The sequence below is a fragment of the Pinus tabuliformis genome, chromosome 6 (genome assembly GCF_031772625.1).
Source record: "Pinus tabuliformis cultivar Carrire ecotype Pingquan chromosome 6, CPIR1, whole genome shotgun sequence".
Lineage (NCBI taxonomy): Eukaryota > Viridiplantae > Streptophyta > Pinopsida > Pinales > Pinaceae > Pinus > Pinus tabuliformis.
The window spans coordinates 897016051-897088139 of record NC_142292.1 but is presented as its reverse complement, the minus strand read 5'-3'; the positions used below and the strand labels follow the sequence as shown (position 1 = coordinate 897088139).

General features: G+C 35.3%; 1 protein-coding gene across 1 annotated transcript; it reads right to left on the bottom strand.

The window, feature by feature from the left end:
• Positions 1 to 39741: 39741 nt before the first annotated feature.
• On the bottom strand, positions 39742 to 40977 carry LOC149261817 (putative clathrin assembly protein At5g57200). Its single transcript, XM_089371251.1, has one exon. The coding sequence runs from the start codon at positions 40975 to 40977 to the stop codon at positions 39742 to 39744; it is 1236 nt and encodes a 411-aa protein (XP_089227377.1).
• Positions 40978 to 72089: the final 31112 nt, after the last annotated feature.

Sequence of the window (72089 nt, the reverse complement as noted above, 5' to 3'; positions counted from 1 at the left end):
TGTTGAACTTCCTCCATTAGTTGTTCCTCCATCCACCCCCTTACCAAAGGGAACTTACCTCTTAAGTAATTGGGCATTCTTGATGAAGCAAAAGAGGAAGTATTGGATGTCACAAGACTTAGTTTTGACCAAGTCAATCATAATATTATGGAGAAAAGTAGAAAGTATTATGCTTTGAATCGCACAAGACCCCTATCCATTACCATAAAGAAAGACATTGTCCTAGATACTACAATAAATCCCGAGATGATTGATTCAGTTGGAACTTCCTTTATAGTCACGATTGAGATAAATGTAGGAAGAATGAGGAAGTAGATCATGGAACTCAAGGAAATCTCTACGCCTCTTAGCAAACAGCTACCAATGTAGAAAAAGACAGGAAAAGGCTCGAAGAAGAAAATAAATGCTTTCTCCTTGCTCACTCAAGCACAAAAGAACTACAACCATCAATCAAGGAAGAAGTTGAGACCCTGAGAGAAGCCATGGAAGTGGGCTATGGGGAGATGTCAAAGCTGCATCACACCATGTCCCTTATCCTAGTCATATAGGCCGACATGAAGGAAAAATCCGTCATTATAAAACAAGCTATCAAACCTCTAAAAAACGTTCATGAGTGGACAAATAACTATCCATATGCACTGGTAGTTCTCCCAAAGAAGGATTAGATAACCACCAAAAACGACAAAGTCCATATATGCATTAGGATCCAATCACAAGATAAGCTAGCTAGGGATGTTGATAGGGTTCTTGCCTCTTACAAACATTTGCTGAGTGGTTTGGATTTTGTGATTGAAGTTCATGGGATTCCTTCCATTGGAGCAGTTGGAGAATTAAAGAAGTAGGAGGAAATCCTACAGGAGGTTCAATCAATTCTCAACCTTTTAAGGAAGAGAAGCACTCTCATTCCAAGTTAGTAACTCTATCCAATCAAATCAAGGTCAAGAGAAGCACTCTCATTCCAAATTCCCTTGAATTCCTCCACATACACGATGAAGAGTAGCCGAAGGTGGCCACAATAGCTTTTGAGTACAAGCTCTAGCACCCCTACCCCATGAAACTGTTGCACATAGATGTACCATAATTGTCTATTACTAAATTGTTAGAATATAATAAATTTGTTTTGTTGTGAATAACAAGGTAGGATATAGTAGAAAATTGTAGGAATTCAAAAGGTCATGAGATAGTCCAAGAGTCACGGGTAGACTAAAATTCACACTCTTTTCTATAAATATACCCTCTGACACATTATAAAGGACTTTTAGCTTTGGACTTATTCTAGTACATTGTTTGAGAACTTATGATATTTTAGTAATTGCAAGGAGTAATAGTATATTTCCACTATTGGATTCGATGAAGACCTTGTATGTTGGTGCCATGAATATTATTAGGTTATTGAATTGAAACTTCCTATGCCCTTTGGTGTATTGTCTCCCCATGTGTCTCTTGGTGTTGTGCATTTTCCTTTGCAACACATGGATGGTATATGATATGCTAACCTTATTCTTATGTTGATAAATTGTTTTATTGGAATTGGCATAGTATCATTGTGGACTGAGCACTCATTTGTGGTTTCAATGGTTAACAATCACGAACTCATTTTTGGTTGCTAAACTTATTTCTTATTTATGTGTGATCTTATTTAAAGTCTTGCTAACTACGATTTTCTTAGGATTTATTCTTTGAAGTTATGTATTTTCTATTTCTGGTATCTTTTTTATCAGGCATTCATTAGTTACTTACTTGCATTTGCTGAAGTTTATACATTCGCCTTAACCGATACTCTCTTTGTCATTCGAAGAAAAATTCAACCAACGGGATGGCAGTTGGGCCTAAATACCAGATGGGATCCATAAACCAAATGGTGTAGAATTTGATATGGATTATGCATTAGGATGATCCCATACTATTTGTGATAAATTCAAGCCTATCGACATAACCTTGAATCCCACAATTTATGCAATGCTTCATAATAGAGGGATCTTTAATTTAGTGGCCCTGTAGTTTATGGCTATATATATTATAAGTTAACAAATATATATATATATATACTCATCGTAGCTATTGTATTAATTGAAATATTTCATGGTCAAAAGGTCATCAGTTTGAAACTCTCTCGACAAAAATCAACTCATGCTAAGGGTTTGGGTGGCCCAGGCACCGTACTCCCCTCATGATTTTGACAACTTAGATGCCCTTAACTCACTGCCATAAGTTAAGCGTCCCAATAATATCAAGATTCAAATTACCCAACCAACAAAAAAAATAATTATATATTATATTATATAATTAATTAGTTAATATTAACTACTGATATATAACTAATATATAATATTTTTCTAGTATTATATTAATTAAATATTATAATAATACATAATAATATTAATGAAAATTATTTAATTAATAATAAGGAAAAAAACGTAGAGAAAAGTTAAAACAAGTTTGGTATTTATTATTTTTTTGAGTCATAATCATTGCATGCATAAACCATAAAACACTATTATATAAGTTTTATAAAAATATAATATAATAACTCATAAAACACCATTATATAAGTTTTATAAAAATATTTTTAATAACTGAAATATTTTCAGAAAATTTAGAACCTAATTTGGTGAATCAAGTGATTTGTAAATAGTCTTAAAATCAATGTAAAAATAAACAATTTGTTTGTAAATAGCCTTCAAATCAATGTAAAACTAAACAATTTTAAAAATGATTATGAATCAATCTTTTATCTTTTAATTTTTTTGGTGTAAGAAATTTAATAGTAAAAATGTTTGAATATTATTTTTGAAAATAAAAATAAATTCACCACCAAAAAGTCAAAGATAACCAAAATCTCAAAAACTTAAAACACAGCCAAAATCTTAAAATTACAACTATACTTGAATTTCCAAAAACATTTACCATAATTTTCTGGACCAATTTACTCCTGGGGTCTCACTGCAAGGTCTTCTAACGCCCCTGACACTCTTACAAGGTCTCATGAGTGACTGTAGTCGTACTCTCAAGAGGTCTCAGTGTTACGATGTCTCACTACTGTCGATGCCCATGACATGTGTAAGCGCAGTCATCTGCATGAGACACCTCTATGCCCCTCCGCGTCCATAAGCTGGACCGACACCTCTCTGCTCTCTATGGATTCCTTTCTGCTTTACTCTGCATTACTCTGCAGTGACTTGTGATATGCTAGATATAAAGTTGTTTTTAGTATAAATTTTTGGATTTTTTTGGTGTTAGAGTTCGGTGGAAATATTTAAATTAGTGTTTTGACTATATATGGATTCAGCACTCTCAAAAACTTCCAGGGCACTTCAATTATGCAAAGATTACTTTTAATGCCCCTAACACTCTTACAGAGTCTCATGAATGACTATAGTCTCAAGAGGTCTCAGTGTAACCATGTCTCACTACTGTCGATGCCCATGACATGTGTAAGCGCAGTGATCTGCATGAGACACCTCTGTGCCCTTCTCCGCATCCATAAGCTGGACCGAAACATCTCTGCTCTTCATTGATTCGTTTCTCCTTTACTCTGCAGTGACATGTGACATGCTAGATATAAAGTTGTTTTTAGTATAATTTTTTGGAGCGTTGGAATTCGGTGGAAATATTTTCTGTGAAATTTTGTTTTGTATTATTTAAATTGGTGTTTTGACTATAATATATGGATTCAGCATTCTCAAAAATTTCGAGGCCACTTCAATTATGGAAAGATTACTCATTAAGTTTCTGATTTCAATAAATTCCTGCCCGATGTTAGAGAAATTAGACCGGAAAAACCGCCAAATATTTTTTAAAAAATCACACTAAAACAACTCCAAAAATTAAATTAATGTAGAAATAGACCCACTTCAATATAAAGGAATCAGTGCAACACCTGCAGTACTTAAGAATCAGCCAAGGACATACAGTTACCTCACTTCCAGGGATGGAATCTGACGAGTCATGGGCTGATTTGTCTAACCAATTTTGTTGACTGGTCAATATTTTTTTGGTTAAAATAAGGTAAAAACGCTTCAGATGTTTCAGATTTAAAATTCTTACCCTGCCAACTACCAGAGTGTGGTCTCCAATTTGACCAGACATTCAATTCCATCCTGTCAGAGAAGTTCTTGACTCCTACGAGTTCTTCTCTCTGTTCGATTTTTGAATCCTTAAGAAAGAGAACAATCTGAGAGAGGATGGCAACCTGAACACTTTGGGTATCGTCATTAAGAACAAAGCATCTAACCATGTTTATACCTCAACTTCTATTTTCCTCTTTGCGCTAAAGATGAAGGGCCTCTCCCCCTTGATTTAGAACTCAATCATTGAGCTATTTCTCCTGCTACGAGATTTTCCAGCTATTTCTCCTGCTAGGAGATTTTCCATATAGCACAGGGGAATATTCACTCGTCAAGATAATGCGAGAAAACTATACACTTAGCGGTCGCGTTCTTTATTCTATTAACTTCCCCATCTCTGAATAAGCCTGCAAATATGAGACTGGTGATGAGATTGTGTAAGTACCATTGTTTTTACTTCGATCGTAAACTTTGGAATATTCCGATGGATAGGAAGTTAAATTATTATTTTCTACAGCAGCTTTAAGAATATTTTGATTTTAAATTTTGGAATATTCGGATGGACATGAAGTTAAATTATTATATTCTATTGCAGCTTTAAGAACTTCCTGATCGACAGGAAGTAAAATTCCTATTCCCATTGCAGCTTTAAGAATATTTTGATGGACATAAGAAAATGTTTTATTTGATCTTAGCTTTAAAAATATTCTGATAAATAGAAAGTCAATTTTTTTTGGTTGATTTTAGATTTTAGATATAGAAAGACAAAAATGTTGATTTTGTTATTTTTTTAGATTTTTAAGAATATTTTAAAATCTGCTATCCAATTAATTTTTAGAATTAAAATAAAAACAAACTAACAATTTGAATTTCTATGTGATTTTGCTGAAATCTCTAACAATAAACTAATGGCTGCAGCTGCATAAAAAAATATCAAATTTATTTTACATACCATTCTAATAAATCCTTATAAAAATTTATGTGAAATTGAATAAAAAATATATAAAAAACCAAAATATAGAAAAAAAGAAAAAGTGAAAACTAAGCCCGGGGATGGAAGTAAAAGAGTTCATACAAAGAATGCAATGAAGGGTGTATATATAGAGCCAGACTCACTATAAATCAATTCTGTTTAGAAATATCTCTCACGCTGAACAACATGCAATTGATATTTTTTTATTTATAAGAATATTTTAGTTTCAATTACTAATTTTATATATATATATAAATATGATATTTTAATATTTTATTTAAAGTAAATATACTAATATTATATTTGAAATATTTTTAATTATTTATTTTAGTGTCATGTAGTATAGGTTAAATATTTTATAAACGAATCACATTTTTATTTTGGTTATTATTATGTTTTTAAATAATAAACTTCATTTTCATATTAAACACTAGAGTAAACAAAAAGACCTATTGTATCACAAGTGTGTGAGATGAACCATTTTCAAAATAAAAATGTTTAAATATATTCACAAATATATAAAGTAGAGGTAGAATCATCGCTCTCTATATATAAATAATATAGTTTAAATATAAGAAATTTAATTTAATAACACAAAAATAAAATATTTATTAGATTGTACGTATATTTGTTTTTATACATTTATTATTACTAATGGGAAGTTGTAAGAAAATGATGGCCTCTCCTAAAATGTTATTAACAATCTAAACTTAATTTTTTTTGGAGGGATAACTAAGTGTATTTCCATAATTAATTTGAAGTGTATTTCCATAATTAATTTGAAGATGGCGTAAAAAGATAAAATGTCAGAAAATTAGTTGGCTCTTAGGATATATAATTTGTATTTATAGAAATAGGTTTTTCTAAAATTGGTATGTTATTTTTCGTGCAAAATATAATACACATGTTTGGGTTATTGCAACTTTTGAGTACCTAAATGATAGAATCTTGCTACAAAAATTTATAGAGTTGTAGAAAATATATTGTTTGAGTGCACTACTATGTTTCCAAAATGTATAATCTCACTTTTATATTTTCTTAATATTATGAATGGCATTATATCATTTAAATTACAGGGTCTTTTGTTAGTGCAACCTAAAGCGGTCTTACCATTATCAAGAATTATAGATTGTAGGTCTCACTGCCCTTTATAGCACCATATAATTTTTTTCCGTATGGTTAAGACCCCAACAAGTTATACCTAGAGGGATGTATTTTATGATTTTTTTATAAGTCAAGAGAAAAAGGTATTAAAAATAGCTATATATATATATATATATATATATATATATATATATATATATATATATAATCCACTTTAAATGAGCATGTAGTTTCATGGACAATGGATTTGCATAACTTACAGAAAAATAATGATAAAGATGGAGATGTGTATGTGTTCCTAAAAAATTCATGTTTTTATGCATTTGTAGCCCAATCACTAGGTTCAGATCCTACACCTATATATGAATCAACCAAGTGATCCTACACCAATATCTGAAGCAACCAAGTCACTGAGCATATAGGATTCTCTCGAGGGAAAATTTAAATTCAAAAAAATGCATGCCTACTCCTAGCATGTGCACATTTATAGTGCTAGGAATGTGAACATATTTCTATAACTAATGACTTTGATGCATGGGAAACGATTGAGGTGGGTTTAGTGGGGGTGGGGAGGTTGAGATAATGGGGTTGGGGAGGGTGAGGGAGGGAAGGATAGCATGGCCAAAAGATATAAAGAGAGAGAAATAGAGAGAGAGTGGGGGGTGGGGAAGAATGATTTAGTGAGTGAGGGGAGACAGAGAGAGAGTGAGAGTTGAAAATGAGAGAGATAAGAAAAGAGGGTGGAGAAGGGAGAGGGAGGGAGGTATTTGTGGTTGAAATAGGGATGGAGAGAGAGACAAATTTGGATGGAAGTGTTGCAAAGGGGGGAGAGAGAGAGAGAGAGATAAAGTGGAGGGGGAAGAGAGAGGAAGTGTGAGATATAGAGAAATGGTGTAGAGGCAAAGAGAATGAGAAAGGGGGAGGGAGTGAGAGAGAGAGATTGATGGAAAGAGAGGGAGTGTGGGAGAGACAGAGAAAGATAAAGGGAGGTAGATAGAGATAGTGCTAGAGGGAATAAATAGATAAAGGCAAAGTTGGAGGGGGTTCATTGTTAAGAGAAAATTGAGTGAGGGAGGGAAGGATAAAGAAATAGAGGAAGAGGTAGGGAAGAAGGAGAGAGAGGAAAAGTGAGGGAAGGAGAGAAAGGGGGAGAGAGAGAGGGTGGAAGAGAGAGCGAGAGCGATATAGATAGACATGGGCAAGGGGAGAGAGAGAGAGAGAGAGGGAGAGGAAGAGGGAGGGAGATATAGATAGATATGGAGGATAGATAGAGTGGGAGGTGGGGGGTTGTTATGAAGCATGGACTAAGTGAGGGATGGAGCGGTATAGAAATAGAGGAAAGGGGAGGGAGGCAGGAGAGGGAGGGAGGGGTAGAGGAGAGAGAGAGAGAGGATAGATAGCGAGATGAAGAGGGAGTAAGATAGATATAGATAGATATGGGATTAGAGATAGAAAAGGGGGGAGGAGAGAGAGAAGGATAGATGCGGGAGATAGAAATAGAAGTGGAGGGGGGATGGAGAGGGAGAGAGGGAATAAGTGAGCATATGGAGAGAGAAGAAGAGAGAGAGAGATAGTAAGGGCACAAGGGAGTGAGGATAGAAGGAGAGAGAGAATGGGAGATAGCACAGGTTGAGGGAGAGACATAAAGAGTGAGAGAGGGAGAGGAGAGATTGAGGAGGAAAGAGGGGGGAAAGAGAGAGTCATACAAATAGTGGAAGAGAGAGAAAGAGACAGACAGGTGAATATTGAGAGAAAGGTAGGTATGTGTGTGTCTCCCTCTCTCTATCTCTCTCTCCATATATATATATATATATATATATATATATATATATATATATATATATATGGAGAGAGAGAGAGAGGGAGGGAGATAAAGACAAGGAGGGAAGAAGAGATAGAGATAGTGGGACACATTGAGGGAGTGTGGGAGATAGAGATAAAGAGGGAAGAATAGACAGAGAGACACAAAAAAATACAAAAATGAAAATATATCGATAGAGAGTATTGGTGTGAGAAAGAGAGAGGGAAGGAGACACAAAGATAGGAGAGAGAGGAGGAGGGGGAAGATAGAGGGGAGAGAGTGTAGAATTTTCTTATAGATTCAAACTGCAGTTTTGTTAAAACAATTAGCTTGAATCTACTCTACTCACCACCGAAAACAAAAATTGATCGATCAAATCATGAAGCAGAGAAGGAAGAATTTCAATCACACATAACATAATAATTTTATGGGGTAAGCCACAACTAAAAGCCCCTGCTATCTGTATATTGCATTATTCAGAAGATTTGGGAAGAAGCTATAATGCTTGTTTATCCAAAAAAGTATCTAAACAAGTTGAATGTATCTCACTGCTTCACAAACCAACTCAAGCCAATACTTAGCCAAATATGTTGCCTTGCAAGTTCCTACTTCCTTGTGTTGTTTTCTTGGGAATCATCCCATATTTAATTTGGAAATTCCTCACTCATAACTATGCAATCCATCCATAGGCCTTCCTCTGATTACATGCATCATAGATTTAATCTAGATGATTTTATAATTGATAGTACAGTGTCCCTAAACTCTAATATCAACTAGGCCTTTCTCAGAAATGACATGTATGAGTCATTTATGAGTGAATGATAAATTATTTGATTGAACAATGCAAATTAAATCCAACTTAATTCACTTGACCTCTCACACTTCTTCCATCAGCTAGAACTAGTTTAAACGAATTTAACTCAATTAAACTGAATTAAATAATTACAACTCAATAGGAACTAAACTTGGGCCCCTAAAATTTAGGGATCACTCTACATGAATCTGGATAGACGAACAAATTAAATTTTCTGAGCGAACTAAGTCAACTTAACTTATATAATTGTTACAAGTTACTATGAGAGTATAATTACAATTTAATTCCTAATTTAATTCAAGAACAAATTAAATTAGGATTTTTCTTGTTGCATTTTTTAAACACTCCCTCTCAATAAGAAAGGGATTATCTTCTACCTCGATCTCGCCTCTGTCAAAATCGAATTTGCATATTGATAATTCCTTTGTCAAAATATCTACATCCTTCTCCTCTGTACAAATGTACTGTAGCAACATGATTCTCCTCTGCACACAATCTTGTAGATGGTGATACCATATGTCAATATGCTTGGACCAGTAAGAAAAAAGTAGATTCTCAGAGAGATTGATACAACTCTAATTGTCACAGTAAATCACTCACTGTAGAATCCATCCGTTGACCAAACAACTCAACAAGGATCTTCCTCATCCAGATAGCCTCACAAGTTGCTTGACTAAAATCCATGTACTCTGCTTCTATTGAACTGAGTGCAACTGATATTTGCTTCTTGCTATACCAAGAAACTATTGTTGACCCAATACTAAAGATTCCCCCTGATGTGCTCTTCCTGTCGGATGGACTTCCTGCCCAATATGCATTTGTGAAGCCTTGAAGATTCACTCCACTGGTAGAAAATGGCTAATTAGTTACTAAAAAAATGACTAAAATTTGCATATAAATGACCATTTTTTAGTCAGTGACCAATAGTAGCTAATTTACAGTATCTTATAACGCGACCAACGTTTAGTCGTTTTTAGCTTAGTCATCAATTAATTGTCTCAATTTTATTGTCTAGTAGTATATTTAGTCATATATTTGGTCATTAATTTAATCATTGATTTAGTCATTGATTTCCACAATTAATGATCAAATATACAACAAAATATATTACTATATGAATGTAGGATAAAACCAATTAATGATCAAAGAAATATGACCAAAACATTAGTCATGTTATAAGATATTGTAAATTAGGTACTAATATTCATATATATGCAAATTTTAGTCACCATTTGAAACCAATTAATGACCAAAGAATATAACGATATTTTGGTCCTATTATAAGATATTGCAGATTAACCACTAATAATCATATTAATGCAAAATTTAGTCATCATTTATAATCACAATTTTATCATTTGTAGTAGTCATTTATTTATTTTTGGTAGTTTCGTATTCATTATATAAGCGACTAATTTAGTCATGTATTCATTTTATTTGTGTTCATCATTAATCAATATGAACTACTAATCTAGTAGTTTTATATTGATTTTATGTGCTCATTATTAATCAACACAAATTAATTAGTATGATTTTGCGACTAAATAAAAAAAATGTCATACAATATACATATTCATCTAATATGAAAACACAAAGTTACATATGTTAATTACAATCTAAATAATATCATGTGCAAATATAAATAATTTCAACCATAAATTATATTATATAAAATGTCAAGTATTACAATATGAGTGTGAAACTTAATATTGGTTGGACTACAATTTAAACATGCAATATTGTTTCATCACTTCAAAACATTATCACTATGTTTCCAAGACATTGCAAGTGAATTCACCAACTTTGAAGTCTTGAGCATCAATCTCTATCTAGACTATGTGAGATAATGACTCTAAGGATATCAATAGACTGGTTCTCTTCTTTCGCTTTTTGCAGTTGTCGCTCCAGTGTTATTGTTCTCCTATTTCTTTAATTCTTGCCTCTTACCATCAATATTAAGTTCCTCTCCTGAAAACGGAACAAGATACATTGTAGAGTATAAGACATGAATTACGATAAATATTTGAATATAAACTAAAGTAGACTATAAAATATTTATACAACATATACCTCGACATCAACAATGTCAATGCAATTTTTCTCCGTAAAAACTAGAAACTCGAACAATTTTTCAATTAGATAGTGGACACTATGTGGTTAAATGACCTATATAAACAATGAAATTAAAGTGTCACCATAGCAAAGAACAACTTAGTAACCTAGTATTCAAGTATGCACTTGGTCAAGTATAGAAATAACATGTGCTCAAATAACAACATGAAAGTAAACTTTTCTAATAGTCATGAAATTTTATTAACACAAAATGGCTAAAAGGATTTCAATTAATATCATGTAATACTAATCTCATAATCAAGATCTGGATGTTTAAATGGACATGATACCAAGTATTTTAAATTTCATGTTTAGACAACAAAACAAAATCAAAGGAAACGTTCAAAATACAATCAAACAATAAAGACGAGATATCATGGAATGCACACTGAAATTATAAAATATTTTCTTACCTATCCACCTATGTCTTGTCTAACATTCCTAAAACATATTTTTTTCGCAAAATAGCCAATAGGTGAAAGAATCAAAACATTAAAAATCATAGGAATCCTGTCTAGAAACATTTCCAAAGTTGATGACGCAAGTTCTTGAAGGATCTCAAACAACAACTGAATCATATCCAATACATACTCTACATTGTCTCCCCATCCTTTTTTTAATCTCATTTCCTATAACCTGCCCACATCAGAGTCAAGTAAAAATCAAACAAGGGCATTGACATTTGTTTTTATCTTTATATCTATAAACTTTGAATCTAATTTGTTTAAGCAACATATTAACTCATATTTAAAGTCTTCTTGTCATGAGAAGGTATCAATTAAGTAGGACAACAAAAAAATTGACCTTAATGAGGTAGGAAAAACAACATATATGCAAAATAAAAAACCATATATTACTTCTGTTCGAACTTTGTATATGGTGTATTCTCAGACAAACTTTTAAGATGTTCCTCTGCCTTTACAAAAGCAAATTATAGCTTGTTTAAATTCTATATCCTTTCATTCAACATCAATTTCTACAAAATAAATGTCACGTGTTATTCTTTCCCATTTCTCAACGTGCTACAAATGATAAATTGAAATTCACATAAAACCAAGAGAAAACCCTTTTCTAACCAAAACAAACAAACAATGCCTCTAATAAAACTTTACACCTCAGAAATTACTCTACCATGTACTTAGGCTAAAGGTGATATTCTTTGAATCATCTTTAGGTAATACTTAATGGGATATTCATATTTTTACTGCGATGTAAATTTGATGTTAAAAACAATATATAAATCCAAGTTATTATCATTTCCACTATTGATCCATTCTTAACTAGTTGTACCCCATAGTATCATTTTCGCATGTTATCTCCACATACCCACCAAAAATATCAAATATGGCAAACAAATGGAATTTTGGAATTGTTTCTAAAACTATGTTGTATACACACCCTTCCAATGTACCTGACCAAATGTACTCACTTGAATTTCTTCTTTCATATTTATTTACATCCTGAAAAATATCCATTTCAAAAACCAAGTGAACCCCAATATCTTCGGATCCTAACACTCATTGATATATGCTACAAACCATAGGAATTAGTAATCTCTTACAATCAAAATTCTTAAAGTATAATTGTTTGATGAAGAATAAAGAATGGTAGGAGAATGATAATTCTCTCACAAGTAATTACCAAGATGAGAAATTCAAATTGCAATCGAATTTCAACACTTATTTGGAACCAATGATATGATTTGTATATTCAAAATTCTTATATATAAATATTATTTATACGTAAATATTAGTTGTCCTATTATGGATATTACCATACTCCATATATTCTGAATATTTGTGAGTATACGAACCTTGTCTGTTATAGACTCACTGAAACCTACCAAATATTCAAGAGAATTAGCAACTCTTTGATGATAGCATCCAACTTTTTCATCATGGGGATACCAAAGAAATGTTGCTCTATTGGATTAATTATACAAGGATAGAGCATGATCTATCAAGGCTCTCAATTGCAACCTGACTTTATACATTTGTTCCAGGTTGGATGCATACAAATTCCAAGCTGAGTTTAAGCTTCATATTTCTCTCTTGCAATTTCCATTGAGTAAATTATTTGTCTTTTATTGGCCCGCAAGATTCTACAACCTTATCTATGGATTGTTACTTAAATGACTACTCTGAAATTTATTAGCTTTATTCAAGAAATATTACACCTATTCTTTAAATTCAAAATCTCTTCATCGATTAGTGTTAGTGAGGGTGTATTTGCATACAACTTACCACTACTCTTAACATTAGCTACAATCTGCAATATCTTTAACTCAATTATGTTAGATATTGTTTGGGTCAGATATAGTTTAAGTTTCTTCACAAGTTGTGTTTATAATCTTGCTCGACTTGGTTGTTTTAGGTCATAGACTGATTGTAATTGGTAGTAGAGGAATTAGCTTCAAGAGAAGAAACTCATATAAAGAAGAGACATTGAGTTTGAGAAGAAGTGACATGTGAAAGAAATCTTCACTTGTTTTATTCTCGAGGCAAATTTTTATTCAATCTCAATTTGCTAAGGAGAAACAACAAGATAAATTCATACTTGGAAACTAGTTCACATGAATTTCTTTAGTAGAATAAACTAATTCAACTATGCCTAGAAGGTAAATGGGATGATAAAATGAAGAATTTATTTATCTCTTTATATGCAAAGATATAAGATTGAACAGATATGAAGAAGACTTTCTTGACTTTCAGTCACATGCTAAAGATGAAAACAAATGAGAAAAGTGAGTTTAAGATGGACAAAATGGCTAAATCTGAACTATAAATTTCTACATAGTTAGTTTGAAGACATCCATACAAAATGTATATTCTTCATGTGAGAACACTGGCTTATAGGATGATTTTTTTAGTAGTTAGGCAATAAATATTCTGTCAAAGGTATAGGCAATGTTAAAGTTTAGGGAGCTCACAATTGTTTGTTTCCATCAACTCTATTGAAAGGAATATCATCCACCTGCACAAATAAGAGAAGGGATGCTACACCACACTACTTACCATCAATCTAATTAAATATCTTACAGTGGGACATGACTACTTTAATAACAATTTGTACATTCAACAATATCATGCTCCTCTCATTGTTCATGTAATTTTGTAGTTGTAAGGATGCAAAGAAAGGGTGGGATGGATCAAATCATGGAAAGAAAGGATGGGGATGGTATGGAAATCAAGTAGCCAAGAAGGGGAAAAAATGAAGGTAGAAGACAACATGGCTTGAGATGAATGGTGGAAAAATTATGAAATGGGAAACTGACAGCTAGGGGATAAGGAAAAAGGGAAAGAAAGGGGACATAATCTAATAATGTTAAGCAACATAAGTTGTTTATCCACAAATAAATAAACTTGAGAAAATATAAATGAGAGAGTCTCAATTATCACATGACAAAGATTAAGAAAATGAGTTTAGGATGGAGAAAATTCACCTAAGATTTGGCATTATGGATTGTATGTCCATGGATACCTTCTTGAAAAATTCTTCGTTGTTGAATTCATGAGAGCTTTTCACTGAAACATTTGATGCAAACCTATCAAGGCTTGGTAAAACTAATTCCAACCTCCATATCAAGGTTGTCATGGATGAACCTCGGAATCTTCTTCCTTATGTGTTTGATTCCCCAATGAAAGAGGGAGTTGGCTACTAAAATGGATAAGAATATTCTCGGGTTTCCATTAGGCAAGGGGAGATCATAATTTGTCAACAACCAATTGGGTTGCTAGGCTTTTTTGATTAACTTAGAAGTAGTGATGATAGAAAAATCACAATGAGTGGTTAGTTTTGACTCTCCTATGATGAGCAAAAATCAATCTTCTAAGGCACCTAGTTCTACTACAGAAAGGTGTATAGCAGTGGTAGGGGACTTTCATTTCATTGATCGTTGTCTACTTATCTCTTATAACCATGATTGGGTGTATGGCCATTTTATTTACACCTTCTATGACAACAACTGCCTCCCTTTTAAATGGATTAGAGTCATCAATAAGTTGTGTTGCACTCGCCCACGATTTGGTTTACTAATGAAAATATGCATTGAACAAATCGATGAACGTATTGAAATTCATCCGTGAAACCCTAACTGTCGGTGAATAACCATAAAACGTAGAACAAATATGTGGGAAAACGTAGAACAAATCTGCAGCTAAGGCATCATAGTTCAATGGATTTGAAGAACGGGCAGTAAAACGACTTTTGTTAAATTATAAATTTGACCAATACATTTCAATATGCCTCGTGGGTGATAAAATGATTATGATCATGCCTCTACATGAAAAATATTCTAATTTTCCCATAAACAACTAATATGCTAATTGAATTCTTGGACCCACTAACCTTGAAAACTAAAGTTCCATTCTTCACACCACTTAAATCCACTCTTTTCCACACAGCTTACCATACCATAACCAAACTTAAGTCATTTGGGCTGACGAATACATAGCTTGTATGTATGTAAATTTGATACACGTTGGAAGGGGAGGAGACTAGTTTCAAGAACTAGTATCATACACTCACATATTTCATTTTGGATAAGCCAGACTTGGGGTCATTTCCACTGCTTTTGAATGATGTCTGTGTGAGGCAAGATCGAGGTGTTGTCAAAAATCACAATATGAACATTGAGAAGCATTAGCATCACCCAAATCAACATCATTAAAAAGATGACCATCAACTTTTCTTTCATCAAATATGAAGCTTTATGAGAGAAAGTAATGCAACTCACCTTTAGGCAAGGAACCAACAACAGAACTATGATCTTCCTCTAACTCAGAGTTTGCAAGCCATGCTGGAACAAAAGCTCAGAGAGACGACTGTAAGATAATAATGCATTAGATCCCTTATTGCACTTACCCTTTCAGGGGTGATGGTACTGGACATTTTGTTTAGTATACTTACACATCTGGTTAGAAAGACAGGAAAGTCTCCAAAATGCTATTTCAAATTACTGATACACTAGCATTAGTTTTGTGAGCTCACAGGATAGTACAATTAATGAGAGATTATACTACAATGCTTAATCCTTATATATCTACATGGGGGGGATTAAAATTCAGGAGGGTAACGCTGCAAGGAAGGTCCCTTTAAATAGTAGCGATACTAGTATCACATACAATCTTATTATAATGAGCATGATTTTAAAACTAAATATGCATCCACTTACCTCTAACTTTCTCATTCTGTACTCCTGCAAAGCCATATCTTGTCTGATATGGAAATAGACTGCTCCTCATAAAATTGTCTTCCTTCTCTTCTATGTTAATGGCTTCAGAAACCACAGTTTACAACTAGAATTTAGGAACCTTTTCATTCCCTCAAGAGAAACCCCTTGGAATTGACGAGGAGAATTAGCAATCACCCTCCTAGTAACATAGCTATCAGAGCCCCCCATTATATGCCCATAATTTTCTCTATATTTTACCTCTCTAGAAAATGATGGAATTTTCAATGGACACAAATCACATGTGTTAAATCCTCTTTTTTCTTCACAGTCATAAGGTGTTGTATCTAAAGGGCATTTGGCATATGAGAAGTTCATTCTATTGTGCTTACCCATGCTATTCGTTTCTGCATCTATAACATCTGATGATTGAAAAATACTACCCTATTTGTCTACACTTTTATACCCCATGTTCTTTAGAGGAGAAACTTTAGCTTCAGTAGTTATAGGTCCAATGCTTAGTCCTGGTCCTCTACCTTTGGTGAGGAAAGGTATACTCTTAATAAATCTACCATTTTTGTTTGATTTGGAAGCCTTCAATAGGCCTAGTATACCTCTTTCATACCTTGGGTCTCACAAACTCTTCAATTCACTCACACTAGCACAGATTTTCATCATATCCTTGTTGCATCGTCTATTCTCATTCATACTGTTTACAGATAGAGGGTGGTTAACCTATACATAAGAAGAAAATTGATTGCAAATCTTTCTCTTATTTTGATGTTGTGCATAAGAAAAATATCTTGACTTTTGATAAACTGAAGTGAAGCAAAAACCAAATTTCCTCGGAGAGTGTTTGGTATTTTCCTTTTCATGATATGTAAAGCTGGGAACAAATCTAACTAAATGGTTTTTAGCCATACTAAATTGATTCCTTGGTAGGTTCTTAGAAGATGGAGGAGAAACCATCACAAGAGAAAATTTCTTGAATATAACTTTCTTACTCTGCTTGTTACCTTTTTGTTCCTTGAATATATCATCGGCTTCCTGTTCTCCTCCCTCAAATTTGCCTCTCATTTCAGCATGTATAGGTCATAGTGTTTCCCTCTCAATTCTTGCGAGAAAAACCCATCACCCAAACACACATATTTGTTCCTGTTTTCAATCATTTCTTCCAAAATATGTTGATTCAAATCCATGGAACTTTTTAACATTCTAGAATTATCATCTATTTCCTTCTATGTGGTTGGTTCTTTCAATGCCATACCTCTAGAATTTTCAAAGTTTATGTTCATTACTAGAGCATTAGGGCCATCATGGCTTTTTAATTTTCCAATGGAAGGTGCTTCAAGTCTTCTGGCCTTCTTCCTTATCTCTTCATTCAACTAAAGTTTGGTGTTTCAGTTTTCAACAAACTTCCTTGGAAATAGAATTGGTTCATCTACCTTCAACTGCAATTGCATCTTGGTGTTTTGGAGAACATAATTCTGTAGACAAATATGTTCTTCATTTTCATTGTTGGTGGATTGTTGCAATGATAAATCCATGCTCATGTCGCTACCTCCGTTCCATCTCCTTGAACCAATGTTTTAAAACTCTGACTCAGCCAAGGGTTGAATCTGACTCCAACTCCAACTCAGTATCAACTCGGCTTGCTCAATTTCAATGACTCGGTCGTTGTAAAAAATACATTAAATATTTTTTTTTATTACAAAAAACATAATTTTAAATATTTTCATTCATGTTTCCAAACACACAACATTAGAATATAGATAGATGACAACATATGATCAAAATAGGCTCACAAATATATCCATTATATCAAAATGGCACCTAGTGCACTCCCCAATACATACATGATGATGATATAGAGATAAAAAAAAAAACACATTACCAAGGAGGCTAGAAATGGCCTCTACAACAAACGTAAAATGTGACCAGTACTACTGGCTAGTGGCTATTGCTAGAGGAGCTAAGATCATCTGGATCAACCACTCGTAGCATATCTAAATGCTTCATAGTTTGTTACTCATTTTTAATCTTGTACCCTCATCAATCAGATTAAATCATCTCACCGAGATGGATGTTAATATATGTATTCATGAGAAGAACTACAAAATCAATTTGTATGTGACACAGATCAAGATATAGGATCCTTAACGCCAAAAATTTTGCATCCACATCTACATGAAGCCATGACAGACCCATCTACACCCCATAGAATATTTTGTGGCTATTCTCTAGTTTTAGGATCCCTTGGGGAAGCTTCAAGTTTGTTCCCATCAACTTTGTAATATGTATAAAGATAAATTGCCATCTTCCAAGAGAGAATTGCACCTATAAACATTCTAACTAGGATCAAATGTCTGATCAACATTTCAATTTCATGTGCCTAGATAGTATCATTGTTTACTTAGAAATTCATATTTTTCCTTGAGGAATTTTATACAATGAAGGAAACAGATGTCTTTCACCATTCTTATAGGACATTTCATGTTCTTGCCAAAAGTTTCACGACATTAGATCCTATCAAATTTCCAGCACCAAACTCATCACTTTCTATTTTCAAGCACTAAACGATTCATGCCACAAGAAGCTGTGTGAAGTGAACAAGTAAACAACCTATGAAAACAACCAGCTAATGTAGAATTCATGTGTCCACCAGCTTTTAACACAAATCTCTTCACCAAAAAGCAAGTAAAAAAAATCATTGTTTTTTTGAGCTTTCAAGCCAATGTTACCGAGCATTGGGTTTCTTTGTGACTTGATAATTTTCCATTCCCTTTCAAGCACAATCTTACCATAATCATTAAAGTTCTCAGTGTTAGCATTATCTTAGGATTGTTCATGTCTATTTGGTGCTCCTCACATCTAAGATGAGCCATGAGGTACAAGTAAATTCGGTCTCTTCCACTACCTGAATTCATTAAGGGAGAATGTCAGATCATGGTTATGTCGATTCTCAAAAAACTTGGGCCATGTTTATCATATATCCTTAGCCATAGTATGCCAAGACTCAAGGCAAGGAGATGAGTTTCAAGGATGTTCTGAGACAAAACTCAAGTCATCACACTCCCAAGAATATAACCTACAACTCATTGGGAATATATATCAAATTTGAAGACGAGATATAATCAATTAAATGCAAACATCATTCCTAGTACAAAATGGAGTTTGACAATTTTGGAAGCTTGGGGTAGGAGAATCAATGTAGTTTTCACAACAATACATAAATTTATTATCATAATCATGACATCATCACAATGATGACTATAGACTATAAATGAATTATCTTACAAGAAAGTATAGTGAAATCTGATACAACAAAAGGTCATATTCCATCGACTTGTTATATCCATTACTAACAACAAGTGTCAAGGAAAAAACCAACTTTCAGTGTTAGAAAACCACCGGTTTCATGGTAGCCCAACAGAGAACTGTTTGCACAATTGATAGTCATGTGAAGCTTTATTGTGCACCCTATTGTGATTTCCATGCAGAATGGGTAGAGGTTTTGGACATATCGGAAATGCTATACAACTATTTTTTGAGTGTTTAGTTTGGTGAATTTGAGTTAGGATTCACTGGAATCTCTCCTAGAGGACGATTTCTGTTGATGGCCTCTTTAGGGCTGTTAAAATTTCTAACTCAATGCAAGAGGCTTGATACATAAAAGTAATGAAGACTAGAAAAATGATTTTGAGGATGATCTAATGAAGATCTTTAGAGAACCCTCATAAGCACCCAATAAGAGAGTGTTGTGAAATCTGAACATTCTCTTTATCACACATGTATGCATTTCTGATCAAATCCCCTATTCTACACAGGTCTCTCTTTTTTATTGTCCATTCGAGAAAGATTTTCTCTGTTGGAATGATAGGCACCCCATGAAACAACTTGAGGGACCCTCTTTGTCTATTGTCCGTTCGAGAAAGATTTTCTCTGTTGGAATGATAGGCACCCCACGAAACAACTTGAGGGACATAAGCTTTCTTGTTTTTTTGGCTCAATGAATTGCAATATGTGATCAACATAACATTCCCATGGAATATGAATATGAAACCGCCTCAGCATGGATGCACAAGATTTAATTTAAAAAACCGAAAAACATGGATTCAGAGGATCTAAATTAAAAAATCAAGAAACCGCTCACCATGGATGCAGAGGATCATTATAAATTTGAATAATTTTACAAACATATCAATAAACATTTTATAGTTTGCATATTAGGGACTAATGAGATTTGCAATGTTTTTAAATTTCAAGATAATTTGTCATCCTTAAAATTTTCCCTAGCAAGGTGGTATTGAGTAGTAGCTACATGTCCCACAACCCTAGAAATGATATAGGGAAGAAGGCCATGCATAGGTCATGATGAAAGTTATGAGTCATCTGAAGTAGCCTTGGCCATGGTTGGGGGAGAAAAATCAATGGTGAAACCCTAAATTTCACTGTGATCCCTGGGTAGATCCACTAGGAGCAGATCCACACCTTCACCATTCTGTATAGGCTTCCACTATAACCGATAAACAAATAGCCATGGAGATCCAAGGTAGTGACATCAATGAATTTGACGGGACCATTGTGCCCCTCTATCATTACAATTCAACATATTTTGGTGTCGCCCGCTTCCCTTTTCCAAACCCTAATCGTCGTATCAGCCGAGCCACTGAGGAGAAAATCACCAATGGCCTCCAAACAGAGAACAAATTGAAGGTGGCCTCTAAGGTAACTGTAGTAACGTGATATTCGGTCTTCCTCCCAGTAATGAATATATCCATCGTAACATCCTTCTTACAAAATGCATGAATCATCCCGACTGAGGGTGAGTGCTTTCATGGGGATCGTTGCATGTTGAGAGTCATCATTAAGTTGTGTTTCACTCGTCCACGATTCCATTTATTCATGAAAATAGGGGCTAAACAAATCGATGAACTTTTCGAAATTCAACCCTGAAACCCTAACTGCGGGTGAATCACTAGAAAAAAGTAGAACAAATCAGTGTCAAAACGTAGAACAAATCTGCAGCTAAGGCATCAGAGTTCAATGGATTTGAACAACGAGAATCGATTTGGATATCCTAAAAAGGTTTCTAACTGTGGGTGAATCATTGGAAAAAGTAGAGAAAATTAGTGTGAAAATGTAGAACAAATCTGCAGCTAAGGCATCAAAGTTCAATGGATTTGAAGAACGAGAATCGATCTAGATATCCTAAAAATCGATCCAGTGACCAACACATGTTTCCATATATTCCTAGTGAAGATTAGAGATTCATATTTCCCTGCTGAACTATTGTTCTCGCCTTTGTCTTTTTGGTGGGAATTAGATCATGGTAAAATATGTTTAACCACACGCCCAATTTTGAGAAATATGTGCTATGTGTTAAATTACAGGATGGATAGATATATTTGAAAGCACTCAATTTTGAGCAATCTGTTTTAAATTTATTTGAAGATTTTTGACATTTTTTTTCTCAACATTTGTTTTTTTAAATGGTATGGAAAATAAAAACTTTTCTTCATTGTGAAATGTCACAAAAGTATGCATGTTAATCACTTTTGACGTCAAAAGTTTCTAGAGCTTAAATATTTGAGATGTAAGAGTGAGATAATTGACACACTAAGTTTTTACATCTTGGATAAGATTTTTGTTTCATTTTATATATTAGAATTTTTCGATGGGCACATTATGATGTTAGTAGTGTTTGGTAGCTTACAAAAACATATTTTTCATATTTTTTTTTTTTCATATCATAGGTTTTTTGATCTGCACATTGAGTAGGGTTGTATTCATATGCTCGTGCACATCATTGTAACCTTGCTCATCATATCATTTTTAGTAGTTCTTGCAAGTTTAGTGATAACCTATCTAGTTGGAATTTCACATTCATAGCTTCATCACTAAATTGAGAATAAAGTGGGGAAATATCCATCTAAGTTGGGAGGACCTAATATGACATAATAGGCCATGATCGTCAAGGAGCATCATCACTAGTAGTTCACCTCCCATGAAGGATCCCTTTCTAGATCTTAAATGCTAGTTTGTTGGTTAGTTGCATAGTTTGTTGTTTCATCTAGCCTTTAATTTGTATGCATGCAAAATTTAAGGATTGGCTCTTCGATGGGTGATCTCTTTCTAAAACTATAAAAATTCCATTGCCAAATTAATAAGAACCAATAATTTTTCTTTGGGATTCATTTATGGTTTATTTTCTCTATTCTCTGGGTTTTTTTTTTGCATATCTTTGTAGATGTTTGAGATAAATATCATTAAAACTCATAACTTATTCTTCTGCATGAAAATTTTCTAGGTTTTGACAACATACCAATAAGACAATGAGTGACATACCTAGACCCTTAGTGTAAGGCATGTTACCATAAATTCAACTTTAATACCATTTTGGAATAAATGAATGTACATTGTCTGACATATAGGTTCATGTGATTGTCCATGATTTTAAAATTCAAGAATGTAGATGAGTTAATCATCCACAACATAAATTGAATGTAACATTAAAGCATAACATTTATATATTAAATAACAAAGTGCTTGGAATATTTATCGTTTTAAATGTTTTACACAACTAGCCAATAGTACCAGGATTTGTTTGGCTAAATCACCTCTAAACTAGGGGCAGACCCTAATAACCCAACAAATGGTTCCATTGCTGGGACCGGGATCTACATAAGAGATGTATGATGCCATGTCATTGAAATCCGATAAAGAAAGAAATTGAAAAGTGGCTGGAAAGAAAGATTCACGAGTTTGCGGCGTAGGAAAATAGGAATCCCAAGTATCGAAGGAACAGTGGTTAGAGTGCAACGTGTATACGGAAACCCATGAAATTTTCTTTGCATCCTTCCCCTCTGAGCTGTATGAGTGGATCGTGAAGCTAGCGGACGACCATAGAAGGTGTAGCCTCAACAAACCAATCGTGTGGACTCCAAAGTTAGTGCACAAACTAGAAGCATTGGAAGATGAGATCGTGCATGCTGTGGACCATTGGCTTGATTGAATTATGGGAGGGTTTATCACTGAGTTCGCGGTAGATAAGTCAGTCAGCTACAGTGAGGCAGAATGATTCTTCCTCAAAGGACTATGAGGTAGTACATTAAATATTTGAAAACTTGGACTAAAATTCTATTGTGTGAAAAGCGGGTTATGCAAATAAATTGATGTTTGAGGCTACATGAAGTGGGAGGATCTATAGAAATGAAGGTATCACAAAGATAGAAAATAGCTCCTTGATTTCACCTTCACAGGAAAGTAAGGAAGAGCTCGTGAAAGTTTCACCAAGAAGTGCAATTAGTCTGGTAAGGCAGTGAATTCCATGCATACCACCTCCACCTACACCACCATCTATTTCACCATCTTCACCCCCATCTCTACCCACAACACCTCCGCCACCACCACAGTTCAATATAGCAAGCACAATAAAATTTCCTGTATTCAGAGGAGTAGGGAACGAAGATCTGGACCAAGTTTGGTTCATGGTAAAGGCTGTATGGGAAGTGCAAGGAGTCACGGATGACAAGATTAAGAAGGCAACACTGGTAAGCACGTTGCAGGATCGTGCACTGACATGGTACATTAAGCACTCCAGTGACAATCCAAATGTAGGGATCACAAATATCCAAGTTGCACTAAACAAGGAATTTAATAGGCCGAAATCAGAGACATAGTTGAGTTATTGGGTTTAAGGAAATCATGATGCTTCCAGGCAAGACCCCCCGGGAGTTGGATCAAAGACTGAAGGGTATGATTCGTGAAGCAAACATGACCTTAACAGATGGGCAGCACCGTGCATGGTTTGTAGCGTGACTAACGCCGCATTTAAGGATGGCGCAGTCGCAGCAGAAGTTATCCACCCAAGCCAAAGCTTTGGAGATTGCAATGAGACTACATGAGACCCCAATACAAGATCCTTGCCTGGGAGTCTAACAAATCCATGCGCAACTAAAAAATTTATGTCTAGAAATGCAGAGTTTGAAACATGACAGGACAACTCGCCTAGAGGCGTGCGAAGAGGTATGGTGCATAAAGTGCAAGGGACAGGGACACGACAAGGACCATTGTGCAGTCTTCGCGAACTACTTGGAGGGAGGAGGGCCGATGCCATTAAGACCAAAGGCACAAGAAGGACTGAGTGTTGCGCCTACATTATGGTGCGTGATTTTTCAGATAGGGGCAAACATGCTACACATAATTGCCATCTATTACAGAAGTATACGTAGACCTCCCAACAATTGTTCTATAATTTTTGTAGGTCGGTAGGCCACGATGAGTGCACCTGTAGAAGTTATGTACTGATGATGGATCGAAACCCTACTTATGGGGTGCAGATCAAAACATGGGCCCTCGTTCGAAATACAGGGATGTCACGCACTAGATTTCAGGCGTGTGGATGAGGTCAAGGTGGAATGGGAACAGGAAGGGGTCACAGACAGCTGATTTGTTACAATTGCGGAGGGCCTAGACATTATGCCCATGATTGTACAAATTCAACAAGAGAATCATGTTTATATTGTACTTAGTTTAATAATGAGACAGAGGACTACCATACACTGGTAGCAAGATTGCATGATAAAGGAATACTCTAGCCTCCACCGACTCAAAACCTACAAATGATGAGGTCTGAGTTGCGTGAAAAGGATCTGAATGTAAACATCGTGCTCCAAAGTAGTATCACAACAGGATATGACAAAGGTAAGCAGCCATAAGAGAGCGCGTGGGTTCGCAAGGCTCCAATAAAGGAACCAGAGTTCGATTTGGAGCACACAAAGGAGACATTCATGGAAGCTAAGAAGAGCTTCATGGAGGCCTCCACTTCAGGTAGTAAAGATCAACTAGAACCAGAGATGGATCCATCAATGCTCACTACCTAACTGGAGACATGCATGAAGTTGTTGCATGACAGCAAAGCAGTGAAGGGACTGCAAGAACTCATCACTAGATGTGCTGGATCAGGGGAACCACACGTAGTTGGAAGCTCAGAAAGCACACATCGCGAATAGGAAGGTAAATGAGATTAAATGCGCAAATCAAGGTGTATGAAATGGATCAAGTAATTATAGATCTAGGATCAAATGCGAATGTACTGCAAAAGCAAACATGTGGGCGCATGGGTAGGCCTGCATTGCAATGGTCCCCTATTCAATTGCGAATGGCGAACCAACAAAAGATCCTACCCATGGGAAGACTATAGGGAGTAACGATGGATATTGAAGGTGCAAGCACACTTGCAGACTTTGAAGTGATAGGGACTGTTGATGATAGAAACTAATAGGAATGGGGTGATAAATCTCAAGAAGCGCAAGATGATTTTTGAGAAAAAGTCACTACGCATAGTGGTACCTCTGGACCATGCGAAGGATTGCACTACACAGAACCGGTGTGCGATGATGATAGTGAGGATGATCTAGACTATATCTATAAGATAACCGTGAGGGAGCAGGACTGGGTGAATCCTACAGCAGATGGCAGGATTTTATGGGAGCACAAAAGCTCCTACGCTTTAGATTCAGATGAAGAAATAGAACGATGGCAGAACCCGTTACACGAGGTAACCACACTAAATTGCAACATGATGATAAGGTCACTACGGTATGTAGCAACAAATGCAAGGGATATTCTTATGTATGATAGGTTGACAATGGTAGATGATGTCCTATATAAATTTGAAAAAGAAGTATTGGAATAGTAGTGTTCTGATGCTCCGAAATGGGAACTATGCGCTATGCCTGCAAGGTAGTGGGGTATGCACCAGCAGAGTTTTGAGGACTGGCACGATATGCAGAAAGATGATGCACCTACGATTTCGGAAACCGCAGATGCGGCCAACAGAAAAATATCACGGATGCGATGATCCACGTGCACACCTCGCAAAATGGACCAAGGTCTACAAGGAAGAGCCACAACCTAAATGGGTCCATTTGTTCTGTCATACCCTGGATGTCATACCCGTGAATTGGTATAGTCAAATGGAGCTCCACCATGGTATGAACAAATGGGATATATTATGTGATGGATTTCTGTTAACTTTCATGTTTGAGGATCATTGGTGGGATACTATTGATGATGTGCTATAAGTAGTAAAAGCAGTTATCTTCAAAATACCCTAGGAGCCAATGGAAGTGCTTCAGCCGGAATGGGCGACCCAGCTGAACTGCACGCTAGAATGTTACAATGTAAATATCGAGGAGGATGATAAGGACCCACGAAAAATTAACATTCCAGAAACTAAAGGCTGTCACGAGGTTTGTGGACCATTGATTGAAGACCCTAATGTCACTGCGCTGCTAAAAATGAAGCAGGTAAACATTGGGATGGAGGTTGAACCAAAGTATGCAACACTCACTGACTATTGGGATGATCCCACAGTGGACAAGGTTGCTAAGTTACTCCCTGAGTACCAAGACTTATTCCCGACCAAGATTACAAACTTAAAGGGGATTGTTGGTGACTTAGGGATGATGAAGATCACCTTGAAACCAGATGGGAAGCCGGTTAACTAGAGGCCTTACCACTTGAATACGAAATATAAGGAAAAGGTCTACGTGGAACTAGACAAAATGTTCATAGCCGAAATTATTGAGCCAGTGGAAGAATCTGATTGGATGATTCCTATGCTAGTAAGCAATACAGAGAAATAAGAATATGCGTGGACCTCAGGAAGCTAAACAATGCCTATGTACATGACCCATTCCTGACATCATTCGTAGATGAAGTATTGGAAAATGTCAGCAGATAAGAAGCATACTTGTTCATGGATGGGTTCGCGAGGTACCACCAGATCAAGATCACACCGGAAGACAGAAGAAAAATGACCTTCACAATGGAATGGGGCTGATTTCAATACACCATTATGCCATTTGGATTGAAGAAAGCGCCAACCATATTTTCACGGATCATTATTGCCACATGCAAAGAATACATCCACAAGTTCCTAGAGGTCTATCTGGGTGATTAGACTATCTTCGGATTGGTTAACCACCACGTAACAAGCTTACACTTGATGCTGGATAGTTGCCAACAACACCAGATTGTGTCGAACCTTAAGAAGTTCACATTTACGGCTCCCTCTGGGACCATGTTGGGACATGTGGTCTGTAAATAGGCACTAATGGTGGACCCTGCGAAGATTGTCATTATTCTAAATTTGGAAGCACTGTGAAGTGTTAAATAGCTACGTGCTATATTGGGACTCACCTGGTACTACAGAAAGTTTATCAAAAGCAATGCCCAAATCACCGCAGGGATATAAAAACTATTGAAAAAGGATGTTACATTTTGCTGGAATGATGATTGCATGAAAAGTTTGGATGTCCTAAAGGGAAAATTGGCCTTCACTCCAATGTTGATCTTCCCAAAATGGGATGTGGAGTTCCATGTCCATGTTGATGCATCATGTATCATGCTGGGAGAAGTGCTCACACAAGAGGGCAGGGAAGGCTTGGATCACTCTATTACGTTTGCAAGTCGAAGATTGTCCAAAGCTGAGAAGAATTTTTCCACCATTGAGTGCAAGGGGTTAGCGATGGTGTATGCGCTCCAAAAATACCAGCACTATTTGCTAGGAGGACATTTCAAGATGTATACAAACCATTCCGCACTGAAATACCTGGTCAATAAGCCTGTGTTTGGGGGGCGCATATGCAGGTGGCTCTTATTGTTCTAGGAATATGACTTTGAGGTCGTAGTAAGGCAAGGATGCCTGAATGCAGGACGGGATCACTTGTCGCACATTGAGACGGGCGAGGAACCCACTAATTTGGAGGAGGGACTCCGTGACGCTCAGATTTTTGTTGTGCACATCACAGATGAACACTTCAAAGATATAATCCACTTTTTGACCACAGGGACCATGCCAAAGGAATACTCTGTCCAAGAGAAGAAGGAATTGGTGGGGCATGCAATAGATTTTTTTATCATTGTGGGGCACCTATATAAAATGGGAAATGATGAGATATTGCGAAGATACGTACCTAAATTTGAACGAAGTCAAATCCTCACGAAAGCACATGGGGGCTCTATAGGAGGACACTATGCAGGATGAGCGACCACACAAAAGATTCTCCACGCAGGGTTATGGTGGCTGAACCTGCACCAGGATTTGAAAGCACACTGTAAGGCCTGTGATATATGTCAAAGGAGAGAACCATCACGGAGGGATGAGATGCCATTAAATCCAAAAATGAGACTCCAGCCATTCAAGAAATGGGCAATCGACTTTGTGGGAAAAATCAAACCTTAGGGAAAGGCAAGCACGCGCTACATCTTCACCGCTAATATTGGATTTTCGTTGTTAGACTTGTTAGTCTATATAAAATATTTATCTTCCATTAAAAAGGAAAACAATGGAAATCCAATATTAGAAACATTTCCTATAAATCATTTGTAATAACTTGTCTACCCCAAAAAATTATGTTCCTCATGATGGGTACCATCAAAAGGTATATTATAAGGTCAATTTTCCACCCTCCTGCGCATATTTTTTCATTTACTCATATAAATTAACATCTTTTTTACCATAATGTGTTTAATAGGAAGACTAAAGGATGTGTTTTATGCTCCGTGGCCAAATTTGGTTAATGTGTAGGAAGAAGAGCAGTTTTAAATACATTTATGATGCAGAGGCATGTTGGAGGCATCTACAGGAAGTGTAGGAGGTTTTTCACGTACATTTACTCTCCTTTGACTTGAAGTGATCCTTAGAATAACTCATCTAGAACTCAAGGTCTACTAGAAGCCTATGAAATCAAGTGAAAGCAAGGATCTAAGGGAGCTAGATCCACTTTTCGCGATATTTTGGAGGGAAGAAATCCTATTTCCAAGGAGGCATCCCCTCAGTCATATTTTTATAAATCAATAATCCCAAGAGCTCATTAGGATTCAATTTTTTTGGAAGAAAGGAGGTCTACCAAGAGCCAAGTGTTCAACACTGTCACTTCTATTATTATTTGAATGATGTAACTGAACTTTATTTTCCATTAATGAATTTTCTATTGTTGCTTCACATCTGAGCTTGTTGCAGAGGGCTAGGTCCCCTTGCATTAGGGCCCAATCCATAGGCTCCAATCCCTCTTTATGTATCTTGTTTATGCATTATTTTACTAGTAGCACTTCCTTCCTTCTTTAAGTAGAAGTTTATTTTCTAGAAAAAATTATGGTTGTAGGACTCATCACCACCTCTCTTGTGGGACGTGTGGTTGAGGGGTCTATAATAATAAGAAAAAAATATGTGGTTACTTTCGTTTGCAATTTGCTAGGATTTAGCTCATTGTCTCTTGTATACATTGTTTCTATAATCCAAGAGTTAAAATAAACTTTATCAAGTTTTAATGTATGTAGGTTAGATTCATGTTGTAAGCTGAATTAGTTCTTATTTAAATAAGATCCTTATTTGTTTGATTTCATAAAATTTCACTCATCCTTTCTTTCTCAACTTATTTTGCTGAAATTTGATGATCATTTTTAGTGCAAGAAAAGCTATTTTTGTTGGTTTTTAGGTACTTTAAGTGGCTTGTAGAATTGGCACACTCATCCTACATTCCCCTTGTTGTCATCAACTCCTTCCTTTTAATCCCACACTACCCTCAAAATTTTTCCAAAGAGACCATATTTATATGTTAGTTGATCGACACCGTGTGATTTGTTTTTGTGAAAGATGGGCCTTTCAGAGGTATTAGGCTTGGAAGATCCTCACATAGCCATAAAATACCGTTACCAACCCCTTCCCACCTTCAAACCACCTCTTTGACACTTAGGATGTTCATGGAAACAATCACGTAGCAAAACGGGGAAATGTTGTAACATCATGTAACAATTCAGTAGCATCAGGTAGCAGTCCTATAAAAGTCCCTAAACTTGACCAGATTTCCTACAAAATATTGGTTTTTGTCTCTTAGGATTGAATAATGACCCCTAAGTTCTGAATACATTATTGAGGAGGACCCAAGACCACGTTGAACCCACCTTTTCCTCACTACAAATACAATTCTGCAATTAGGGTTGGTGACAGATTTCTAAATTGAATGGTAAAGATGGTTTTCTTATGAAATGAATATGAACTTTGTTACTCAATCTATGTCCCTTTGAGCATAATGATTAAGAGGGTTATTTTCCAATGCAAAGTAGATTAGACCTATTTCTATGAATTCATGCTGTTAGGATTTCGATTACGAAGTGTTGTTCTCGCATAGGATTACTTTCTTTTCAAAGACACTTTTCACATTCAGCAATTAGACTAATGATTCATATTGTTGCAAGTAGCACAAGGTTTACATTATACAAATAGACAAGTAATTTCATTCATGCAAATAGCATAGGCTTTACATTCTTACAACTAAAGTTAAAATTTACATTTGATGAATGGCACTTTCCATTTCTGCAAGTAGAGGAATTGTTTTTCATTCCTGTAATTAAAGTAGAGCTTTCCTTTTCATGCAATTCCCTTCCTTCTTCTAGATAAAAGAGTAGTATTTGTATGCCTTGATCTGGTCCATTGCTTGAAGGTGGCATGATTAGAAATTGACCTACTTTGCATAGATCAATTTCATCTCTTAAGTTTATATGAACCCTAGGTTGATAATTAAATTTGGTAGCATTGGGAGTCTCAATAATATTATTGTGATACTAAGGCTCATCACATTTTGGTGCCATTTCGAGGGAGGTTTCCAGGAAGGTTTTGTTTCTACATAGAGGTTACGTTTCTTTATTGTCCATCATTTTTTTTGCATCAAAATTTTTAATTTCAAAAAGATTAAAAAAGAAGAAGAAAACATAAAAAAAAAGGCTAGTTCTTTCATTCCTCGTAGGAGTAGGGATAATTGAGGGAAATTTCTACCGAAAGCCCCCACCCCGTCAAGCAGACAACCATCCTTCTTACATGGTGATTGTTAACTTCCTTCTCTAACCATAGGGGAGTTAGAAAATTTCAGGTTCGAAACTAAAATTTTTGAAGAACTCATTGGGGAGGAACAACTAATATCACCTATCCAAAACATGGTTGAAAATAGGGAAAAATTGTTCTTTTTTTTTTGAGAGGCCAGTGGAAATATTCATGATATTATGAATTTTTCGTTAGGTATAGTTTCCAATGCTCCAAACATGGATATGATACAAAACCCAAGTCTTAGGCTATAAGTGGAGATTATAAGAATTAAGGGAAAATAAAAATGCATGAGCTTTGAAAAGGATATCTAGTTTCCAAGTGGATATGTGCACCATTATAATTTTTTAGTAAAATTTATGGGCCAAGGGTTCCTAAAAAATTTAATAATTTTTTTATTAAATTGAGAATACTTGTGTTGTATAATTTTTTAATTAAATTGAGAACAATCATTTTGTATTTTTCACTCTATTCCTCCTGAAAACTTATTATTTAGTCCAAGTATTCTGATGGTTGCATACAGTAAATTAAGGCACAAAAGATATATAAGAATCCAAGATATATATTTTGTTCAAGTATTTTTAAGGTTATATATGTTGTTAGATAAATTTTTTTTTTTTGCTCAATTACCCTAATTACAATGTGCTAAGCATATTAAACATTCCAAAAGGGAGAGGGAGAAATGCATGAATTACAATAGAATTTTGAGGGAGAGATGCATGAAATAAACATGACTTAGTAGTGTGACCAAGCATGATCACAACCTTAGTGTAGGAATGACAACGAGGAGATGATGCAGGAGCATCAAATGAGATAAATTACCTTTCACCTAACCGGTCAAAATTATTTACTAAAGAGGGTTGGACCTCTTAAAAGTTCTTATTTATATTTGTTTGTAAAAGTTAAAAATGGAGTGCCCAGATTAGTAGTGAAGTGATAGAGTTTGTTGGAGTAGGTTTGTGTTAGGAAAATTAAATAGGGATTAGTTTGTTTAAAAAATTCGAATTTAGAGAGGAGCACTAAAAAAGAGAAAAAAACATTTTTTGAAAGAAGCTAAATGTAGATGAGGTCAGTAAGGGCAAGAACAATTTTTCTAATTATGATTTTTATTTTCATAATTGATTAAGTGGAGTTTCATGGTGTATCTGATATCATCTTATGTCAAGAAATTGTTTGCTTAAATTGATGAAAAATCATTCTGTTGTAGTTTAATGGTGGAATCATGTAGATTGATAACCAGTAAATTATGTATCTTTGGGAATTTTGTGTCCAAAAAAGATTGTTTTTTCTTGCTTGAAATCGCTCCGAGAAAACAAAAACCTTCAGTCACAGAAAGGTTGCATCGTGGGTTGCGCTTGGAACAGAAAGGTCACCCAGGAACAAAAAGGTCATAACGTGGGTCACGCCTCAGACAAAAAGTTCACATAGGAGCATATGGGTCGCATCGTGGGCCATGCCTGAGACAGATGCGTTGTGTGAGGTGACAGAAGGGTCACACTAGCTTGCAAAAAGCATCACGTCGGTTTGGGACTATTTTTAACCAACTTTTAGGAGTCCATTGCAAGCTTTGATTGCTCAGTCAAGTAACAACATGTGTCTACTTTCTATTGAGTCATAAAACTCAATAAAATACCTAAACAAACGCCTAAAAAAATGAATTTTCCAACCTCACTCAGAAGCACTATGTCTCGAAGAAAAAATTTGAGACAAAAGTTTGTAGGAATAGAGTATTGTTGGGCCAGTGTGCCATCATTTGGTATCAAAGCAAGATTTAGTGTATTGTTCTAAGAACTTCAAGAAATATGCCACCCAAGAGAGGAGGAGTTGGCATAGGTTGGGGAAGACCTGTAGCCAATGCAATACTGCTTGAAGAAATTAGGAATCTTCACACACGAATGGAGGTAATCGAAACTGCCTAGAGAAGAGTCCCTGATGAGGGAGATGCTAGTGCTAAAGAAGAATCTTCTGAGGAAGAAGACATGGAAGAAAGTGAAATAGGCAAATTTGTCAATATGTTGGCAAAATAAAGTGGAAGACCGAAGGTAGAAATACCTATGTATGAAGGAAACCTTAATGTGGAAGAGATGATGGATTGGATTAGTGCATTAGATAAGTATTTTGACTATGAAGGGGTCGAATATAAAAAGAAGGGCCATGCAACCATCTGGTGGGATGGGCTACAAATATCCAAATAAAGCAAGGGAAAACTCAATATTAAGTAGTGGGATAAAATGGTGAGCAAATTGAAAGGTAAATTTATGCCCAAGGATTACCAATTAAACCTTTTCAGATAGTTAGAAAACTTAAGGCACAAAGGGATGACTGTTGGAGAGTACACAGAGGAGTTTTATAAGTTCAACATCAGATCAGGACATGCTGAAGATGACATGGAAAAAGTAGCTAGATATATCAACGGGTTGAGATATGATATAGAAGATGAAATCAATATCATAAGTCTGAAGAAAATTGAAGGTTCCTATCAAGCAGCTTTGAAGGAAGAGGAGAAATCATTAAGGAAGCAAAGTCAGAAGAACAGAGGTAAAAATCCAGCAAGAGGAAGAGGAGCTTCCAGAATAAGATTCTAGAACTCTTAGAATGAAACAGGAGGGACCAATAATTGATCATCACAAAGAGGAGACTTTGGTAGAGGAATATTTGGATTGAGAGGTATGAGTCGAGGAAGGGAAATTTAGTGTTATACGTGTGGAGAATTAGGACATGGACCATGAGACTACCCTCAAAACAAACTAGAAAATCCAAGGAATATAAATATAGCTAAGATAAAAGAAGAAAGCCCTTAGGTCATGGGGAAAGAAGAGCAACCTGAGGTGGGAGAGTCTTTATTGTTAAAAAGAGTATTGCTAAAGGTAAGAAAAGAAGCCAATGAACGAGCTCAAAGGAAATTTATATTCAGGACTATGTTCAAGTCTAAAGAGAAATGTTGCAAGGTCGTGATTGATAGTCGGAGCACTCACAATCTTCTTTCTACAGAGATGGTGGAGAAATTTGGTTTTGTTAAGATGGTACATCCTACTCCCTATAAAGTGTCTTGATTGTGTAAAGGACATCAACTCTTGGTGACAGAAAAGTGTCGGGTAGATATACAGATTGGTACATATAAAGATGTGGTATTGTGTGATGTAATGCCAATGGATGTGTGCCATATATTGCTCAAGAGACCTTGGTAGTTTGATAGGAAATTTTTTCATGATTGTAGGAGGAACACATATACATTAGAGAAGGATTGGAAGAATCATATATTATTACCTTTGAATGATGGAGTGGACCAAAGAATGACTCGGAAAAAATGTTTTGATGATTAGTGGAACATAATTGTTGCGAGAAGTCAAGAAGGAGAAAGAAATGCATTTTTCTATTGTGGGTAAACCCAAGGTAATTTTTACTATTACTAAATTAGATAATTTTCCCATGGAAATTAAAAATATACTAAATGATTATGTCGAAATTATTGTTGATGAATTTCCAAGTGCATTTCCACCAATTAGAAGTATCAACCATCACATGGATTTAATAGCTGGCGTGAGTTTACCAAAAAAAGAAGCATATAGGCTAACTCCTGAGGAAAATGTAGAAGCTGGGAAACAGGCGCAGGAGTTGTTGGATAAAGGGCTTATAAAGGAGAGCCTAAGTCTGTGTGCAGTACCAGCAGTTCCTAGCCACAAGAAGGATGGTGAATGGCACATGTGCATTGGTTCAAGATAAATAAATAAGATTACTGTCAGGTATACATTTCCATTACCATGTATGGATGATTTGATGGATTTCTTGACTATATCAAATTATTTTTCTAACACAGATTTGAAGAGCGGATACCGTCAAATAAGGATTAGAGAGGGGGATGAATGGAACACTATGTTCCAGACTAATAGTGGGTTATATGAATGGTTAGTGATGCTTTTTGGACTCACTAATGCAGCAAGTACATTTGTGAGACAGATGAATGAGGTCTTAAAATAATATGTTGGAAAATTCGTGATAGTTATTCTTGATGATATCCTAATTTTCAGTTAGAATAAAGAACAACATTTGGAGCATCTTAATTTGGTTTTAAATACTTTACAAAAAGAGAAGTTGTTGATAAATTTGAGGAAGTGCAGTTTCATGAAGAAAGAGCTCATTTACCTGGGATTTATAGTCTCACAAGAAGGTTTGAAGATGGACCCAGAAAAGATACAAGCAATTTTGAATTGGCCAACTCTAAGGAGTGTATTTGAGGTAAGAAGCTTTCATGGTCTTGCAAGTTTTTATAGAAAGATTATAAGAAGATTTAGTCATATCTCTGCACCGATAGTTGAAACAATAAAGGAAAACAAACAACCATTCAAGCGGATAGAGGCAGCAGACCAAACCAGAACTTCATACTGTTGAAAAAGAAGATTATGAAAAACCTGTTTTAGCCTTAGCAAACTTTCATAAAACTTTCCAAGTTGATATTGATGATAGTTAGGTGGCAATTGGAGTTGTATTGAGTGAGGAGAAAAGACCTATAGCTTACTTATGTGAAAATATGAATGAGGCCAAGTGGAAGTACTCATCCTATGATAAATAATTCTATGTTGTTATTCAAGCTTTAAAGAAATGGAGGCATTACTTGTTGCCCAAAGAATTTATTTTTTATTATGATAATCATGCACTACAGTTCATAAATATTCAACCAAAGTTGATCCAAAAGCATGGTAAGTGGTTGGAGTACTTACAAAGTTTCACCTTTGTAATTAAGAACACAGGCGTTAAGTCAAGTAAAGTTGTTGATGCTTTGAGCCGAGTGAATTTGGTTATGCATGAGCTGAATATTGGTGTTTTGGGATTTGAAGAAATGATTAACATGTACAAGGAAGATAAAAATTTTAAAGAAATATATGCAGTTGTTTATAATCCCATGATTCATAATAGAAGCCAATGGTTAGACTACCTGATTCAAGGAGGTTTGTTGTTTAAAAGCAATAAATGGTGTATTCCTAAATGTTCCATGAGGGAAAATTTGATTAAAGAAAATCATAGTGGATGATTGTCTCGACACTTTGGGCAGGATAAGATGTTCGCTCAAGTGAATGCTTTTTATTATTGGCCAAAAATGCAAACTGATGTCAAAAAGTTTGTTGAGAAATGCAGGATTTGTGAACATGCCAAATAAAGGAGCCAAAATAAAATATCAGTCGTTGCCAATACTAAACAGGCTTTGGAATGTGGTGAGCATGGATTTTCATTTTTGGTTTCCAAAGACTCAAAGAGGATATGACTCTATCTATGTTGTTGTGGATATATTTTTGAAAATGGCCCATTTCATTGCTTGTAATAAAACTAGTGATGCGTCATATCGCTAATTTCCTTTTCTCAGAAATTATACGGTTACATGGGCTATAAGTATTGTTTCAGACATAACTCCTAGGACACTTTTGCAGGACTCTATGGAAGAATTTACTTACAAACATCAGTTTTAGTTGATCATGTTTTAGTTCATCCTATCACCCTGAAATGGATGGGCAAACTGAAGTGGTGAATAGGAGCTTAGAAAACATATTCAGAAGCTTCATTTACAAACATCCAAAATAGTGGGATTTAGCACTTGCTCTGAATTTTCTTACGATGATAAGGAATGACACCATTTCATATTGTTTCTGGAATGCATCCTACAGGAGTATATGAGCTTAGAGATTTGGGAAAACAAGGGATAAGGAGTGCAAATACTGAAGAATTTGTAGAAAAAGTGTAGAAATTGCATGAAGCTTTCAAGAAAAGGTTACAGGAAAGCAAGTAGTAGGACAAAGGGCTGATGTCAAGAGGATAAGAGGAGTTCCAAGTGGGTGATTTAGTTATGGTTTACCTTAGGAGAGAAATATTTTTTGTAAGGACTTATAACAAATTAAAAATGAAAAAATAGGAACCTACAGAATTTTCAGGAAGTTTTCGTCAAATGCTTATGAGATTGAACTTCCGGAAGGAATTGGAATATCTCCTATATTTAATGTTGCACATTTGTACCCATATAAGGAAATAGAGGCAGAATCACAAGATGAACCTGTAGATGAGGAAGTTTAGACTCTAAATTGGGAGGAGCAGATGCCAAGGACAATAAAGAGAGAAGTGGAATAAGTCTTGGAGAAGCTAGTAACAAAGAAAAATAGAGGACAAACATATTATAAATATCTAATCAAATGGAATAAATTACCTTTGGGATAAATTACCTTTGATAAATATGAACACTTAGGGGGGCATATAGGGGTAGTTTAGAGTAGATGAATAATAACAAAATCAATAGAAACACTTCATACATTAAGGTAGTTGGACTCTTGTTAGTGTACTTGGTGGTTTGAATTTACTAGTTAGAGGCCTTCTAGGAATGGAAGCAATATGAATTGGAAGGGGATCTAGAGCCCTCAATTGAATAGAAATGGGTGATTTCATGATAATATGGATGTTTGGGTTGTTGTGACACACTAGAGAAAAAAATAATTTGGGGTGTTCCACACTAACAACCATCATGGCATGTCATCTTAAACATGATAACATGCTAAGAGACCTTCCTAAGCATTAATTACATTGACAAGGCATGAGATAGGAGTGCACTCAAGACAAAAAGAGGAGTTGACAAAGAGTTCAATTGGGTTTACACGAGTACATTCAATCAGTTGATATGGCACATGCTAGACAAAATTTCATACAGAAATTTGAGATATCAAACTTATACACAAGAACTTAGTGTATAGGTCAACCTACTGCACATGAAATAGTGTGGAATAAGTTGAGTCCTACATATAGAATGATGTAATAAGAAAGAAACACAACACACTTTCATACATCAGAGAGAAATGGGTACCATAGGTTTAGGAAGGTGATGAAGGGTTGCACTATGATTTCACAAAGCAATGGGTACCATAGGTTACAAGAAGGTGTTGAAGGGTTGCACTAGGATTTCTCTCATAGTATGAGAGTGCCAAAATGGTTTTAGTGAAATTTGTTTACTTTGGTACAAGGGTGGCATGTAAAGTCTGAGTTTATAGCTGTATATGAAGGGCATCATATATAGCTATGAGGATCAATGCAATTTTTTTATGGGCTCTAAAATAATTGTAATCTATTCTATTTTAATTTGAGTTAGGTGTTGGACATGGTTGGTGTCATCTAAGTTTAGGAAAATCCTTCTTTTTAAGTTTATGTAATGTACATGTTGGGAACACTTGATTAAAAGTTGTGAATGTACATGAGATACATGTTTAAAGATGAATATTAATTAGAAGGAAGCTTGAGAGGCATAACTTAGGCTAACTACACTTAGTTTGGGAATAACTAATCTCAATTGTATAAAGAAAAATGAAAGGTAGGAAAGGAAATGGAATACATACAAAGAAAAACTTACTTTAAAGGATAATAATTTATTGAAAGTCATAATTCAATTAATAAATAAGATAGTATAATATTCTAGAACACTAAGATGGTGTTCTTGTATCTCAAAAGAGATAGTGATGGAAGTTATGCTTATTCCCAAAGCCTTTATAAGATGCCAAAAGAATTTCATTTTAACATAAATAAGGTGGCTACCCATTTTAGGTTTCCCATCCATAAGATGGTTAGCCAATGCATCAAATTCCTAGGGGTGCAACCTTCACATACAATATCAATTTTTGGCACATAGTAGCCAGCTGGAAAAAACTATTTAAGGATTACAACCTTAAATTGAGAAGCCTCATTTTGGATTTTTCAATATAGGTAGCCATCACTATCTCTAGATTGTCTCTTCTCTTTAGCTACTCAATTGTAATTCTGTATTAATGGAATCTCTTGAGAATGTTAGGGCTAAATTAATGGCACACAAGATATATAACACTCCAAGTTATATGTTGTTAGACAAAATTGTTTTTTGCTCAATTGCCCTAATTATAATATATGCTAAGGATGTTAAACATTTTAGAACCATTCCACTAATCCCTATAATAGTTAAAATTGCATGGCAAGAGAGATACATAATATATGCTAAGCATGTTAAACATTTTAGAACCATTCCGCTAATACTTATAATAGTTAAAATTGCATGGCAAGAGAGATACAAAAGAAAATATAAAAATCGGGCTAATAATTAAAATTGCAGGGAAAAAGAGATACAAGAGAAAATATAAAGATAATAACACTGACCTCCGTGAGAAATATTTATCGAACGAAGCTAATCTCCTTATGTATTGAACCTGGATTTCGATTGCTTGGCCTTTCCTTCACTAGAGGTAGACCACTGGATATGCTACTGCCTGACATTGATCTTGATCTTTGGCTGGATGAATAGCATCTAATATATCTATATAACCAGCGTATAACGAATAAATTAAAACAATTGTTCCCTTTCGGAGTTCTCAATTTTATTTATAAAAGTCATAGGTCACATAGGAATTCCAAAATTCTCCAATAATATAAAATGGAAAATTTTCAAGTAGGAATAACAAATAAGTCAAGCTTAAAAGTACAAATAAAATTGTAAAAATCCAAATAACAATAATAAACACGAAAAGAATCTCAAAATTCTGAAATATAAAGAAAAACTTCAACTAACAATAACAATATGGTGGTTAATCGGATGCATACATATTTCAAGCAACAATATCGATATGGTTGGATGGATGCAACAACCACAAACCAATATAATGAATTACAGTTCCCTTGTAATAATAATTCATGCCCTAAATGTCTTTCATACTCTAATTGCAAAGTATCACAAGACCAAAACTACAAAACAATCAAATCTAATATCAAGACTGAATGCTTCCTGACGCGCGCACGTCCTGAAAATTATTTGAAAAGAGCTAACACTCCCTTCTCTGCTGTTGGTTTTCGGTGGGCACCACTTGCACCTCTCGCTGTGTATTGTGTTTCATTTCAAGCTTTGAATTAATTATTATACCCCCACGTTTATAAACAGTATCCTTAGAAGATCCAGCCGCGCTGCCAGTAACGACATCCATTAGTGAGTTACAGTTAGGTTTCGCGGAAGGAAGCACGTCATCATCAGAATCCCACCACGTGATCAATAACCTCTCTTCATTTGGTACCTCTGGCTTTACCACTTCAGTAGTTTCGTTACCTCCTGTACGCCGACTCTCCTCACTCATGCCTGTTAATTCTTTCTTTATGGCAACCCATTTTTTGTGGTGAGCCGTAGTTTTATCCAATAATGAGTCCGAAGGCCTCTCTATATAACCAAAGTTAATTTTGTGAGCAGGTAAAAGCTGTATACAAGTATGTTCAAACGCCAAATGTCTGTTGTAGTGGCGAATGAATTGTAAATATCTTCTGTCCAGCTCACGAAAATCTCCCGTGGACATGGAGATGACTAGTCTGGAATCCACCATCCTGCGAATCCAAAGGTGGATTATCTCATACAATTCTAGGGCTTCCTTCACCAGCAACTCTAGGGCATAGTGAATGAGCGATGTCGTTGCCACGTGGCTTCCGGGAGGAAGGCAATCTATGATGAGCTTACCCATTAGTGTCTGCATCTTTCTCAAACCAGAAAAAATTGCTTGATCGTCTAAACCCTTCATTCTCTGACGGTTCCTTATAATGTCACATTTGAAAGTCTTGTTACAAACCAGCCTGTAATACAGATAGCTCGAGTACTTGCGAATCCACAGAGAGCAATCAATAGCGAGGGGGCTGGAGGTATCGTTGAAATCCGATTTCTTGAAAGAGATTTGTTTTTCAAGAGAGTAGTCATCTTTCTCATCTTCTTCAGCAAAAATGGAGGGAGGAGCATCTCTCATCAATCGGTGAATGAGTGTCAACGTCTTGACAGCGACCTTCCAGTCATTCGCCCAATTCAGACGACCTTCCACTGCACGTTTTATATGTTGTCGGCACTGAGACGACCCCGTTGCGGCCAAGATGGCGACGACATGTTCTTCCCCGGGAGGGATGTCGTTGTGCTCAGTGGCTTTAACGACAGCTATGTCAATGAAACTCATCGAGCTGCTCAGCTTCGCTAACCCTATGGACGCAGCGTCCTTAAGCGCTCCTAGTGTTTTTGACCACCGGGATTCCATATCCGGTCCTTCCAATTTATCGCTATCTCTGTGTGTACCGCAGCTGAAGATGTCTCCACTCGCAATCTCGTTGTATTATTTTATAGGCAGATTACAGATTCAGAGCATATGATTGACGCCCATACCCTACTTCGAATGTGCAAATGTTGAATGTAAATATGGTTGGAGTAAATATGGTTGGAGACACATCTAGATTCGGATTTATAGGTCAGTACCCAATGGTCGCTGAGTGAGTTAGTGGTCGGCTAGTTGCCTTGGTGGATCAGGTGTTTGTTGGTGCTTTTGTTGTTTATGGGCAAAATGGATATTTGCCACATTGCCTATTACGTTATTTAAATTTGAAATATGTCAATCCAAGAGAAGAGAGGGTTACACTTACGGCTGATTCTATTTTTAGCTTTAAGTTTACATATACATTAAATGATTATTTATTTTGGGTTTTTTTATGATTAGTTTACCATTTTTCAATAAAATGTTTTTTTTGTTTTTTTTAATGGCTGATCGAGCCATGAATTATGATTATATTGGGTAAATGGAATGGGAAGTATATGGGTTATGAGTTTAGTTATATATTTAATGAATTATTCGATAAGAGAATATAATATTAATGTTTCACTGAGTTATTAATTAGTATTAATATGGTCAAATATGATTTTATACTTAATATTGTTTATCATTATACCCAATAACAATTGATATACTAAATGGAGATTAAGGGTGGGTGAGTTAAACGGAAATAGTGGGTTGTGAGCTCTAGTAAATTAGATAGTTAGAATTTTAGATGCAAATTAAATGGTGGATTAATGTTTATTTGTTTATAGTGATATTTTAAGCAATATAAGTTATCAGGGTTTAGGAGTTGTGGGGGAGTGGATTATTACATAAACCTTGTTAAATGATGCTCAAACATACGTGATTATCACAACAATGGTTAGTATTAGTTAAGATAGTTCAACCATGGTCAATTGTGAGACCAATGTGCAATGAACATCAATATGGGTTAATGCAATTCGATAACACAATTCTTAGGTTACTCGACCACTATGCTATACAATGAATAAATTAGTCTAGACTCGATTAAAAGGGTGTGATATTAATGGATGATACACGTAAATGTTAATAAAATGAACCCTAGAAAATATGGTTTACAAAGTCACTATTGTCTCCTTAAGTTTGTCATTGTTACTCCAAGTTGATATGCTCAATGATGGTGAAGGGTTAATGAGTTAATGAGATTAGTGCCTTGGATGGTTATATTAGATTAGGTCCTTAATGGGCTAGTTGGTGCTTCATGAAAAGGTGGTTAGTTATGTTAGGAGATCTATTTAAACTAATATTAAGCTCATTAGCTAACATAGAACATTATGGCTATGAGGGTTATGTGTAAGTGGGTTACTAGATTAACTGTGGTGAATGATGGTCAACCATAAATTATTATAGCCCACCATGGTTACAAGGTTAATACTAGTCGTCAATCATAGCCAATGGTGGTTAATGGTGAGAGATGCTAGTCAATATGGTCATTGAGGGTTGAGGTTGATAAGTTATGACATTATTAGTTAGAAATTTTATGGTTTATGAGGATATTGGTAGGGTATTTTTTGATGATTCAAATATCATACCTAAGTATGGCATTTTATAAAATAATCTCTAATTAAAAATCCATTCATATGTACATGCAAGAAAATGTTCAATATAACACATATAATTTAGTATTAAAACATGTAAATCTTGCCAAAAAAATATCATTATAATGGCGGGGACAAGTGAATGATAATCTCTCATGAAACCCTACTAGCAATGTGAATATGGAAGATAACATTATGTCAATTTGCACGGATGATTAAATGAACTTTTATAATGAATTTGAATATGGTATAAAAAGATGAAATTTAACAAACTTGAAATTGCATTCTTAATATATATTTATAGAATCTTTGTGAAACTATATGAAATTTGAGTTTTTCTAATAACATGTTATTTTTCATCCAAAATATCATGTATATGTTCTCATTAATGTATTGGTTGAGTACCTAAATGGTGGAATTTCAAAATTGTAGATAGCACATTCTTCTTCTTCAAAACTATTTTTCAAAATTTATAATGTTTCTTTTAGATACTTTTGTAAATTAACAAATATTTTATATCCTTGAACTTACAAGGCCTTGAGTTAGTGAAAGGTATAAGGTTCTTAGAATGAATTTCCATTTTTATATTGTATATCATAATTTATACTATTGTATTGTAAAACTTATTCTAAAAATTGTTAAGGTGATAGAAAATTATAGTACGAATAAGAGATGTATATATTTTAATAATTTGATATATGTCAACAAAAAATATATTAAAAATAGTGTAAATGTATATGTATGTGCATATGTATGCATGTATGTATGTATGTATGTGTATATGTAAGTAAATTGTATATTTAAAACTAGCTTCGGAGTTTAACAGATGTTTTTAAATTTTATGAATGACTCTTTGAATTTATGGGATTCTTAGTAGAAGGTTTGAAAATTTAGATATTGAAGGTTTTGGCATAAAACCTTGGTAATATGGTCTAATGGTGGGTCATGACCAAGATTTTATTGAAAGGGATATTAATATCATTTTTGGGATTTCTCATGATTTGAGTAGTTCACTTAGCACTCATTGCATCGGGTGATGCTCACAGGGGTGAAGAAGTGGGATTGAAACTGGTGAAATAAATCACATAGCATCAATCATCACTTCTCGGGCTTGCACCCTGTAACCAGGACTTCCCGGGAGGTCACCCATCCCAGATCTCCTCTGGCTCAAGCGCGCTTAACTGTGGAGTTTTCCCCACAATCAAGACCACTTAGCTTGCTACCCCATTTGCGAAACCTTAGCAAGTATTGTGCCTCATGAACCATTCAAGTAGAGATCCCTTCAGTCTTTTGGAATTTAAGTATAGGGGGTTTACGTAGTGCATTATATTAGATATCATTTTTGGGATTCAACTGCGTTAAGTAAGTCATTCACATATGACCATTTCCATGAGAGGTAGTCGTAAGTGACTAATTTCTCATGATTTGAGTAGTTCACTTAGCACTCATTGCATCGGGTGATGCTCACAGGGGTGAAGAAGTGGGTTTGAAACTGGTGAAATAAATCACATAGCATCAATCATCACTTCCGGGGCTTGCACCCGGTAACCAGGACTTCCCGGAGGTCACCCATCCCAGATCTCCTCTAGCTCAAGCGCGTTTTCCCCACAATCAAGCCCGCTTAGCTTGCTACCCCATTTGCAAAACCTTAGCAAGTATTGTGCCTCATGAACCATTCAAGTAGAGATCCTGTCACTCTTTTGGAATTTAAGTATAGGGGGTTTACGCAGTGCATTATATTAGATATCATTTTTGGGATTCAACTGCGTTAAGTAAGTCATTCACATATGACCATTTCCATGAGAGGTAGTCGTAAGTGACTAATTTCTCATGGTTTGAGTAGTTCACTTAGCACTCATTGCATCGAGTGATGCTCACAGGGGTGAAGAAGTGGGATTGAAACTGGTGAAATAAATCACATAGCGTCAACCATCACTTCCGGGGCTTGCACCCGGTAACCAGGACTTCCCGGGAGGTCACCCATCCCAAATATCCACTGGCTCAAGCACGCTTAACTATGGAGTTTTCCCCACAATCAAGCCCACTTAGCTTGCTACCCCATTTGCAAAACCTTAGCAAGTATTGTGCCTCATGAACCATTCAAGTAGAGATCCCTTCACTCTTTTGGAATTTAAGTATAGTGGGTTTATGCAGTGCATTATATTAGATATCATTTTTGGGATTCAACTGCGTTAAGTAAGTTATTCACATATGACCATTTCCATGAGAGGTAGTCGTAAGTGACTAATTTCTCATGATTTGAGTAGTTCACTTAGCACTCATTGCATCGGGTGATGCTCACAGGGGTGAAGAAGTGGGATTGACACTGGTGAAATAAATCACATAGCATCAAGTCCTGGTTACCGGGTGCAAGTTCCGGTTACGCTATGTGATTTATTTCACCAGTTTCAATCCCACTTCTTCACCCTTGTGAGCATCACCCGATGCAATGAGTGCTAAGTGAACTACTCAAATCATGAGAAATTAGTCACTTACGACTACCTCTCATGGAAATGGTCATATGTGAATGACTTACTTAACGCAGTTGAATCCCAAAAATGATATCTAATATAATGCACTGCGTAAACCCCCTATACTTAAATTCTAAAAGAGTGAAGGGATCTCTACTTGAATGGTTCATGAGGCACAATACTTGCTAATGTTTTGCAAATGGGGTAGCAAGCTAAGTGGGCTTGATTGTGGGGAAAACTCCACAGTTAAGCGCGCTTGAGCCAGAGGAGATCTGGGATGGGTGACCTCCCGGGAAGTCCTGGTTACTGGGTGCAAGCCCTGGAAGTGATGATTGACGCTATGTGATTTATTTCACCAGTTTCAATCCCACTTCTTCACCCTTGTGAGCATCACCCGATGCAATGAGTGCTAAGTGAACTACTCAAATCATGAGAAATTAGTCACTTACGACTACCTCTCATGGAAATGGTCATATGTGAATGACTTACTTAACACAGTTGAATCCCAAAAATGATATCTAATATAATGCACTGCGTAAACCCCCTATACTTAAATTCCAAAAGAGTGAAGGGATCTCTACTTGAATGGTTCATGAGGCACAATACTTGCTAAGGTTTTGCAAATGGGGTAGCAAGCTAAGTGGGCTTGATTGTGGGGAAAACTCCACAGTTAAGCGCGCTTGAGCCAGAGGAGATCTGGGATGGGTGACCTCCCGAGAAGTCTTGGTTACCGGGTCCAAGCCCCGGAAGTGATGATTGATGCTATGTGATTTATTTCACCAGTTTTACTTGAATGGTCCATGAGGCACAATACTTGCTAAGGTTTTGCAAGTGGGGTAGCAAGCTAAGTGGGCTTGATTGTGGGGAAAACTCCACAGTTAAGCATGCTTGAGCCAGAGGAGATCTGGGATGGGTGACCTCCCGGGAAGTCCTGGTTACCGGGTGCAAGCCCTGGAAGTGATGATTGACGCTATGTGATTTATTTCACCAGTTTCAATCCCACTTCTTCACCTCTGTGAGCATCACCCGATGCAATGAGTGCTAAGTGAACTACTCAAATCATGAGAAATTAGTCACTTACGACTACCTCTCATGGAAATGGTCATATGTGAATGACTTACTTAACGCAGTTGAATCCCAAAAATGATATCTAATATAATGCACTGTGTAAACCCCCTATACTTAAATTCCAAAAGGGATATTAATTCTAAAGGATAGGATGTCATGATAGAGTATTGAGTTTTTGGGTGTCAATAACTCTTTGAACAAACTCCAAATGCAAACCACCATTACTGGTAAATTCTGAAAAACCTATGAACTATTGAGATTATTCCCATTTGTTGATGTCTACTCTTATATTAGATGAGTGTCAAGAGTGGATTGATATTTTTTTTGCTGGGTTGATGACCCAATGGATAGAAATGTAAGTTGAAGGAAAAAGTGGAGTTATGGTAGTTGATGGTCTATTAGATGGATCAGGTGAGATTCATTGAAGATTCTTTTAGTATTCCCTTGGTGACATGGTGGCTCAATTAATTAATTAATAGGAAAACCTATTAACTAATGGATATAGCTCAAGTCAATTGATATCCTTTATTAGATGATTGGGTATCATGAGGTCAAGATATTGGCCAGTCAGTATTCTATTGACTTTTACAATATCATATGATTAGGTATTAGAAGGTTACGATATAGGGTATCAAGACTTCACACTATCTACTTTTAGGGTATTAGGTGATATAGTATAAAGAGGTCAAGATATTGGATATAAAGATTTCACAGTATTGGGTTATTAGGTATGAGATGATTAGATATTAGGAGGTTGCGACACTCGCTATCAATTTTTCCTCCTTATACAAATGAAACTTGATAATGTTATGACATGGGATGCTCACATGGAAGGTTTATGTGGAATGTTGGGATAGTGATTTAGTATGGCATGGTGTTGTACAATAGGACATGGGGGGGCATAATTTCTATGTGGAAATGATACAAACACCGACGAGTACCTTAGAGGATATATTTTCAATTAAGCATACTTTTAATCTACAGCTTGGATTTGGATGAAATTTATTTCATTGAAAAAATATGGGTGAGAAAAAGAGGATGGTGGCATACAAGAAGAAGTCTAAGATGTGTGAAGGAAGTGGTAATTTGATAAATCTATTTCCATACATTAAGCTTTGAGGTTAGGTTTATATACCCCATATCATTATTCAACAATTAAGGGATTGGGTATGTGAGATGTATGCTTTATGTCCTATGGGGTCCTCTATGTCCTCCTATGTCCAACGAGGTCTTGATAGTTGGCATCAAAGATTTGATTCTTTCTTCACAAAATTTTGTAGAAATTGGTTTGTGGAGTGAAGGTATGATAATAGATATAATCTTGAGGTAGTATAGCAAATAAGGTGAGGTTTGTGTGGATTGGTTGGCTAGTTGGTGAGCATTCCTAGCTAGATTAAAGCACAAAGGTAGTGATATAGAAAGGGACCCAAAAAATCACAGGGTGAATGAATGACTAACTATGGTAGAGAATTTGGATTAATATCTAATAGAAAAATTATCTAAGCATGGTGAAAAGATAAAGAACATAGGGATCAAGATGTGATAGATGTGATAGATGTCATCGATGTTCAACTAGGCCATGAAGGAAGTTTAGAATGTTGTTGATGAAATCATGTAGATCAAAGAGGAGAAGATGGAATTTATGTTTAAGGCCATAGAATATTAATTTATGTTGGTTCTCTAGCAATTATTTGATCATGATGATATAATCACAATTTTAAAGAGGGAAGTTCGATAAGGTGGGTGTAATTCTCCCATGAGGATTAAAATGAAGGAGCCATATGATGGGACTTGAATTGACAAAGTACTCAAAGAAGTTATAACTTTGTTTTTGGTATTTATTAATGACATCTTAGTGTACTCAAGTACCAAGGAGGACTATGAAAACCACCTAAGGATGGTATTTGATGTGCTAAGGGAGAACTAACTTTATGCCAATTATAATAAGTGTGATTTATTTGAATCATGAGATCATTATCTGAGTCATTTGATTTAAAGAGTGACAATATATCCTCATAAGATTAAGGAAATTATGGAATGGTCTATCCCTAAAAGTGTATTAGTAACAAGATGATCGATGGGATTGGTAGGGTACAAGATTTTATTTCAAGAGTGACACAAAAGTTAATTTTCCTTTTAATTTAGAATAATGAACCCTACTCACACATCAATTGCCAATTCAGGTTGGCCATTTTGTTTCAAGGCTATTGTGCAAATACATGCAACAAAAAATTGAAACTAGTGCTAATAAAATCTCAAAACAAATCATTGTAAACATTACTCTCATCACTCCAAACACACATTTTTATACACTCCAAATCTTACTCAAACTTCATAAAGAAAAGATAGACATTGCAAAAAAAATAACACTCTATGATGCAATCACTCTTGTTTAAAATGAACTGCACTCCTCGAAACCATTTAACACTAAGTAATAACATAAAAATTGTTGTGATACCCATTCAATAAATTGAACAAACCAAAGAACTATAATAGTAATAATAAACCATCACATCTAAAAAAGGGACGAGTTCTAGACCTACATTATTACACAATGATAGAGGCTACAATCTTATAACTATTCAATAGGTGACCAAGATTCATAACAACAATAATAAGTCAAACATAACTCATAATTGAGAAGAAATAAATATATTGCTATGATACATCTCTAGCTAGTGATCCATGCTAACAAAGGAGGGCCCTTCCTCCATAGTAATGATTGGTGATTTACACAACATGAAAGTTAATCAAGAAAGAGATATGGAGCCAAGAATAGTAAAGATTTCTAGTAATGAAAGTTGCAATACAAGATTATAATGATGGTGATTCCCCCTCTAATCTCTATCTATGTATGCTCCACAAGTCATGTGTACATTCTCTTATAGTCAAATATTGCATTCTTACTTTTAAAAAGTATAATCATCATGAAAATCTCTCGATTCTCATTTGCTGCAAATTGAGATTATAAAAAACAATATTGTAGTAAATGATCTTAATTGAAATAGAACTATATGATCTTTCTAAATTACAATGTTTTGTAATTTATAAATCTCAACTATTCTAACTAAGTTTGTTGCATGGTCCATAAGTATCTCACTTCAATGATCAAACTAAATTTGACCGTAGAAAAATATGCTTAGTGTTGTAACAACAACATCAACATGGTCTTCATTCCATCTTTAGCAAGGCAAAATTGGGGAAATATCATCATGTAACAACATATCAATAATCCATACCACCTAAAACAACCCTTCATTAATTGACTAATAAAATATCCTAAATAGTTAGATTTTGTATCAAATTACAAGAAAAACTAGATAATAAGGGTGACATGGTAAGGGGACATACTTTGGGTTCTCCCATGATTATTATAGTTAGTATTCAATAAAGTGAAAAAAAATGATGGCTCATTGTTTTTTATCGAGCAATGAGTTATGACTATATTGGGTAAATGGAATGGCAAGTATATAGATTATGGGGTTAGTTATTTGTTTAATTAACTAGTGGATAATATTGGATAAGTTTTGAGGGTTACTTTAATTGGTCAAGTTCCCATTGCTAAAGCATTTCACTAATGGGAGTTCATTGTGACAATTCTCCTCGAAGCCCTCAAGGTTAGGTTCTACTAAATTTATACATCTTGAGTGGGCCTAATTGCTAAGAACATGTGTTTCCTCCTAAAGAGGTCACATGTTCAAAACTAGAGCGGGGTAGAATATGTATGCCTTCGTAGACTTAGCAGTGAAATCACTGTGTGGAAGTGGGTCCCTTGTCCCACAAACATGGGGGTCTCATACACTAGTGTAGTGTCTGGGTGGTCGTGACCATAAAATTGGATAATAATAATAATAATAATAAAAAAAAAAATAATAATAGTGTTTGAATGGGTTATTAATTAACATTAATATGGTCAAATATGATTTTATAATCAATATTGTCAATCAATCACACTTAATGGCAATCGATATCATTAATAAAGGTTAAGGGTAGGTGAATTAAAAGGAAATAATGTGTTGCTGGATCTAGTAAATGAGGTAGTGAGAACCTTAAATACAAATTAAATATCAGGTCAATGCTTGGTAGTTTAAATTTATTGTGAAACATTAGGAAACATAAGTTACCATGTGTTAGGAGTTGTGGGTGAGTGAATTGCTAGATAAACCTTATTAAGTGATGCTCAAGCATAAGTGATTATCATTAACAATTATTAACATTGATTAACATAGTTCAACCATGGTGGATTATGGGACCAATGGGCAATGACCATCGAAGTATAATTTAAATAGATAACACAAAATTTAGGTTATTGGATCACTAGCCTATACAATGAATAAATAAGTCGACTAAACTATGTGATGTTAGTGGTGTATAAAATGAAGTGTAAAAAATATGGTTTTCAAAGTCACTATTGTCTCCTTAAATTGATCATTGTTAGTGGAAGTTGATATGGCGAATGACGGTGAAGTAATAGTTAATGAGATTAGTTCCTTGGACAGTTATACTAGATTAAGTCCTTAGTGGGCTAGTTGGTGATTCATGAAAATGTGGTTAGTTATGTTTGAAGATCTGTTTAAACTAATATTAAGCTCATTAGCTAACATAAAACACTATGGCTAAGAGGGTTATTGTTACGCAACCAGCTCAAAAAATAGAAGAAAAGATAGATCAACGATTTCCAAATCAACCTCTTTGCGGGGGGAACCTCCTTTACATTACACCAATGAATAATTATTGGATGATACAAATGACAAGAGCTCCTTTCTATATATAGGATTCCATGGGGTCCCAATATAATTAGAGCCTACATAAAAATAATATTGTAGGGGCACAAAAATACAAGAAGGGGGTTTTACGAATAATAATAGGGGTCTACACTAGTAGTATAGGGACCTAAAATGCCCCTCTACTTCAAAAAAGTGTTGTCCTCAATGCTTGAATAGTTTTGGATTCTTCTATATAAAATTATCATCCTACCATGTGGAATCTTCAACTAGTAAGTTCTTCCACTTTATGAGATATTGTGAAATTGATCAATTTCGTAGTTGTCAGGTTCTTGTTTCCATGACTTCTTCAGGTTCCAGTATGATTTTTCCTTCCTCGTAAAGTTTCGGAAATATTGTTTGAACTGGGAGTTTGTCACCTATAACCTTATTTAAGCATGAAACATAGAAAATTGGGTGCACTCAGGAATACGCAGGGAGCTCCAATTTGTATGGCATAGTACCAATATTTTGCAACACCTTGTATGGACCATAGTATGTTGGTGATAATTTATTATCCTTCTTAGATTGTTTGAGGGACATTTTTTTGTATGGTTGTAGCCATAAAAATACCCATTCACCTACATCAAAACTTCTTTCACTGCGACGTTGATCTGCATGATGTTTCATTTGATTATGTGCCAAAGTGAGCTTATCCTTCAAAAGTTGGAGAACTTGTTGTTGATGCTTGATGTGATATTCCACTACTTGAATCTTAGAATTTTCTCTTAAAGATGATGTGATGGATGTGGATGATATCCATAAAGTTCCATAAATGGGGTCATTTTCGCTATCGTATTCAAGGAAGTGGTATACCACCATTCAACGAGAGGTAACCACTTGAACCATTGTGTTTTTTTATCCGATACAAAGCAAAAAAGATATCCTTCCAAACATTTTTTCACTATCTCCATTTGTCCATTAGATTGAGGATGACAAGATGAGCTATGAACTAATTGAGTACCCATACAAGAAAATATTTTTGTCCAAAATTTTCCACCGAAAATGGGATCTCTGTCGCTTACAATAATATTTGGGTTTCTATGTAGCTTTCGAACTATTTCCATAAATGTAGTAGCAATTGTATTGGCTTTAAATGGATGAGATAATGCACAAAAATGTGCATGCTTGGTAAGTCTATCAACTACCACCATGATGACTCTCTTTCCTTTGGACTTGGGTAAACCTGTGATAAAATCCATTAAAACCTCCTCCCATCATTGACATGGAATGGCTAAAGGTTGTAATAGACCTCGGGTCTTAATTGTCTCCACTTTATTTTTTTTTCAAACCAAACCTTCTGCCACAAACTTTTGAACATCAAATTTAAGGCCTTCCCAAAAAAATTCCTTCTTGACCCTGTGGTAAGTTTTCAAAAATCCTGAGTGTACTCCTAAGGGAGAGGAGATCAATTTCAAAAGAATCTTTTGTTTGATTTGGGAATTTTAAAAAATATATAAGTGATATTTGTACCATAAAAAATATTTTTTCCTGCTAAATGTATCAGATATACTGGGATATTGCTGCAACTTTTGAATGATTGCACACAACTCTTCATCATTCTTCCATTCATCCCCTACTTTGGTTATCCAAATTTGTTGGATAATATAAATGGCCCAAAGAAATCCTTCCACATCCTCATCCTTTCTTGAGAGTGCATCTGCAACAACATTTTGCTTCCCTTTCTTGTAGATGATTTCAAAATCATAACCCAACATCTTTGTGACCCATTTTTCCTTCTCTTCTAAAGATAATATTTGTTCCAAAAAGCATTTAAGACTATCATGATCTATTTTTACCATGAAGTGTCTTCCCATTAGGTAAGGTCACCATTGCTTTAGTGAATGTAGTATTGCCAACATTTTCTTCTCTTAAATACATTTGTGTAAATACTTTAAAAGTAATGGGTCTTCCTTCTTGCATTAAAAAAACACCAATTCCATTTCCTACGACATCATATTCAAAACTAAAGGATTTTGTGAAGTTTGGCATAGCTAAGTCGGCTGCTTGACACACTGCCTCTTTAAGACTTTCAAATTCCTTAGTTGCCTCTAGATTCCAAGAAAATACATCTTTCTTCATTAATGATGTTAAAGGTGTCACTATTCTCCCATAATTCTTGATAAACTTGTGATAATACCCTGTCAACCCAAGAAATCCTTGAAGATTCTTTATGGTTCTGGGGATTTTCCATTCCTTAATGGCTTTAATTTTGTTAGAGTCTACCTTAACACCCTCATGAGATACAATATGACCCAAATATTCCACCTCTTTTACTCAAAAGAAACATTTGGAGGTTTTTCCATATAATTATTTTTCCTCCAACAGTTTGAGCACCTTGTCAAGATGCTGAACATGATCCTTCCAAGACTTGTTGTAGATTAGTATATCATCAAAAAATACTAACACAAATTTTCTAAGGAAGGGTTTGAAATTGGAATTCATCAGACCTTGAAATGTTGAAGGCGCATTAGTAAGGACAAAAGGCATGACCAAAAATTTGTAATGATCCTCATGAATTATGAATGTTGTTTTCAAAATGTCTTCATTGTTCATTCTAATTTGATGATATCCTGAATGAAGATCCAACTTGGTGAAGTAAATTGCTCCATGTAATTCATCAAAGATTTCATCAATAACAGGAATAGGAAATTTATCTTTAATAGTGAGCTTATTGAGCTCCCTATAATCTGAACACATGCACCATGATCCATCCTTCTTTTGCACCAATACTACTGGAGCACAGAAAGAATTTTGACTAGGTTTAAGTGTACTAGCCTCTAGCATTTCTGTAACCATACATTCAATTTCACTCTTTTGGGCATACGAATATCTGCAAGGCCTCATGTTTGGATGAACATTTCCTCGAATCAAGTGAATCACATGATCTTGAACACGAATAGGTGGGAGGCCCTTGGGAGTCTTAAACACCTTGAAATGATTGTCTAAGACTTTTTGGAGATGTGGAGAAATAGACGATTTTGATGTTTGAACCCCTAGTGAGCATAATTGTGAAATTACTCCCTGTTGTTCTTCCTTAAAAAGCTTTATCATGCCATTATATCTAATTATCTTTCCTAGTTTCCCTGTGATACCCCTTAATTCAAATTCCTTTCTTTCCCAAAAAAATTTCAAGAAAAGTTCTTGAAAATTGAAAGTTATCATCCCCAAATATTGTAACCATTGGACTCCTAGTACAACATTAGCACCACCGATGGGAATGGAAAGCGTTGGACTATTCAAGACATATTCCCCCATGGTTAGCTTGATATTATGGCACTTTCGAGAGTAATCTATAGTTCCTCCATTCGCAACCATTACTTGACACTTTGGTTCTAGTTATATGATTTGATTTAGAATATTAGTTTGCAATGCTAAGATCTTCCTCACATTATAAACAAAATTATTTCACTGTACTTAAGGATTCATCAATTTTTGAAAGTGAAATGGAGATTTTTTATGTTAATTTTACGAGAAATTTAACATAAATTAGAAACTAAGCAACAACATAAACATATATAGAACATCATAAAAAACAAATTACAACCAACACATAATAAATGAGTTCACCTCTCCTGGGCTATGTCTCCTTGGTCTAGATTGCAATGGTTTGTGCCTCTCTATTATGATCAAAAGTGTAAATATCTATGTTTACAATGCTCAAATTCTTTTGAAACCTGCTCCAATGAGTCCAGAATACCCGAAAACGGCTATCTAGCCTCTTTTTTCAACCAATTTGGTGGAAAACTGAAGATGTTATCACTTTTCCTTGTTTTTCCCTTATTCGCTCCACAAATTGCTCCACATCCAATAGGAACCCACGATTTCACTCCAAAAATCTGCTAACTGAGGGAGAATTTTTCCACATGGTAGGCCATAATCCATCGGGACCAACTGTCCATCACAAATAGAAATTGGCATAGTTCTGCAGGCTTACAATCCGTGAACAAGGTGTGCAATTTAAGATTGTGATATCGACAGACCTGATAGGACATTAAACTGTATCCTATTGCATATGGGATATCGCGATCGGTGGAAAAACACGGCAGTCTTATACATATGCAGGACCTGTCCACCATGTTGCAATTTGCGATTGCAATATCACATCACAACCCAAACTTTTCGAGGCCAATTCGATAACGACGACCCACTTCATTGTTGCAATGTGTGATTTGCAATTTATTGCATTGCAACCCTGATCTTGTCAGGGGCCGATTCTGTAACACCTCCCTTCACCGATATGGAATTTTGCAAAATATAGGAACCAATGGCAGTCTGCCACTTGGCGCCTCTCGATTCGCTGATGGAGCCTAGCACATCATCCAAAATGATGAGCTCTTCAATCTGAAGCTAATTCTAATAAGATTTTGACATTTTGATTTTTGAGCCTAATTTTGAGCACCTAATCACTCCTCCCCACTAGAAGCCTTTTGGACCCCATAAGGATCACTTCAAATTCTTCATTAGGTGAGGGTATAGTTCCCTCACCTTTCCAATCTCTATCCATTTGGCTTTTGAATGAATTGTACCCTTGAGCCCCACTTCAATATAATCAATACTTCCCCTTTTTACTGTCCTTGATCTTCTGTCAAGTACAGTGTTGAAGTACATCAAGGAATTTTGGAGAAAAGTCCTCAATAGATGGAACTTGGATATTCTCTCCTTGATATTCAATGAGAGGAGGCTCATACAACCTTAAATTCTCAATATCAACAACAACATAAATATGCATATAGGAAGGCAAACCCAACCTGAAGGCATTGTTACCAATCTTTTCCAAAAAATTGAATGGACCATATCTAATTGGTTTTAGATTTTTACCTTGTCCTTGAAGCCTCTCTTTGCTAATGTGAAGCCAAAGTTCGTCACGAACTTGGAACTTATGATATTAATGATGCTTTTCATGCCTTTCTTTGTACTTTCCTTGGCTTTCCTCAAGCTGTTCTTGAAATTTTTGGTGTACTTGTATTTGTTCAATGAACTTTCTTGCTTTATCTATGTTTCTATGACCTTCCACATCAACATATTTTCCAAAAATAAAATCCAAAGGATATTTAAGCAAGTATCCCATGCATGCCTCAAATGGAAAAGTTTGAGTGGAAGAGTGCTTGGCTTGGTTGCAAGAATGCTGAATATAGTGAAACTGTTCATCCCACAACTTAGGATTCTTGCTACAATATCCACAAAGAAGATGTATCACTATTTTTTTCACTACCTCTATTTTACCATTTGTTTGTGGATGAGAGGATGTACTCTTTTTCAAGTTGGTGTTCATGAATTCCCACAAGTTTGACCAAAAATTCCCCACAAAGAAAAAATCTCGATCACTAACAATGGATGTGGGCAATCCAAAATGCACCCAAACATTTTGAAAGAATAATTGAGCAATTTTTTCAGTTGTAAATTTCCTTTTACCCGGCACCAAAATACACATTTTTCTAAACCTATCCAAAACTACATAGAAATAATCATTACCTCTTTTTTACAATGGAAGACCTCCTACAAAATCCATAGAAATACTCTTTCATGGTCGTGAAGGAACCGAAAGTAGTGGGTACAATCCTAACTTCCTATTGTTAGGATTACTGATTGCACCTAGTGAACATCCTTTAATAAAACAAGACACTTCCAATCATACGAGGCCAATAATTATACCTTTGTAGATGTGCCACTGTCCTACTTACACTGAAATGACAAGAAATAAGAGAAGTATGTACCTCTCTTATGATGTTAATTCTTTCTCCCTCCGGAATACCAAGCTTGCTAAGATGGTACAACAAGTTTTCATGCAAATGATAATCCAATTCCTCTACTTGGTTACCTTGACTCCAGCTTATATAAACATCTCAAAAGTCATTATCTAATGCATATTTCTCAATATAACTTTCATGTGAAACACAATTACTCTTGAGTAATGTAGCTACACTAACAATCAGCCTAGAAAGAATATCAACAAATTTATTGTAGATACCTTTCTTATACCTCGTTACCAAGTGGAATCGCTGAATGAAACCCATTCATCAGAAGTGTCTTGATTGCTGCAACTTTGATTGTGATTGCAAGTATTGCAACGGTTGATTATCACTGTGAATAATTTTTTCCTTACCCATCAAGTAGTGTTTCCATTTTTCACACTTTGCACCAATGCATACAATTCTTTGTCATATGTATGATATTTAATCACTGCACCATTAAAATTTTCTGAATGAAAATAGATAGGCTTACCAAACTGCATGAGGACTACACCCATAGTGTAGGCACTAGCATCTACTTGAATATCAAATGACTTTCTTAAGTCTGGAAGTGCGAGTACAGGAGCTGTATTGATCTCTTCTTTCAATGCATCAAAGGCCTTTTGTTGTTTTCCTCCCCACTGAAAATCCTTTTTTATGCTTGTCAAGGCATGCAAAGAAGCAGCTATAAGAGAAAAATTAGTAATGAATTTCCTCCAATATTGGGCTACTCCTAGAAAAATTCTTACCTCTGTAACTATTTTGGACCTTGTCCAATTCACAATGACATAAACATTGGAGGGGTCTATTTTCAGCTCACCTCCTCCAACAATATGACCGAAGTAAACTAAATAAGTCTTTCCAAACTCACACTTTAACATCTTTAGACACAACTATTCTTTTTTCAATACATCAAGTATTTTTCTTACATGCATGACATGTTCATCACGGGATTTACTAAAAATTAAAATTTCATCTAAATATGCTATGAAAAATTCATCAAGAAATGGCCTCAACACATCATTCATCACACACATGAATATAGCATGAGCATTACATAAACCAAATGACATAACTAGTCATTCAACTAAACCTTGTTTTGTTCTAAATGTTGTCTTCCAAATGTCTCCTTTGGCTATTCTAATTTGATGGTAGCCACTTCTTAAGTCCATCTTAGTAAAATATGTTCCATATTTCAATTGATCTAGTAAATCATCTATTCGAGGTAGTGGGTAATGGTTCTTTACTATAATTTTGTTCAATGCACGGAAGTCCAGACACATGTGTCATGTTCCATCCTTCTTTGGCACCAAGACAATAGGTGAACCACAAGGCGAGGAAGATTATCTAATGATATCTTTATTCAACAACTCTTGGATTTGTGTCTTAATTTTTGCACTTCCCATCACTGACATCCAATACATGCCAATGTAAGGAAGAGGAAAATATTGCTACAATTGTATCTCATTTTGAATTCCACTCTTGGGAGGTAATCCCTTTGGCTCCTAAAACATATCATCATATTGGTTAACTACCTCAACTAATTCAGATTTCAAATTTGAATCACAACCTCTAAAAGCTTCATTATTAACATCATTTTGGGTTTGGTCATGAGAAGAACAAAATTCATGCTTGAATTCACCAATCTTTTCGTTTGCCCTGCATTAACGAGTGAAAGATTTTTTTTCTTGTTGTGATATCTGAAAATATATTCTACTACATTTTTTAATAAATGATATTTATTTTCATGTTGATGGAAGATAGATTTTCTATGATAAAGGTGCGAGTTGCCTAAAGCCATGCCACATATATCTAACGACATAACATCAAACTCCAATTCATCTATGAAATTTACAACAATAGAGAATATGAGCTCACACTTTCTAGTAACCTGCAATTGTGCATTGTCACATAGCCGTCCAAGTGGATACAGTTTATGATGTGGAACAATTTCTAGATTTAAACTCTTGACATTTTTTTCAAAGATATGATTGGCTTGAGAGCTTCTATCAAACATCATATCAATCTTGTTATGTTTTGAGATCACCCTTATCTGAAACAATTCTATTCTCCTCTTCTCATTTGGAGCTTTGTTTTGTGAATTTGAAGAATTTGTGCTGGCAGCATATTCTTTTCCTTTTAACCCCATGGTTGTGATTTTGGTTTCATCACCCAAATCGGATCCCAAATGTTTTTGAGTGGTTGCAATTGTCTTATATTTTTCCTTGTTGCTGTTTCTTTTAGCTTTCATTTTGGGATGAAGCTTCCATCATTGAGTCTCATCGTGACTCTCTCTGGAATAGTCTTTGCATGTAATTTTCTCTCCTTCCTTTTTAATAGATGGATTTTTCTCTTCTTTCCCTTTGAAAGAATTTTCTTTTCCCTTACTCCTAAATGGCTTTTTAATACCTTCTTCTACTGTATTCTTCCCTCTTGCATCAAGATGAGTGGCTTGCACATGCACATCATCTAGATCATTAGGATTAAACATTAAGATATCATTCCTAAGGTAATTGTGTAAACCCCCTATGTACTTTAGGAAAGTGTCCTGTGACTACAAATCTACACCTAACATTAGAGACCTTTTTCTGAATTCTTGGGTGTAATATTGCACATTTTGACCCTTAAGTTGTCTAAAATTCTACTAATTCATGATGGCTTTTTGCATATAAGCTAGAGGGTAGAATTGTCTTTTGATTGAAACAATGAAATTATTCCAAGAAATAAAGATCTTACCGTGTTTTTTAATCTTCTATTAGGTCTTTCATTCCTACCATACTAGTGTTGCACCCTCCATTCTCAAGGAAGTTAAATGAATCTTTATGTCATGCTCTTGAAGGTTTTGAATCTTGCAATAGACCTCCAACTGACGAATCCAATTTTCAAGCTTCTCTACATTCACTTCACCATTATACATAGGCAGCTCCAATTTAACATCAAGTTTTAGAAAAGGTGATTTACCAGTTCCTTTTGGAGAATGATGTTGAATATGTGTAACAGTTGTATTAGTGGAAGAGTGTGAATATTCTTGTGAAGAAGACGATGTAGAGGATGGTGGATATGGTGGACGTTTGTCTCCATTCCTATTACCTCCGTGTCCATTACCTCCTCCTGAAGAGCCTTCTCCTTTGGGAGGTTTGGAACTTTCTCATTGCAAATTTCTATTTCTCTCTTCATTGAGGACCTTCACCATCTCTATCATATCAAAGAAATCCTTTTTGAAGGTCTTCTCATCTTTTGTCATGTTTGTAGGTTCTCCTTCATGAGACGTGATCTATAGAGTCTCAACTACAACTTGAGGCTGAATTGGTGTCGGAGGTTGTTGCAACCTTGCTCTTCTGCCCCTCAACCCAACTTCATGGCTTCCAACCAGCTTTTTTTCACCTCTTTTGAGTCTTAACTTGGTAAGCATGACATAAACTTGCAAACAATTAAATCCTTTTCTCACCAACGAAAACCTAGTGATCCGATACAAAAGTTGATTTGATTTAGAATATTAGTTAGCAATGGTAAGATATTCCTCATATTATAAACAAAATGTTTTCATTGTCCTTAAGGATTCATCAATTTTACAAGCGAAATGAAGAGTTTTCATGTTAATTTTATGAGAAATTTAACATAAATAAAAAACCAGACAACATCATAAACATATACTAAACATCATTGAAAACACATTACAACAAGCACATGATAAAGGAGTTCACCCCTCTCAGGCTACATCTCCTTGGTCCAGCTTCTAATGGCCTGGGCCTCGCTATTATTATCAAAAGTGTAAAAATATGTGTTTACAATACTCAAATGCTTTTGTAACCTTCTCCAATCAGTACAAAATACCAAAAAAATGGCTATCTAGCCTCTTTTTTCAACTAATTTGGTCGAAAACTGAAGAAGTTATGACTTTTCCTTGTTTTCCCATTATTCGATCCACAAATTGCTCAACATCCAACAAGAATCCACAAGTTCGCTCCCAAAATTTGTTAATCGAGCGAGAATTTTTCCATGCGGTGGGCCATAATCCTTTGACATTGATTTTCATTCGCAAATCACAATCGACAAAGTCCTACGACCTTATGGTCTGTGAACAAGGCAAGCAATGTGTGATTGTGATATCGGCAGACCTGACAGGACATTAAACTATAGCCTATAACCCTATCGCATCAAGACATCACGATCAATGGAAAAACTCAGCGGTCTTACACATATGTGGGACCTATCCACACGGTTGCGATTTGTGATTGTGATATCACATCACAAACCAAACCTCCCAATGCTAATTCTATAATGCTGACCCACTTCCATGTTGCGATGTGCAATATGTGATTTATTGCATCGCAACCCTAATCACGCGAGGGGTCGATTTTGTAACACCTCCCTTCTCTGATATGCGATTTTGTGAAATGCGGGAACAAATGGTAGCTTGCCACTTGGTGCCTCCTGATTCGCTAATGGAGCATGCCACATCATCCAATCCTACCATGTGAGCAAGTCAAACCTGAACTTTAACTTGCTATAACCCCTGCATATGAGCTCAGATTCGATTGTTCTTTGCACAGTTGGAATCAGATGAAGAGCTCTTCGACCTGAAGATAAATTTAACAAGATCCTGACACTATGATTTTTGAGCCTAATTTTGAGCACTTGTCAATATAGGACGCAATTCAATTCCTGGCTATCTTACAGTGAATAAAATTATGGGTACTACCTGAATCAATGAGGACTATTACCTATCTCTTCTTGATATATCCTTCCATCTTGAGAGTTTGAGGAGTGCTAATTCCTGCCAATGCATGACAAGATATGGTTAGATTTATTTCTTCTTTCTCTGGGGTTGGTTCCTGGTGTATATCCTCCTCTTTTGATGTTTCTTGTTCCTTTTATTTCTCCTTTTCACAATCAATGTAGAATATTTGTTTCTCAGCACACTTATGACCTTTAATGTATTTTCTATCACAACTATAACAAATCCGTTTTGTTCTTTTCTCGTCCAATTTTTGCGGTGTCAACCTTGTAGGTTGTGGAAGACTAGGAGCAACAACACTTCCATATGTATAGTTGTGAGTGGTAGGCTTCCTTGTTTCCATAATTTTGCTTTCAACTTTTCTTGTCACCGTGAATTCCTTCTCCAATGAATCAAGTTCCCAAAGGCAAACCTCATATTGGATGTTATCTTTTAAGGTCCCTATGAATACATCAATCCTACTCCCCTCTCAAATATCATTTACCCTAATATTCAACTTTTCGAAGTATTCAATGTGATCTGCCATTGAACCATTTTGTTTGAGATTTATGATTTGGCTAAATACGGTGTTTCTTTTTGTATATCCATAATATGCTATCATTTCCTCGATAAATATTGACCAGGTGACAACTAGTTTATGAGAGAAAATCCATCTATACCATACAAATTGATTGGGTTCTAGATATAAATATGCAATGCATAACTTTTGTGATGGTTGCACATAATGTAGATGAAAATATTGCTCCATTTGCAGTATCCAAGTTACCAAGTCCTTTCCATCAAACTTCCTCATCTATATCTTTTAGAATGTGGTGGTTCTTAAACCCCACATTGGATTCTTTAAAATAAAGATTGATATTTTTTTTGTCTTCATCATGATCTTCATGGATTTCCTTGTCACCACTAGGATGCCTTTCTTCTAGCAACTTTGGAAAACCTCCCTTCAACTCCCCTATCTTAACATTCATCATTTCTTCCATGTCTGATTTTAAACCATCATTCAAAACTACCACATTCCTTTTTATACCCTCTATCTTAGCTTCCATTCCATTCTTCAAGCCATCCATCTTAGCTTTTGTTACATTTTGTGACAGTGAAATTTGTTGCACTTGGCCATGTAATTTTGATATATCATGTTGCATGTCTTCCTCTTCTTCATGCGTCATAGTAGAGATTTTGGGCTACTTACTAGGTGTTTCCATTTTCTTTCTTCTGGTATAAATTAAGGATATTTATGCTTCTTTATTCCCTTTGAATCACTTCAAACTAATTTTTCAAACAAAAGTTAAGCAAATTTTAAAAAATACACACCTTTTTATTTCCTTGTAGGAGCTCGATATTGAATCTATTCCAGCTCTATAATTGTGGATCTCCATGGTATGAAATTTTGTACTATTCTAGCCGTTTGAGTCCCCTTTCTAATCCCATAGGTCTGATCAAGATTAGAGTCTTCAAGAAACCATTATGCCAAATCTCCCACGATGACCTGATTATAGACTCGTTCAGTAGAGAGAACTTGTACAAAGTGCCACATGTCACTGTTTCCACCTCTGGATCTGAAAACAATACAGATCTTGACTACATTCTGTCCTTGTTCTTTAACTTCTTACAAACTTTCAATCTTATACTCAAAAGAAAAGTTATGACTATTTTCCCACGGTCACCTATTTGGGATGTAATTTAGGATCTTGAAAAAACCCTAACTTCCTTGAATCATATTTTCACAAATATAGCAAGACAAGATTTGAAATTTAGACCCAAGGTTCAAAAAGATTCTAGCTCAAATGGTTTTTTTTTAGCTTCTGAAACTTTGTAGAAAACAAGTTATAGCGAAAATGTCACGATGACTTATTTGGATTAGCGAAACCCCAGAATCGAAAGCTCTGATACGAAATGTTATGCAACCAGCTCACAAAATAGAAGAAATAATATATCAATTTCTTTAAAATCAACCTCTGTGAGGAGGAAACCTCCTTTACATTACACCAATGAATAATTATTTGATGATACAAATGACAAGAGCTCCTTTGTATATATAGGAGTCCATGGGGTCTCAATATAATTAAAGCCTAAATAACCATAATATTGTAAGGGCACAACAATAACAATAGTGGGATTCTATGGGGCACAATAATAACAACATGAGGACTACATGGACACAACAATACAACAAGGGGGTTTGACTAATAACAATAATGGGTTACACTAGTAGTATAGGGATCGAACAATTATGGGTAAGTTGGTTCCTAAATTAATTACGGTAAATGATGTCAACCATGAATGATTATGGCAAACCATGGTTGATAAGGTCAATACTAGTCAATAGTAGTCAATCATAGGCAATGGTTAGTTATTTGTTTAATGAATTAGTGGATAGGACAACATAATACTAGCAGCCGCACCATATGTTGCAAAGGAAACTCCATAAGGTGGTAGCATAGGAAAGAGTATCATAGAAGAAAAATAGGTGATTTTATTCATTTTAATTGAATATTAAAATTATAAATAAGAATTAATTTATTTAAAAAAATTGGGTTTGGAAAATTTTTTGGATAAAGAAATTGGTTACTTATTTTTGTGTTACCTTATAGTTCGGGCTTTCTTTTTTTATGAAGTGAACAATTCAAAAAACAAGTTGCAATTTTGATTATATTGTATTTTAAAATAAAATGAATGCCCCATAAAAATTTTGGGGGAACATATTCAACCATATACAAACAACTTTTTTTTCCATTGATTTTATTTTTCCTTTGAAATTGCACGAGATGTTGCAAAGGAAACCTCGTAAGTGGATAACAAATGGAAGAAGAGTATAGATTAAGACATGTTTGATATCTTATGTGATATAATAGTAGTCCTTATGATAATCTTAGAATTAGACAAAATAAGAAGCAAAATACCAATGGATTAGTTTTTAAATCCAAAAAAATACATATTCAATGATGAAAATGAATGTTTAAAGGTACCTTAAATCATATAATAATGTAGGAATGACATCATATAGGTCGTGGGATGTACATTCCTATCACCCTGGAAGGTTGATGCCTTAGAGGCACAGAAGGAGCCATCGTGAAGGAATGAGAGTCAAAATCTACTTCCATGGAAGCAGGTCATGGATTTTTCAAAGATATTGATCATAAGAGTGATCAATAGGTAGACACTTGAGAAATTCTAGAAAGATGCAGAAAAGAGGTAGTTCCAAGGGATGATTGTTGAAGTAGTGCTGACAATTATGATGTTGAACAATGTTATATTTTTCATCCAATTCTTCATTAGAGAAGACTCCAATAAATATGTGTGACAAGACATCATGACATAATGAAACTATTCCATAACCTAATGTCTTATATATATTAACATATGGGATACACACCTCAAACTGGATATTCCTTACTATAATGCTAATCACAAGGTGAGTCCATGCACTTCTTCTACAGAAGTACTTTCTCTAATACCAGAAAGAAATTAATGTGGTAAAAGAATAAATTAACTAATGAGACACGCTGCCACATGAGACGTGCATATAAATGCAACAAAAGTAAATTGTGAATAAAACACAAGATATTTCTACAAAATATTATTGCTCCTTTATCTTACTATGTGTTGGGATTGGGTCCCCTAGGACAGTTTTAGGGTCAAAAACCCATGTTTTGGTGTAAATTTTGGTAAAATGATGTAAAGTATCCAAAATTTGTGGATGTGGAGTGCGTAGTCAATTAGGAGTCAAAAGGGGTTTTAACCCCTTGACTATGGAAAGTCGAGTCAGTTTTGAGATCCACCCATGGTTCACAGACCATGGGATTGTATGTAAAAAGCTATAAATAGGTGTGTCCTAAGAGATTCTAATGCATGTTTATGTCTACGTCTAAGGAAAAGTGAATGTAAAAAGCAGGTACATAGAAGGGAAAAGGCTTTGTAGCTAAGTGTGTGCAGGCCTACATTGGAGTTCATAACTAAGTGCGTGGACTGCTACTGCTGAGTGCGCAGGGCAGTTTTGAGTATGTAACCTCATATTAAATATCAATAAAGAATACTGTTGGAGAGATTCATGTGTTTATCTGTTTACTTTTGTTATTTATGTTTACAATATACGCTGTGATGGAATGATGTATTTATGAAAATGATGTATTGACATGGGACTCTATTGGATAAGTCTTATTAACTATACACAGTGCATGTTAAGTACTTACGTGAAGAATATAATACATTATGTTATGTTTATTGAATACTTAAGTAGTTCTGTGTGAACTCAGATCTAGGGTTTTTTGATGGTGTGCATAAGTCGATGATTCATTTGTTTCGGGTCTACAAAGACCTATCATAGACCTTCATGAAGGTCTAGAGGCTGTTTAAAATAAGTTGTAGTATCGAGCCCTAGGGGATAATAGATATGCATGAAGGAGGATCTAGGGAAATAAAAGGCATCACAGTAATCTCTTGATGCAGAAACATGGTTCAAGCATGCCCCCATACTTCTTCGGGTTAGAGTTCAGCCTGCGCTATGCGGCTTGATACTGGAAGGGCCAATATTATAGGGTTTTTTGGTGCAATTAACTCTGAACCTTGGTTAGGACCCACTAAGCAAACAAATGGTTTCGTTTTCAGGACTCGGATCTGCATAAGGAGATGTGTGATGTTGCATCACTAGAATCCCACCAAGAAGGAAGTTGAGAAGTGGCTGGATAGGAAGATTCGTGAATTCATAGTGCAAGAGAACAGGAATCTACACTTGTTGAAAGAACTATGTTTGGATAAATACTTATATACAAAAGTACATGAAATGTTCTTCTGCACATTCCTGATCAAACTATATCAGTGGACAACTAAGTTGGGAGAGGACCAAGGAAGGTGGATCCTTAATGGTCCAATAGTATGGACTCCAGAACTAGTACGAAGGTTGGAAGCATCTGAAGACAAGATCACGTGCACTGATGACCATTGGCTCGATCAAATTATATGAGGATTTGTTACAGAGTTCATGGTTAATACCTCAGCCAGCTACAATGAAGCAGAGCAACGCTTCTTTAAGGGATCGTGTAGTAAGTATCTAAGATCTTTGAATACCTTGATTAAGATTCTCTTGTGTAAGAAACGAGTTATGTTGTAGCCTTGATGTTTGGATCTACGTGAAGTGGAAATATCTTCAGAAATCAAGAGAAAGCAGGCCCTAAATATAGCCCCTTGATTGGACCTCCTTTGAGCAATGACGAGGGAATGGCACAGGCCTCACCGCAAAGTGTGGTCCAGATAATAAGAAAACGTTTTTCACAGATACATCATCCATCCACTCCAACTCCACCCTCACCTCCACGAAATACACCATCGCCTACATTGCCACCACCACCACTGCAGTTCAACATGTCAAACTCAATAAAATTGTCAATTTTCAAGGGTACAGGGAGTGAAGATACCAATCAGTTCTAGTTCTTTGCGAATGTTGTGTGGACCATGTAACATATCACTAATGAGAACATAAAGAAGGTACAATTGGTTACTTCTTTGCAGCATCGCGTGCTCACGTGGTATATTAAGTATTGTGCTGATCATCCTTTAACAATGCTAGCTGAAAATAAGGATGCTTTAAACAAGGAGTTTAGTACGCCTAAGTCTGACTCAAAGTCAATCGTTCAATTTAAGGAAATCATGATGAGAGATAGTGAGACACCTTGGGAGTTAGATCAAAGGATGAAATGTGTGATACGTGAAGCTAATAGGTAGCTCACTGTTGAGCCTCAAAATTACTCTTTCCCTAGCAACTCTTCTCATCCATTTTCTTTGTTTTTCCTTAAGAAAGATGCATCCTCATCACTAATAACTGGTATATACCGTCTTGAGGAGGACATTTAGTGATTTACATGTTATGCTTTTTATGTTTTGCTGTTTGAATAAATTTTTGTATATAGCTACGAAATGCAGCCTATTCTGCAGCTAACTGACTGTTTCGTAGCTACCTCCATGCTTCAACAGGTTCCAGGTGTCAGAAGGAGAAACTAGCCACATTGGAAACTTTGAAATCATTATGACATGGACCTTGTCCTATTCATTCAGCCCACATTGACAAAGAAGATGGCATAAGACTATGGTCAATGGATAAGTCAAACACAAAGAGACCGAAGGTAAGAAAACTCTGTTTCATGGTTAATTAATGTGTTTCACAGTGATGGGAAGCATTATTTGGAGCAACTACCTATACCTGCAAACTCCAACGGCCACCGGTATAAATGAATCCAACAACCACCATGTCTTGGATTTATTTCTCCAGCAGTCGAGGAAAAAATTCTGCGTATCTGTCTTCTACGTGTTTGGTTGTAGCATGCTTTTCTCCACAAACAGTTATATGATTTTCCTTATAAATACCTGTGTAAAGGACCAAAGAAAAAAAGTAATAGTTTCAATCTGAAATCGAAGTTCTAGACTTTGTAATTTTTGGGCGTTTTGTGTCCCTGTTTTAATATGAGAAGACTGCATGTTTTTATGAACATCTAAAGGAGTTTTCTTGGAGTTGATTGAGAAAGTGTAGCCTAATCAGTTGCATAGGGCCCCTGCACTAGAGAAGGTTTTATTTTATTTATTTGTCTTTTTTTTAACTGTAAATTCATCATTTTCCTTTCTAAAAGAGTGTTTATAATCATTTTCTTACTAACAGTGTTCATAATGCAATTTCTATCATTTTCTTACTAATAGTGTTTATAATTTAGAGCAGTTTCCATTAGATTGATTTCTTTTTAGTTCTTATCAGTAGTTTAGAAGATAGAACTCAACAGTGTAATCTTGTTTCTTCAATTAAAAACTGACCTTGTTTCAGGATGAGAGTAGGATTGAAGAATGATAAGGATACATTGTTGGATAGTTTACTTCATTTACTATTTTTCTAGTTTAAATTCTCAATTAAACTAATCAGTGTAATTTACTGTCTTTTCTATTTCATTTTTAGTTTAAAATACTAACTCACGGTGTTAATGAATGTTTATGGAAAAACCTTCAAGTTTATAATTCATCCTTAACTAACTGGTTGAACATTTCATCTATGGAATGAGTTATTTTTGCATCTTTGTGTTTGCTTTCTCTTAGATTAATGAAGTATAGAATTACTCAAATATCATCCCAACAAGACTTTCTCCCAAAATTGAGAGGAAGAGTAATAAAAGTATTTCATTTAGTTTTATTTCTGTAATTAGTTAGACATCAATTGCAAATTTCATTTTCGATTTTAATTCATGATTTGGAAATAATGGTAAAATAAGAAAAGAAACTTTGTTTTCATTTCTTTCTTATCTTTGTTTCCATATCTTTGTTAGCTCTGTTTTCATTTCTTTCTTAGCTCCGTTTTAGTTTCTAGATTTTAAGCAGTCTTCAAGAAAGCTCGATTTAGTTTTGATAATCTACATTGTAAATCATTAGGAATTAAAAGACCAAAAAAACCCCAAAACAACATAAAACATAAAAAAAATGAAGTAAGAAGGGTTAGCTAACACAAATAGTGCACTACACTTCATCAGATTACGATACCCGGATTGATAATTTATGTAGAGCAATTTATGACACTAAATTGACCAGACATTCTTGGTGTCATTGTCAGGGGAGTGTAACTAGGTAGCCTTATCACTTACTTTCAAAAAAAAATGATATGCATAAAGAAAGAGACTCTAGGGGTACATTTATAGCTAGATGCAGGAGTTCAATTCCTACAACTCCACCAAGAACAAGAAAACATACACCTCCATCCCAAACTCATACTCCCAGCCATAGAACTCCTAAAGTTCGAGGAGCAGAAATCCAATCAAAAGAATCTCCTACTTCATCTACCAAGTCAGTTCTAGGGGAGAAAAATCTTGAATCTCTAACAACAAGAGTAGACTTTTTCACCTCCACAAGGGAGCACACTTTAATTGAAGAATTAGGAATACCTGGTGAGGAAGAAGAAGTAGAACCTCTCTCCCATATTCCATTGATAGAAGAACTAGAGGAGGAGAAAGTAACCTTGCATGTTGAACCCTATAATGACCTTGAAGAAACTATAATGGCAGAAGAAGAACAAGATGGAAAATTCACACTGTTTGGAGGAGGGGTTAGAGGAATAGGTAGAGGAAATAATGTAGGAGGTAGAGGAAATAATGGAGGAGGTAGAGGAAACAGGGAAATATATAATTCTTTTGGATTCCCTATAGTGGATGAAGAAATAAATGCCACAATGAAAAATATCTCACCTTTTGTCCTCCCAAACTTCCATGGGTTAAAAGGTGAAGATCCTGAAACATTTTTATTTGAGTTTGAAGTCTTGTGCAAAACCTATGACTATCTAGAAGTCTCTCAAAAACTTAAGTTGTTCCCTTCAACACTGAAAGGAGTTTCTTTGAAGTGGTTCATGGGGTTAGTCACTTAGTGCATTAGAACATGGAATGACATGAAAAAAACATTTTTGGATAGGTATTTGGATTATTGCATGCCTACCAATCACAAAGACAAAGTGTTCAAAATGATGCAAAGAGAGGATGAAAAGTTAGAGGATTTGATTAAGAGATTCAACTATCATTTGAAGAGAGAAAAGATGGGAAACTTAGATGAAGACACCTTAAAAGTTATTTTACTAAAAGCCATTAGGGATGAGTGGATAGATATCCTTAACATGATGGGGAAGGGAGATATCTCTCAACTTCCATTAAGTGACATAGGAGAATTAAGTGTTCATCTCTCAAGAGAGAAATCTAAAACTGGGATAGGTCCGAGAGATCCTTCTCTTGTTAGAGTAAACAAATATGCAACTAGATCTATAAGTAGGGCAGAAATTGGTAACATGCTTAATGAATTTAAAACTAACATTCTAGGGTGTCTTAGTGAGAAATTAGACACCCTTAATTACAAAACAAGCAGAAAACCGAGGCTGATGCTTTAGCCATTTTTTGTCGAAAATGCAGAAAAAAATGCTCTAAGAGAATGTCCTTTGGATGAAAAAGTTGTAGAAACTTGTATGATTTGCTCAAAAAGCCATGAGACCAAGGGTTTTCCTTCCAAGTCTTAAGGTTGTCATTCAAGAGGAAATAGTCCCAATTTCTACAGAACCTCTTTGTTTTGTTGCTAGAAGACCTTGGCAGGGGCAATAAAATCAGGGATTAAACAATCAAATGTATCTTCAGCCCCACCAAATTGGAATTCTTGGTAGCAAACTTGGCCTCAATCTCAATCTCAACCATTGCCTCACCCACAATCTCAATCTCAACTGTGGGCTCAAGGGGTACAAAATCCTTATGGGATATTTTCTCAATATTACCAATATCCTCCATCATATCAGAATTATCCTCCCCCACACATTCCACAACAAAATCAGCAGCCACAACTTCAAAATCAAAACCCTCAACTTTCATTACCATTTCCACAACAAATTCCACAATAAAACCAAAATCCTTAACTCTTACTACCATTTCAGTAGAAACAAAATCAGCTACCTGCCCAACCATTACCAAACCCCAAGAATAAAAATCCTCAGAATGCTTACATGGTAGAAGGACAACAATTTCCAACTTATATGATCACTCCTCTAGATCTTAATGATGTTCAACTGAGATCTGGTAGGATATTAAAAAAGGATAGACCTTTTGTAGTTATTCAAGAACAATATAATTCTAAGGAAGATTATCTAAAGGTCAATAAAATTTTTGAGGGAACATATCTCCAAAACCAAAACATTGAAAAAGGAAAAGAAAAAGAATCAGTGAACACAACTCCTATCATTGAGCAACCAACATCTACTTCTACACCTCCTTTTCCTGAAAGATTACAAATTGATAAAGGAGTAGATAAGCATATTATATTGCCCAATTATGATTTTCTAGGTGAATTAAAGAATGTCTGTATCAAAATCCCTTTGATACAAGCCATTAAATAAATTCCAATTCTAGCCAAAACAATAAAGGAATTCAACATAAAGAAAGCAGGAAGAAAAACAAAGGAAACAAAAATAATTCACCTGGTAGGAAAAATAGCAGACATAATGATGGGAAAAATTTCGATACAAAAATATGTGAATCCAGGAAGTCCAATTGTGAAAACACATATCAATGGAGTTGAAATTCCAAATACATTGATTGACTTAGGGGAAACAATAAACATCACGAGCAAACAAACTATGGAATAGCCCAAGCTTCCTAATCTTCTTTACACACCTACCTTACTGCAGCTAGAAGAGAGATCAATAATCAAACCAGATGGAGTGTTAGAAGATATTTCGGTATCCTTAGATTCTTGGGATTATCCTATTGATTTCATGATCTTAACTCCCAAGAACAATCTAGGAGGACATCCACCCATATTAGGAAGACCTTGGCTGGCCACAACTAATGTTTTTATTAGCTGTAGATCTAGTGACATGTATATTTCTGATTGTAATTCAACAAAAAAATTTACTCTATATCCTCCAACAAAAGCAATCATAGAAATAGATAAAAAAGAATGGATTGATGATGAAGATGATATTCAGCCTCTCTTTATTATTTCAGATCTTAGTGAAGATAGTCAAATTTTAGATACATTGGAAAATTTTGAATCATCTTCAGAATATGACCATGAGCAATTTCAAGAAAAATCTAATGTTGAATATTCGTCATCTAGGCAGATGTCTCTCTATTCTATGGAATAGTTTGGTAGCTCTACAATTGAAATTTTTCCAAGTAGAACATTTAACATAAACAAAAACTTGGAGAGACTACAATAAGAAG

Coding starts and splice junctions, on each gene's coding strand:
- LOC149261817 (XM_089371251.1), bottom strand. CDS start 40,977: ATGGAATCCCGGTGGTCAAAAACACTAGGAGCGCTTAAGGACGCTGCG.